General features: G+C 47.8%; 3 protein-coding genes across 3 annotated transcripts in view; 1 reads left to right on the top strand and 2 right to left on the bottom strand.

Annotated features, from left to right (window-relative positions):
• Positions 1–10,689, top strand: part of TOMM34 (translocase of outer mitochondrial membrane 34) — a 17,217-nt gene extending 6,528 nt beyond the window's left edge. The window contains exons 4-7 of the mRNA XM_039248517.1: positions 1,705–1,874; positions 4,738–4,885; positions 9,457–9,583; positions 9,804–10,689. Coding sequence (XP_039104448.1) covers positions 1,705–1,874; positions 4,738–4,885; positions 9,457–9,583; positions 9,804–9,908 — 550 coding nt within the window. The 3' untranslated portion in view covers positions 9,909–10,689. The remainder of the gene's footprint in view (positions 1–1,704; positions 1,875–4,737; positions 4,886–9,456; positions 9,584–9,803) is intronic.
• Positions 10,690–12,393: 1,704 nt separating this feature from the next.
• Positions 12,394–34,482, bottom strand: PABPC1L (poly(A) binding protein cytoplasmic 1 like). The gene is made up of 14 exons (XM_039248497.1): positions 34,290–34,482; positions 32,181–32,374; positions 30,518–30,633; positions 28,480–28,619; positions 28,222–28,316; positions 24,543–24,680; positions 24,164–24,259; positions 18,585–18,851; positions 17,453–17,537; positions 16,704–16,832; positions 16,041–16,144; positions 14,864–14,957; positions 13,324–13,454; positions 12,394–12,912 (listed from the first exon to the last, which is right to left on the bottom strand). Exons 1-14 carry the CDS (start codon positions 34,480–34,482, stop codon positions 12,844–12,846), a joined length of 1,851 nt encoding a protein of 616 aa, XP_039104428.1. The 3' UTR covers positions 12,394–12,843.
• Positions 34,483–35,989: 1,507 nt separating this feature from the next.
• YWHAB (tyrosine 3-monooxygenase/tryptophan 5-monooxygenase activation protein beta) lies at positions 35,990–57,648 on the bottom strand. Its single transcript, XM_039248469.1, has 6 exons — positions 57,479–57,648; positions 42,684–42,986; positions 40,378–40,501; positions 39,323–39,486; positions 38,266–38,361; positions 35,990–37,966 (listed from the first exon to the last, which is right to left on the bottom strand). The coding sequence occupies exons 2-6, from the start codon at positions 42,975–42,977 to the stop codon at positions 37,910–37,912; spliced, it is 735 nt and encodes a 244-aa protein (XP_039104400.1). The 5' UTR covers positions 42,978–42,986; positions 57,479–57,648; the 3' UTR covers positions 35,990–37,909.
• Between the last annotated feature and the right edge of the window lie 12,605 nt (positions 57,649–70,253).

Below are 70,253 nucleotides of genomic sequence, written 5' to 3'. Positions count from 1 at the left end.
CCCAGAGGCTGACGGGTCACATTAGAGGGGACTGTGGGACGTGAGACAGGCGACGTAAGGATAGTGGTTGGGTATTTCCATGGGTTTAGAGGCAAGGGAGACAAATACAGGGCAGATTTTTGGCTTCAGAGGACATCAGCCTAGAGGTGGATCGAGGTTGTGGGAGAGCAGAAGACCCCTGCAGCAAGTGAGCAGCGGGGAGAGGCCAGAGCTTTGAAAATTGCAGCATTTGAGGGACTTCCAGAACAGCAGCTGGAGGGAAGGAGGAAACTTGAAGCATTTCAGAGAAGGTGATTCCAGAAGGATGAAGCCCTCGTTCCTGTCAGGTGTTGCCATGAGCTTAAATGGACTTCTGGGTTTAAGAATGGAGTCCCTGGTGGTTCTGAAAGCAGCAGTTCAAGATGTCTGGCTGTGAAGAGGCAGAGGCGTCCAGCGGCGGGGGCGGAGTAGGGTCTCCAGGCTGGTCTCCAGGCACAGAGCAAGGTGGAAGCTGTAGAAGAGATGTTGACCATGCTTCCTGGAGAGGCAGCGAGAGGGGAGGCCCAGGGCTTCGGTGGAGAGATTGGCCTCATCATTCTGTCATTCGTGACAGGAGAGAAATAGGAAGGAGTGGGTGCCCATGCAGGCGGGTTGGCTTTTGCAGGGTGAGGAAGTTTGCCCCCAAAAGAGGAGGAGGGTTCGGGAGCTGGGCTGAGGAGGGTAGAGGTTTGAAACAGCTGTGCCAATCAGGAAAACAGCTTTGGGGGCCGAGTGCAAGGACACGAGTTTGCAGTGATGCCAGCCCGTGACGCTTTCATTCTGATCACACAAGGAAACAGTCGTTGGAGCAGAAAAAGCACACTGTTGGCTCTGTTCACTGGCCAAGCACATACAAAACGGACATGGTCCCTGAGCAGGATTTGAAGCAAATTAGCTGGGCCCAGAAGGGGGAGATGGGGAACGGGAGGTGGCAGAGACTGTTCCGGGTAGAGGGAAGAGTATGTGCAAGGGCCAGAGCGGACAGATCAAGAGGGAGCGTGGCACGCAGTGAAAGTGGAGAGGCGGGAAGGGGCCGGGTCTCACGCCCTGTCAGCCTAGGCAAATGGAAACTCTTGAAGGATCTTAAACTGAGAATGACCGAATATTTACACTTTTTAAAAATCTCACAGCATTGATCCAATGTCAGGTGCTTGCACGGCCTTGTAATAGATCCTTTAGGAAGGTATAAAACACGTCTTTTTGGGACGCCTGGGTGGCTCAGTCGGTTAAGCGTCTGACTTCGGTTCAGGTCATGATCTCACAGTTCGTGGGTTTGAGCCCTGCGTTGGGCTCTGTGCTGACAGCTCAGAGCCTGGAGCCTGCTTTGGATTCTGTGTCTCCCTCTCTCTCTGCCCCTCCCCCACTCATGCTCTATCTCTCTCTGTCTCAAAAATAAATAAACATTAAAAATGTATAAAAAATAAACATTTCTTGGGGGATGAGTGGTCTTTTAGGGATAAGGTTTTAAGTACCCTTCATAAGCAGCAGTCACCACTTTGAAATTAACATAGGTGAGGGCCAGGCAGGAAGGGACTGTCATGATGGCAGACTTCTGTCCCTTTCCCACTGTGTGTTAGAAGGCCATAAAGAGGTGGAAGCTCTCACATGCCCACTTTGGATTTATGAGAGAATGCTATCTTCCAGACCCAGCCGGAAACCTCCCTGTAATTCTGTCTGCCTTTCCAGGATGAGCAGAGCTCTTGTGGACTCCCTTGGGCCCGAGTGGCGCCTGAAGCTGCCCTCCACCCCCTTGGTGCCTATTTCAGCTCAGAAGAGGTGGGAGTCCTTGCCCGCAGAATGCCGCAGAGAGACAGCTAAAAGCAAAGTCAAAGAAACCACAACTGCAAAGAGCAGAGGTAAGTTGTGACTTCCTGCCAGGAGTGGTATAGTCTCCCCGTAGCCACTTTAATTCTATAAATTGGCCTTGGTTAAGCTGAGCTATAAAAATTAAAAGAAAAAATAAAAACAAAAAGTCCTAACTTCTTAGAGACTGAGGCGATGAGAAAGCCCACCCACCACCGCCCAGATGAAGTGATAGAAGGCACGTGGAGCTCCCGGCCTGGTGGGTCGGTGTACGGCATTAGTTCCTCTGGCAGCCGTGGCGATGGGTCATCTAGGATGGTTTTGGTAGCAAGAACAGGAAGCTCAACGTGGTAAAAATAACAAAGAGAATGTATTGGCTCACGTAACTGAAAAGTTCAGGTTCAGGCAAGGTTTGCTCCAGCAGCTCACGACGGTCTCAGACTCTGATTCAGTTTCTCCGTGCCCCTCTCAGCTCTCTCCTCTGGTGGGTTGGCTTTGCCTTCGGGCCATCTTCCCTCCTAGTAGCAAAGTAGCTGTAGCACTTCCTGGCCTCGTGTCCATACGGCATGCCTCGTGGCCCAGAGAAAGAGAAGAAGGTTGGTTTCTTCTAATAGCTCCCTAAGAAGGAGAGGGTTTCTCTCCTTTAAATCCCTAGGTCACAGGTTTCCTCAATGATTCTGGCTCATTTGGTCAGCTATTGTCTGAATTAGTCATGTGATCGGGGGCTGAGACTTTGTGATGGGCTCCACCCTAAGCCATCTGTCCCACCTTCTTAGCTTGAGGGTGATGCTTTCCCAGGAAGGAACCAACGAACACGCCCCCACACACCCACACCAGGAGGCCCTGGAGGATGAGTAAGAGAAGAGAGATGGAAGTCAGGTAACACAGAGATGAGATGATCCCATCTCAACCAAGTAAAATGGAGAGGCCGTTCTTGGGGCACAAGCTCCCCAGTGCTCCAGGGGCCTCAGCTGGGCCCAGCAGGCTAGGGAGTCAGGGTAGGAGGTGCAGCAGGTGTGCGGGCTGGAGCCTTGCCGTGGGTCTCAGGGGAGGGCAGGTGAACAACCCTTCCCGGGAGGGAACCTATCTGACCATGGGTAGCATTTACTCTGGTTTGTGGAAGCCTGCTAAGTGTCCCCCGTTCTCCATAATGAAAATGTGGGGTGCTGATGAACTAGCTGGCTTCAGCACCTACCATTAATTTCCTTCATTCAGAGCCCCAAGCCCTATATTTTGCAGGTGCTGTGCTAGGCAGTGTGACACAGAGATGGCAGGCGGGCTTGGCCCTCAGGAAGCTCTCACTCTAATGAAAGACAGACACATAAACAGCTTTTTAAAATACAGGAGGAAAGGGGCGCCTGGCTGGCTCTGTCAGTGGAGCACATGACTCTTGATCTCAGGGTTGTAGGTTCAAGCCCCATGCCGGCGGTAGAGCCTACTAGAAAAAAAAGAAAATACAGGAGGAAGAATGAGTTGCTTTAGAGTCTTTAGTATCTGGGGAGTTCAAAATAGGAACTAACGTGTTCACTTGAGGGGTTTGGCGGATCACTCCTGGAGGAAGTGCCGGTGAGAGAGAACGCAGCGTGTGGCTGTTGCAGGTGAACAGTGGGAATCCCTGCCTGAGCAGCGTGGGTATGCTGAAGCCGTATCTACACGGCAGCCCATTGGCTCTGCTTCTAGAGAACCTCGTCTGCTTCTAGAGAACCTCGTGCACGTGTGCAGAGGAGATGTGTGCAAGAGTGCTCACAGCAGCATGTTTGCAGCAGCAAAAACAAAAATGGAAATAACCCAGGTCTGTAAGAAGAATGGACAAGTCAGTTGTAGCCACATCAACACAGGAATCAATCTCAGGAATACGTTGCTGAGGGGAGAAAACAAAACCAGATCGAGGAAGCATAATTAGAATTGTTTATTCTTTTATATGCAGTTAAAACCAAAACAAACAGCAAAGGGTTTACAGAAACTATCGTATATAGTTAAGCTACCAAGAAAAAGGGGAGGAAGGAAGCGCAGGATTGGGGATGATGGTTTCTTCCAGGAGTGGATTAATTTGGGGAGGGGGCCCCACAGGACTTTTAAGGTCTTAGCGAATGTTCTGTTAAGGTGAGGGATAAATTCAAGGGTGTTAGTTCTCTTCCTAAAACCTTACCCATGCCATAAATACTCAGTATTTTATAAAGGTAGTTTTTAAAAATTACAAAAATGGCTGAAATGGGAGCTGGGTCTGCTGGGTCTGGAACAATGGTCTGGGGCTGCTCAGTGATGGGCCGGAAGGCCACGTGAGCAGCTTGCATTTCACCTTGTCGCCCTCTCGATGAGGGTGGGGGCGGAGCTGCACTCACTGGCTGAGGGAGGATACATTAGGGCCAAAGCCACAATGAGGATGGCGGGCTTTTCTGCCCTTTTTTGAAAGCCCGGGAGCTACACCCTTTCTCAGACACTTGCTTATTTACACACTCATTTACTTGTTCTCCTGCTTTAAGTTTATATATAGCATGCTCTGCACTTTGTGGGGTGCACTCAGTTTCGTCCTGACACTAGCCCCGTGTGGGGTAGGTAGTGTCCCGCTGCATGGAGAGACTGAGGTCCAGAGGACTTGGGCCCCATGAGATCCCCAGCTCCTGAGTGGCAATGCCGGGGCTAGAACCCGAGTTCTGTCTGTTCTTACGTGTATGTCTGAGTATGTTTTTATATAGGAGTCCCCAGCCTGCTGTGACTGAAAAACTCTTTAATCTCCCAGAAGCTGCATGGGGGACTCCTTCATCAGGGAGGCTGCTTTAGGGCAGCGTAGGGATCTCGGGGGGTGGGGGGCACGGGGGTGGCAGACGACTTGGAAGAGATGATTCCCGTGAGGCCTCGTGGATCTCGGTTGGGCACCCGCTCCATGGCTTTTTCCTCTTCTGAATTTGTATCTAGTGCCTTCTGCTGGGGATGTGGAGAGAGCCAGAGCTCTGAAGGAAGAAGGCAATGAGCTTGTAAAGAAGGGAAACCATAAGAAAGCTATTGAGAAGTACAGTGAAAGCCTCTCATTTAGTGACATGGAGTCCGCCACATACAGCAACAGGTATCTTCCACGTAGCTGTTGGCCCGGGGGCTTTTAGGATGTTGGCCGTTGTTCCAGAGTCCTCTCTCAGACTGGGGTGGGCTCTTCATTCCTGGCATTTAGTCAGCATGTTGTAGCTCCAAACCCGCATCCACACGTGTTCTGGTCGCCATAAGGCAGGTGTTGCCCACGGCGTTCGCTACCTTAGAGGAATAGAAACAGCGATGCCAGCGTGGAGCCTGGGCTTGGTCGGCCCTTCTCCCCCTCAGATTTTATCCAAATAAGCACACTCCACAAGTAAAAGCCTCAGCACGAGTCTCTTCACCTGCCCCCTTCCTCCACTCCCACGGCTTCTCTGAGCCCCTCCCATTAGAAGTGTTGGCACGTCTCAGCACTAGGGCAGGACCCAGGGTGTGGACTAACGACTGCCTGGCCCGGGAGCAAGAGATGGTCTTGCCTGAAGGGTCTGACCTGTGGGTGGCGCTGTTGAACACCGCGCACCATGAACTGCTGTCTGGGGCTAGTGCTTCTTTCCACCCATAGCGAGGGCACCGTCCCTTTTGTGGTGTGGGAGTCACTGCTTTGCAACACACTCCTGATGTACTGGTGGTAGGTGGCCTTCCCCTTTAAAAGTCAAGAAATCAGAGGCTCAGAGCAGGAAGGGCTTTACCTTAGCTCACCCAGCCATTAAACGGTAGAGACAGGATTGGAACCTGGCTCCAGTGAGATCTGTTTATTAGTTTTACTGTCAGCAGCTTGAAACATTCAGCAAGGGACCGTATCTGATCCAAACATTTGTCATAAAAGATATACGATAAAACCTTATGAGTCTGTTTCTCCTCTCTTGCTAACATACATATATTACTCTTTAGTTCAAAACTCTTGGATTCGGGGCACGTGGGGGGGCTCAGTGGGTTAAGCATCTGACTCTTGGCTTTGGCTCAGGTCACGATCTCCTGGTTCTTGAGTTCCAGCCCCAAATTGGGCTCTATGCTGATAGTGCAGAGCTTGTTGGCGGTTCTTTTCTCTCTCTCTGCCCCTCCCCTGCTCACCTCTCCCTCTCTCAAAAATAAACATTAAAAAAAAAAAAAGAAACACCAATCTTGGATCTACTGTAGGGTCTCCATTCCCTATGGAAATTTTTGGGATAAAACGTGTCCCAGCTTTGAGTAAGGGTAATGTGGTCCGTGTACCAAGTCACATGATCCTCACGCAGAGTCTGGGGCAGCTTGCTGAAACTCACTGTTAACATTTCTGCTGTGAAGCGTAGCAGAATTCCCCTTGGACTTGAGGCAGTGTTAAAGAATGGCCAAGTAGCCTCACATCTGTGCAGGTCAGGTTTTGGTGTCAAATAAGTTGAAAAGAACTTTTTAAGGGTAGGTTTTAGAATTTTGGACCCGTGGTTTTACTGGCTGATTGGACCAGGGGTGCCCAGTGCCTCAGTCTTCCGGGCTAACTGGGAAGAAAGGACCGCTGGCTGTGTGTTCTGTGCTTATGCAGTGGCCTCTTGACACCTGTCTCTGGGCCTGCTGGACTCGCTGACCTCATACTGCTAGAGACTTCTGTTAGCCTAGTTTCCTGGATTTCTACCACTTTTTACCACTTTCAGGACAATGTTTTGTTTAAATGCAGTTTTTCATGCAAGTGTGTCCATGCCACACTTTAATTACTGCTTTACCTTGTAGGGCTGGTCTTTTCCTTATTTTTCTTACTCAGAGCATCACTGGCTGTTTTCCCAGGTTCGTTCTAGCTAAACCTTAGGAACATCTTGACAGAGTCCAGAGAGTTTTGTTTGTTTGTTTGTTTTTTAATGTTTTATTTCTGAGAGAGAGAGAGAACAAGTAGGGGAGGGTCAGAGAGAGAGGGAGACACAGAATCCAAAACAGGCTCCAAGCTCTGAGCTAGCTGTCAGCACAGAGCCTGACATGGGCCTCAAACCCACAAACCGCGAGATCATGACCTGAGCCAAAGTCGGACGCTTAACCAACTGAGCTACCCAGGTGCCCCTCCAGAAAGGATCTTGGTGGGCTTTTGGTTATGGTTACACTGGATTTATAAATTTAATTTAGAGGTGCCTGGGCAGCTCAGCTGGTTCAGTGTCCGACTCTTGATTTTGGCTCAGGTTATGATCTCCTGGTTCGTGGGTTCAGGCCCTGCCTCTGGGCTAACAGTGCAGAGCCTGCTTGGGATTCTCTGCCTCTCTCTCAAAAATAAACAAACTTAAAAATTTTTAATTTAGAGGACTGTGGGGCACCTGAGTGGCTCAGTTGGTTAAGCACCCAACTCTTGATTTCGGCTCAGTCATGATCTGACAGTTATGGGATCGAGCCCTGTGCTGACATTGTGAAGGCGGGGTATTCTCTCTCTCCCTCTCTGCTCCTCCCCCACTCATGCTTTCTCTCTGAAATAAAAATTTAGAGGATAACTTTGTATTTTATAAATTTTCCATCCACTGAACCTGAAACAATACCTCATCCCCAGATGCCTTTTTTTTTGTTTGTTTGTTTTTGTTTTTTGAGAGAGAGGGCACACGTGAGCAAGGGGCAGAGAGAGAGAGAAGCAGGGCTTACCCAAGGCAGGGCTTGAACTCATGAACTATGAGACCATGACCTCAGCCCAAGTCAGATGCTTAACTGATTGAGCCACCCAGGTGTCCCCCAGATGCCATTTTAATGTTCCACCATGCCCTTTTCTCTCTACTGGTCAGCCCCTGAACCTGCCTGAATTAGAGGGAAGAGAACATAGGACCCCTTCAGTGGGAAGAATGCCAAAGAACTTGTGCCTTTTATTTAAAAAAATTTTTTTAATGTTTATTTTTGAAAGAGCACAAGCTGGGGAAGGGGCAGAGGGAGGGGGAGACACAGAATCAGAAGCAGGCTCCAAGCTATCAGCACAGAGCCTGACATGGGGTTTATACCCACAAACTGTGAGATCATGACCTGAACCAAAATCAGATGTTTAACTGAGCCACCCAGGTGCCCCTTTTATGCCTACTTTTAAATTGGCATGTGCCGGGGGGTGGGGTCGTCTGGCTGGCTCTGCCAGTGGGGTATGGGGCTCCTGCTCTCAATTTTGTGGGTGCAGGCTACATGCTGGGCAGAGACATTATTCTAAAAAAAAAAAATTGGTAAAAGGGGAGCTTTTTCTAATTTATAAATTCCATGCAGTCTCTGTAAAAACATTAGAGTTTTTTTTAATTCCTGATAATGACTCTAAAGTTTGTCAGGAAAAAATGAGAATATCATACGCTAAATTCTCTTAGGCTGCTAAAGGGAAAAGAGGGATTATCCAATGAGTATTAAAATAAATTCTAAGTGGACCACAGTTTCAAATGTAGAAAGAAAAACCATTAAGTTCTAGAAGAATGCGTGGGTTAATTACTTTGCAGTGGGAATGTATTCTAAAGCTGTGGAGTGGGGAGGTGGGGACCACAGAGGTCATTAAAGGTATATTTTATTTCATAAGGTTAAAAAGCCTTACGTAAAGGTACAGAGCTTTGCCCGTATGTAAAACAACTGCGTTATAACAGCGAGACAGTTTTCTTCCACTGTTGATAAGTTAAAGGTTGAGACTCAGGATCGGTTCACTTACAGGGAAATAAGCTCTATAATAACTGGTTCTGAGAGCATCTTTCGGAGAATATTTTGGCAAGAACAGTCAGGGCTCTAAATGCACGTACCTGTTGACCCACCGGTCCCTCCTGACCGGCACTAAGCGTTACGCATCGGGGTGCTCATGGCAGCATCATCTATTCACAGACTGGAAGTGATGAAAAAGGTCTACAGATGAGGAATTGGCAAAATAAGTATGGTTCATCCAACCAAGTGAATACTCTGTTCTCACTGAAAACAGCAAGTGAGCTCCAAGACCCCTGTTTTTTCACGACTGTCTTTGGAGGAAAGAATTGAAAATGATGGAGGAAGATGTACATCTTTCTTTCCCTGTAGATGCAGTGTCGTTGTATGATGTACGCTACTGTTTTTTTCCCATGATCATGAAATTGTTCACACTGTCAGTTGAAAGAACTGGATACTGGACACCCGCATATATACCTACCGTCTGAATTCCTCGTGAATGTTTTGTCATCTTTGCTTTATTGCTGTTTAGCCAAACAGCCAATTGCTGTTCTTAGTTTGGGTGCATTTCAGGGCGAGCTGCAGACATTTTTACTTCTCACTGCTAACACATCCGCCTGTGTATCCTGAGTCCAGTATTTGTTTAAGGTAGACGATTTTTTAATCCATCAAGGGAGAGGTTTCAAGAGCCTTTTCTGTGTGGAAGAGCATAGGACGGGAGTGTGAAGTAGACCACGCGATGACCGGATGTGTTAGGGTGTGGAGACCTGCAAACCAGGCTCCCATCTGGGCCTCACAGTGTCACTGGTGCGTGCACAGGCCCCTCGCCCCTCCGGGCGAGTGGGTGGGTCCCATCTGTGAAGAGGGGCCAGTGTTCTTCGAGGGTGAGGAAGCTATGAAGTACCCAGCACAGAGCAGGTGTTCGGCGAGTCCGAGGTCAACCCTCAAACCACCTCATGGCTGGTGGGCAGCCTCTAAGCAGTGACTGAAACCTCCAAAATGGTCTTTCCCCTTCAGAGCGCTCTGCCATTTGGTCCTGAAGCAGTACAAGGAGGCAGTGAAGGACTGCACAGAGGCCCTGAGACTGGATGGAAAGAATGTGAAGGCCTTCTACAGGCGAGCTCAAGCCTACAAGGCACTCAAGGTAAAAAGGCCCTGACTGAAAGGCACCGTCTGAGGAGTCGGGCTTGTGGCCGGCCTTCCCAGAGCATGGCAGGGCGAGGGGTGGTGCCCTGTCCCTTCTCCTCCAGGGGCCCCCACGTAGCTCAGGCCTGGCCTACAGGCTGCAGTGTGAGACCCTCTACCATCTCCACTCCATCTTGCCTCAGTCAGGTCCCCATCCTCACCCCCTTCTCTTCCCCCAGGACTATAAATCCAGCTGTGAAGACCTCACCCGTCTCCTGCAACTTGAGCCCAGGAACGGCCCTGCCCAGAAGTTGCAGCAGGAAGTTAACCAGAGCTTAAACTAAAAACCCCAAAGGGCAGTGGGAAACCTCTGCCTGAGCTCCCTCCTCCGTGCCTGCTCCTGGGACCCCGCCTGCCCCAGAGTGAGCTCTGAAGCAACTCGGAGGTGATGGCTTCCTACCCCTTAAGAGGCTTGACTTGTTCAAATTAAGCCCCATGTAGTAAAAAAAAAAAAAAATTGTTTTGCTGGGACGGTCCCCACTCCTCCTGCCCCAGGTCCACAGAAACAGGCCCTCCTCGGCAGAGCACTTGGCTCTGTCCCCGCCCCAAGCATGCCGCCACCCGCTGCCCCTGTAGCTTCTCCAGACCCGTCTCACTGTGATTCATCTGCACAAACCGAGCTCCGGGGTGGGGGCGGGTGAGGGATAAACCAGAAGACCCTGGCCCACCGGCACCCAAAGCAGCCTGTTGAGCTGGTTCTCCAGGGCTGCCCTCCCCACCTGTCCTTGGCAGAGGCCCGTCTTCTGAGCCCCAGTGCCTTTTGGCTGGGCCCCCCTCCAGCAGGGATGCAGGATTGGGACTCTGGCTGGCTCTGCGCTGCCGAACCCGCGTGGAGGTGCCTGACGTATTTGGAGGGTCCAGAGGTGTGGTCACTTCCAAAGGTGGGACAGAGAGAAAGGCCTTCTCGAAGTTTGTGTCCTGCTCGGGGCAGGGACTTCCTGTTGACCTCAACAGTGGCCACCTCCAAGCTTCTTGGTTCTTTGTAATATGAGGTTAATTTGAACTAAACACACTGATGTTGAACTGTCTGTCTAAGCTTTTGCATTAAACATCTTATACATAAAAGGTCTGCTGTGCTTATGTTTGTGCGTTTTCTGCTTTGTGCTTTGAACTCTGCAGTAACAAAAGCCACTGCCTAGTGGGCACTCATCCACTCGAACACACTCCCTGGAGTATCCGCACGAGCCAGGCTCTGTATGGTGCTGGTGAAGCCACAGTCAGCAGACGTGGTGCCTGTGCTCAGAGCGTTGAGGCTCCAGTGGGAAGGCAAGAAGGTAATCGGATAATCCTGGGAACTAAGGGCAGTCAGGTTAAGCATTTTAGAGGAGCTGCCCCATGATGCTTTCCCTGCCTAAATGAGGAGATTTGACCCTGTGGAGGGGAAGGGGTCCCTGAGGAAACAGAGCTTGACCGGAGTTCTAACGTGGGAGTTTTACTGGTAAAGAAGGCAGAACAGCAATCCAAGCAGACATAACAGACATCTGTAAAGGCCCGAGGTGGGAGGACAGGGGGAGGACCGGGACCAGAAAATACCCCTTGAGTTCACAAAACGTGGTGTGGGGGAGGCTGGAGAGCGCTTTAGGATTTGTCCGGAACTACGGGCGGCTACCCTTTTCTGGCCTGTGTCCCAGTTAAATTGTCTCCCCTTAATGAAGCAGCAAGCAGTTTGAGGACACTGAAGCCAGGGTTTTCATGGTCCCATTGCTCGCGGTCACATCCTGTGCTGAGCACCACTCAGCTGTTAGCACACTGATTCTGACCTTGCTGAAGGAGGAGTCTCTACCATGAGCAACCACAGACCTCTAAGCTACGCAGATTTCAGGGTCTGGACAGACTCCGTGGGCATGGCCAAGGGACCAAAGTGCAGAGCTGGATGGGGAGCCTGTTGGTTAAGTGTCCGACCTCGGCTGAAGCAGGCTCCAGACTCCGAGCTGTCAGCATAGAGCCCAACCTGGGACTCGATCCCACTAACTGAGATCGTGACCTGAACCGAAGCCGGACACTTGACCCACTGAGCCACCCAGGTGCCCCTACTGTCAGCTCTTAGGCAGGCACGACTCTTACCTGATTGGAGGCAGGTTTAGTGGTGCCATCCGTTCACAGCTGACAGACTTTTTCTTCTTGAAGTCTAGAAGGCAAGTATCTTGATTTATTAATGAAAACATGGAAGGTAAACCCAGGACCTAGGAAGGGATCCTAAAGCAATTCTACGTGGGTTCTTCTCTAACAGTATTACACGGCCCTTAGCCAGCCCGCCCAGAGCCTACAAGGAGCTGCTGCTTCCAGGATGTATGTACCTGCACTGCAGGGTACGCAAGCCAGGCATCCAGAAACTCCATGCACGTCACGTGTGGGCACCTGTAGCTTTCGTTCCTTCGCTCGGTGCCGTGTGAAGATTGCCATTGTCACGTGCTGCGCCGCCGCCCGGTAGGCGTCTGCTCCTCTGGGGCCGTTCCAGACGGTTCTGCTCGAGACCTGGTGGTCTTGGTCTGGTACACATACCTCCTCCCATAACTCTTTGGGCTTCTGTGTCTTCCAGCCACATTCCCAACCCAGTCAAGTCCACCCTTGGCTCTGGCCCACCTCCCTCAGACACAAAAAGGCCTCCTGGGAGACAAGACAGTTTGCAGCACTTTTAATGCACAAAAGGGAAGGTGACAGACTGGCGGGGGTGAGGGGCAAGGACCAGCCTACATTCCACATACAGAGTTCAAGTACAGATACACTCAAGTGGGAAATAAGTTATGGTTCTGGGGGACAGAGAGCCAAGGGCAGGAAGCGCCGTTCTCTGGTCAGTGGAGGGAGTGAGGATCCTGGTTTTCTGGGGATGAAAGGAGAGGAATGAATGCTTCTAATGTACAGCAGACACCTAGCCTCAACTGAGAAGGCAGAGCAGACCAAGCAGGGCCCCCGGGCAGGCAGAGCGAAGCCAGGCAGTGCCCAGGGATGGCCCAGCCTATGCGCGGAGAGGCCAGGCCGGGCAGAGGGCGAGAAACCGCCGCACTTGGCCCAGTGGTTGACACTCCTCGTCTCACGGTCTGTCCGCTCCTTTGAGCTTCGCAGCTTCCCCCAAAGTCCTCGGTGCCTGGGAGACAGCCGGCGACAACATGGCTCTCCGCAGGTTTCTGAAAGTCAGCCCTGCCCGGCCCTTTCCAGCTTCTCTTGGGCTCGCAGCTCCTTCCGTCTCCGTCTCTCCCACCCCCGGCCACCCACCTGCTTTCAGAGCACAGTCATCTTGGTCAGCTCCGTGGCCTGGTGTGCCTGTAGCACCGCCACAGCTTCTTCCACCTGGGGGTGGGGGAGGGGGGAGGTGAAGGCAGCTGCCCAGCAGGGTCCCCGGGAGAGCCCGGCCACCCACCGCCTCAGCCCACTAGATGCCACAAGTGTCCTCCCTCCACAGCACTGCTGTTTGCAAGCACCCACATGACAGGCGCGTCACTTGTCGCCTTCTTGAGACAGACGGGATGCTGCCGGGCAGCCCAGAGAACCTTAGCCCAATCCTCAGTCAGGACAAGGCTGCCCTGCCGAAGCCTGGGACGGGGAGCTGCAGAGAGTTAATCTGGGGGGGCTGGAGGGGGCGGCCCTGAGGCCTTCTGCCCGCATTCAACCGGTACAGCTGGCCTCAGCGGGAAGGTAGACTTCATCCAGGCAGCGGCCTGTGTCCTCCCAGGGCACCCCGCCACCGAGGCCCCGGCCCACCTTGGCATTGAGGGACTCCGGGGACTCCAGCATGAGTAGCAGCTCCGAGTTGTCGATCTCCAGCAGCATGCCCGTGATCTTGCCAGCCAGGTGGGTGTGGGTTTCATAGATAAGTGGGTACAGACGCTCACCTGTACGGAACACCTGGCTGATATCCCAGCAGCCCCGGGGCAGGGGTGGGGGTGGGAGAGGTACTGTGGAAAGGAGCGGTGGGGCATCTGGTGGGTGAGGGATCTGGTGGGGAACGGCGGGGGGGCGGGGGTGTCCCAGAACTGCTCCTTCTGGGTTGTGTCAGCCTCATGGGAGCCTCTTTCTCAACTGTAAAGTGTACAGAAAACCCGCTTTGGAGGCTAATTTGAAGAATCAAATTTGACCTTCCATGATATAATCTATACTGGGTCTGACACAAACTTATTTGGTGTTTAAAGACTATTCTTGTTCGGGGCATCTGGTTGACTTAGTTGGTTAAGCGTCCAACTTCGGCTCAGGTTATGATCCCACAGTTTGTGGGTTCGAGCCCCGCGTCGGGCTCTGTGCTGACAGCTCAGAACCTGAAGCCTGCTTCAGATTCCGTGTCTCCCTCTCTCCGCCCCTTCCCCACTCACACTCGCACTCTGTCCCTCAAAAATAAATATTAAAAAAAAAACTTTAAAGCCTGCCCTTGTTCATTTCCCAATAAACAGTTCCAGTACACAGAGTGAAATTCTAGACAAGGCAGGCTAAGGCTGCACTGGACTTTTTGCGGGTAGGAGAAGCCACACACACAAGATAAATTCACCTTCCACCATCAGGCGCTTCTGGTGGCAGGGCCTAGCGTCGGTGGTCGGCCCATCTTGGCCATGTGTGGAGGGTCTGGCCAGGATGGGGTGCTGGGGGGGTGCCGAGTGGGAGAGGTTTGTCCGTGAGGAAAGTGAAGACGTGGACGGGGAATTGCTAACAGAGTCTCTGCCTCCATTAAGCCCATTTAGAATTTCCCTTTGAAGAGTGGGTCATAACGTGGCAAAACCCCAAGTGAGCTGAGAAAACAAGTGGTGGGAATCGGGACTGACTGCAGAGGGGTTCTGGAAGGGCCTGCCGTAGACACTGGGCTGGAGAACCACACAGGGAACTCGCAGTCCAGTGGGAAATGCGTAAATATGCATTTCTGCGCATTTATTTGCCACCTCCCCGCAGTGGGCGCTGGGAGACAGAGGACATGCGGTGATGGCTTCTTCCCACCCAGAAGAGGGGAGAAACAGCCACACTAACAGAAACCCAAGACCAGACCCTTAGTCCTGACCCCAGAGCTGCCCACAGCTGGGATCCCTCCAGCCTGTCACGGCCCTTGAGCAGCAGAATGGAAGAAACCTTGGGACCATCTGGTCTGACCAATGTTTTAAGACGAGGGAGGCCCAGAGAGCAGAGGTGACCCGGACCAGGCCGCCCCGCAGGTTGGTCAGCTGCAAAGCTGGGCCTCATCCACACGTCTGACCTCCACACAGCATGTTCCCCGCCAGGCTGGCCAGCTCTCAGCCCCCTGCTTCCTGCTCCAACCACTCACCAATCATCTGCTTTTGTTCGTGCAGCGGCGCTGCGGCCAGCATGGATGCGGTCAGGGGCTCCTGTCCGGGGATGCGCACAGCGGGCTCCTGGACCTGCAGCGGTGCCGGGGACACAGCCCTTAACCACCACACAAGGGCAAGGCTTCAGAACACTTACCCTGGCAGGTGAGCACAGGCCTCCCGGAAGAGGGGAGCTGGGGCCAAGGTGTGGACAATCGGGTGGGACAGAGTCCCTAAGAAGGGCACAGTGGGACAAAGTCACACTCTAATTCAGACACCTTCCACAGTGCCAGGAACCTATAAAGACCCCACTGAATGTTGCCAAATGAAAGCCACGTGTTACTAACCACTTCATGCCAAATAAGGCACCTTTTATCAAGTAGCTTCATGGCCCCACCCCCAAGCATACTTCTGACCCTTCCATATTATGGTAACTTTATTTTTTTTTTAACGTTTATTTCTGAGAGAGAGACAGCATGAGCAGGGGAGGTTCAGAGAGAGAGGGAGACAGAATCTGAAGACAGCCTCCAGGCTCCGAGCTAGCTGTCAGCACAGAGCCAGACGTGGGGCTCAAACCCACGAACTGTGAGATCATGACCTGAGCTGAAGCCGGACGCTTAACCGACTGAGCCACCCAGGCACCCCATATTATGGTAACGTTAAAAGCACGTTGCTGTTTAAAGACTACTCCCTTGTTCCTCTTGCGAGAAAGTTTGAAGTATATGCATTAAAATTCGAGACAGGATATGATAATGCTGAGTTTGAGGCTTGGGCAGGGAGAGAAATATATAGCCTTTTAATTTAATCACAGTAGGTATTTTTAGTTCTGTTTTGTAGATCTATCCATTCCCTTCAGTATTCAGCATATTGCTAGAATATTTTTCCCTGCTGCTCAACACTTGAGTACTAAGGAAATCCAGATTACTTTTGTTAATAATCCAGGCAGAGCAAATCATAATTAATAAACCAAATGTGATCTTGGCTCTTTCCCTCCTTCTGTTAGTAAGGGTGACTGTTTCTCGATGGTACACATTAGTAAATGAAACTTGACACTTCAAGAAGAGAAACAAACCAACCAACCAGCAAACGAAGCCCAGTGAGGGCCAGTGCCTTAGCCAAGGCTCTGAGCCAAGGCCCCGGGAGCCCAGACGAAGAGGGCAGTCAGGCCAGCCTTACCCTGTGGTTGTATGCTGCTGAGGGATATTTGTGCGTCTGCAGAGGCCCGCTTGGTGCAGGATATTCCGCCCCGCCGGCTCCTGTGGTCTGGGTACCAATATTGGCTACAAGGAGGAAGCAGGGGAGTTAAAGCAGCAATCTAAAGCCAGGAAGCCTAAAGATGAGCATTTGTGTAGAATCCCAGCGCTGACTGAGGCCAGCACGCAGAGGTACAAACATCTGCCAAAAGAGGAACAGATGTGCTGGCCTTACAGCCCAAATCTACGCCCTTGATCACAGCTGCTGCAGTACTTGCTAAGGTTCTGATGTGACTGACGCTAAGCCCTGGCGTGGGTGATCTCATTCACCTGCACGACAAAACAGGGAGGGGGGGACAGGGTGCTATTTTCATCCCTGTTTTAAAAAAAGAGGAGGTAGGTGATCAGCTATCATAGTTAGCAAGGCCACAGGATGAGGTGGCCCCAGGAACCAGGTCTGTGGGACTCTGGAACCCACATGAAGTACAGGGCCTCACCGCCTCCCAAGTCAGCTCTACCCTCCAAGGGGCAAATGGCAAGGTCACCGCAGAGGCCAGTCCCTAGTCCCCACCTGTGCCGACAGAGCCCCAAGCCCCTGCCCCACCCTCTGCTCACACCCCTTCCTCTCGGCCCTGCCCACACTCACCCACTCTCTGGGTATGGGGCACCGTGGGTGGCACCTGGGTGGAGACCTGCCTGACACTGCTGACCTGCGGCGGGGGGCGCCGCAACATGGCTGGTTGTCGGACCATTGAGGCAGCTGGAGGGTAGGTTGCTTGTGGCACAAAGAACACAGAGAGAAAGGTCGGTGGGGCAGGGGCAGGACAATCAGAGCGCCCTGAAGGTTGTGGGGGGAGAAAAGCAGTGCGGAAGGCAACCAGAACATTCGCAGCAAAAAGATGGTTGAATTCATCGAGTCAGGCAGATCCAGAACTCCAGGGAAGGGGAGTGTGAGGAGATCGTCAATTACAAAGCCAACTCGTTTCTATGCAGAGCCCCAGGAGGCATAGACAGCATGGCCGCACCCACTGCGTCCCCAACACAGCTGCGAGTGAGAGTGAGCTCCGCTCCCAGAGAGGCGCCGCCCGGCAGCAGCACTGCCACTGGACTGTCTCTCACGGTCACAGATCAGACAAGTCTTGTGAGCTAATTGAAGAGCATGGCTACACTGCGAGTCTTTTACAAGGTCAACACTGCTTGGGGCTTTATGTACTCCTCATTCAGAAGAGGAAACTGAGGTTCAGAGAGGTGAAGTTACCCATGCCAATTAACACCCTGGGAAGCAGCAGAGCCGGGCTTGCCCCCAAAGCCTGTGTTCGTAGTCCCAGGTTCCATGCTGCCCTCAGGGGTCCGCCCCCACGGGCCAGGCTGAGGGTAAGGGGCTGAGTCACTCACAGGAGGGTCTCAGAGGTTGGGCCGTCCACCTGGAGGCAGGCTGCATGGGAGAGCCTGACGCGTAGTATGCAGCCTGGGCGGGAGGCTGTGCGGGAGAAGACTGGGGGTGAGGGGTTGCGGCAGAGGAGAAACCGCATCCCCTCACGGACACCCCTGCGGGAGCACCACTGCCCCCTCTGGGGACTGGCTGGGATGAAGACCCACAAGCTGGGATGAAGCCCCTGCTGCCCCAGTTCAGGCTGTTCATTAGCCCTGAACCTTCCAGGGCAAGGTCGCAGGTTCAATCCTTGCCCCTCATCATCAGAGCCACTAGCCCAAAGAGCGGCACAAAATGGTGACAGACCCGCTCAGACTTGGGCCAGCTTAAGCTACTGCTAAAATGAGTAGGGGAGGGGCGCCTGGGTGGCTCAGTTTGTCAAGCATCCAACTCCTGATTCCAGTTCATGATCTCACAGTTCAGGAGTTCGAGCCCCGTGTTGGATTCTGCACTGACAGCACTGAGCCTGCTTGGGATTCTCTCCCCTGTCTGCCCCTCCCCTGTTCACGCTCTCTCTCTCAAAATGAATAAAGCTTAAAAATATTAAAAAGAAGTAAAAAGAACAGGGGAGCAGTTATGTCCATCCCAGCAGCTGCGAATGGCCAACACCTTTCCACTCCCTTGAAGTCCTGGGAGCTCCCTTCCCCAGTGGGGCTCCTCCGGACACTGGCCTCCAGGAGACAGATTGCTGGGCAGCCCACAAAACCTGACCACCTAAGTTGGGGAAATGCTACGTGCGCTCTGCTGGCCTGGGAAAGTCCTGATGCACATGAGCACGTCAGGGCAGAGGAACGTGTGTGCGAAAGGACAGTATAGTAAGGAAAGCTACCTCCTTTTCGTTAACGCGTGGTTTCTCCATCTTATTTGACCAGGGAGAATCTTTTTTTTTTTTTTAGCACAACACGAACCTCTCCCTGGTTGGGGAGTATTGTTTGACAGCAGCACGTTTACCCCCTCTTACACATGGGGGTTACAATGGCCCGGCTGCCAAGCTTCCAGCAGAAACAAGTTGAGAAGCCACATCTACGCATGATGGTCTTCCTGTTCTACCCGGATGTCAGGGAAGGGGTGCACAGGGTTCGGGCAGGTCATCACCTGGGGCACAGTGGGCAGGAAGTAGCTGGGGGGCTGCTGGAAGGAGCCCAAGAGGGGGCCTCCCAGGGCCCGCATAGTAGACAGGCGCTGCATGTACTGGTTGGTCAAGATGGCCTTCCGCTCCTCTTTGCGCTGGGCCAGTGCCACGTACAGCGGCTTGGTGCCCACGATGCGCCCGTTCATCTCTGTCACGGCCTTCGTCGCCTCTTCTGGAGAGGAAAAACACACAAAGCCAAACCCCTTGCTGTGGCCACCCTCTGTCATCACCTAAAAGCAAGACAAGACAAGGGCTGCTGGGGGTGGGGAAGAAAGACTCCTGGCGCTGTGCCCGCCTCCTCCCGGCACCCCCCCCCTCCCCGGGGCCCAGCGGGGCAGTGAGCAGGCCCAGGAGAAACGGTCACCCTGACATTGACTGAGGCCCACCGCATGCCAGATGCTGGATACGCCTTTTCGCTCCACACGCTCTGCCACCTGATCGGGGGGCGGGGGGCACCGTGACTCCCACTTCACAGGTGACAGAGGCAGGGCTGAAGAGTGACTGGGCGGAGACCAGTGCACTTGCTAACTGAGGGCTGCTCGCTGTTTAACAGGACATTTTCCAGAGTCCGTGAGAACAGCTGCATTTCAGATTTTTTTTTTAGATCTTTAAATTTTCTTTCTGAAATGATTTTCCTAGGCTGCAATGGAAAGCTGGTTTCAATTGTATCTACCCTCATCAGAGGGGCTATAATGAAGATAGTTTAGATTGGTTAAAATCCAAGAACAGGGTAGGGGTCTTTAGCCAGAGCCATGATCTTAAACACTTCATTTGAGGTCACTGTGATGAAAATCTGCATTTCGACTGCCCTTTGGTTATTTTAGACTACATTTACAATTCTTTAGTTCATTTGTGGAATTATGGACACAGTAAAAGTTCTTAAGAGTTAGGTTTCCTACAATCAGCAAAACTAAAAGTCAACCGACAGAATGGGAGAAAATATTTGTAAACGACATTATCAGGTAAAGGGTTAGTATCCAAGATCTATAAAGAACTTCTGAAACTCAACACCCAAAAACAAATAATCCAATAAAGAAACGGGCAAAAGGCATGAAGAGAGATTTCTTCAAAGAAGACATCCAGAGGGCCAACTGACACATGAAAAGAATGCTCAACATCACTCATCATCAGGGAAATACAAATCAAAACCACAGCGAGATACCACCTCACGCCTGTCAGGATGGCTGACATGAACAACTCAGGGAACAACAGAGGTTGGCAAGGATGCGGAGAAAGGGGAACCTTCTTGCACTGCTGGTGGGAATGCAAACTGGTGCGGCCACTCTGGAAAACAGTATGGAGCTTCCTCAAAAAATTAAAAATAGAGCTACCCTACGATCCAGCAATTGCACTACTAGGTATTTATCAAAGGGGCACATGCACCCCAATGTTTATAGCAGCGCCACTGACAATAGCCACGGTATGGAAAGAGCTCAAATGTCCACTGAAGGATGAAGGGATAAAGAAGATGTGGTGCATATATAAAACAGACTATTACTCGGCAATCAAAAAGAATGAAATTTTGCCGTTTACAACAATGTGGATGGAACCAGAGGATATTATGCTAAGCGAAATTAGCCAGAGAAAGACAAATATCATATGACTTCACTCATATGAGGACTTTAAGATACAAAACAGATGAACATAAGGGAAAGGAAGCAAAAATATTTAAAAAGGAAGGGGACAGAACATAAGAGACTCAAATACAGAGAACAGAGGGTTGCTGGAGGGGTTGTGGGAGGGGGATGGGCTAAATGGGTAAGGGGCATTAAGGAATCTACTCCTGAAATCATTGTTGCACTATATGCTAACTTGGATGTAAATTAAAAAATAATTATTGAAAAAAGAGTAGGTTTTCTAGAGATTCCAATAAAAAGTTAGATCTGTATGGGGGTGCCTGGGAGGCTCAGCTGGTTAAGCTAATCTGACTTGATTTCAGCTCAGGTCACAATCTCAGCATCCTGAGATGGAACCCTCCGTACTGGGCGTGGAGCCTATTTAAGATTCATTGATTCATATTCTCTCTCTCTCTCTCTCTCTCTCTCTCTCCCACACACACACACACACACACACTCACCCTCACTTGCTCTCTAAAATAAATAAAAATTTAATAAAAAATTTGAAGTTAAGAAAAGTTGTGTTGAATATAAAAATTAAAGATTTAAGTTTATATTTTTGGTGCCTATTCTGTTAATTTTCTTTGTGGTAGAAATAAAGTCCTTATTACAATTTAAAAAAAGAAGTGGGGGGGGGAGGGAGGGTCTTGTCCAGGGTCACCCGGCCTGTGGACACACATCAGCCATAATTTGAACCCAATGCAGGGTTCTGGTAAACTTCCATTGCCTCTGCAAGGCACTGAGCCAAGTTCTTTAGGAGTCTGGGTAAGGCATTCTTAGCTTTGTTATTAAAAGAACCTTTTTGGGGCACCTGGGTGGCTCAGTCAGTTAGGCATCTGACTTCAGCTCAGGTCATGATCACTCAGTTCGTGGGTTCGGGCCCCGCGTTGGGCTCTGTGCTGACAGCTAGCTCAGAGCCTGGAGCTTCTTTTGGATTCTGTATCTCCCTCTCTCTCTGACCCTCCCCTGCTCACACTGTCTCTCTCTCGCTCTAATAAATAGAACATTAAAAAAAATAAAGTTTAAAAGAATCTTTTTTATTTTGGAGTAACCTCAGGTGTACAGAAAAGTTGCAAAAAAAAAAAAAAAATAGTACAGAGCAGCTAACTTACACCCAGGCCTTGCCTATAAATCCACATCGCATTTATGGGGCTTAGTTTTGGGGGTGAGGCAGTCTAGACACTGGCCTGGCTCATGCATTTAGATTTGAATAGACATACTTTTTAAAATCTGCTCTATTAGAACCTATGCTCTACACATCATGGATTTTCAAACTGCGCTTTGCAAGCCATTCATACGGGGGCCTGAACCCAAGGGTCCACAGAACCCCGCAGGAAGGCCAGTGGAGAGAATTCAGAGGGTCTGTGAACTCAGACCTGGCAGGGGTTGGGGGTGGGAAGGCATCTTAAATTTCACATTAGTGTTTCCTTCTATTTTGAACACAGGCAACGAAAATAGGGGTCTTGGCTGTGCCCGTGCTTTTGTCAGGAAGAGACAGAAGATATTTTCATATCATGTCAGCCACTGCAGATCTCAAAAAATCATTTGTGCTAATTGCTACCTCTCTAGATCTTCTAAGTCCAATGTAATTATGAACCACATACTGCTGTTACCTTAGTATTTTGATAATTATATTTCAATAGAATTGTTTTCCTGTAATCCTATGAATTTTCTTTTATGCATTTAAGAATATTCTCAGAAGGGATCTGTATAGGCTCTCATCAGGCAGCCAGATTTTCTCAATACAAAAGTATGGTCTTAACAAGGTAATGGGAACTTCTGTAAAATAGTAAATAATGATAAAATACACTTAAGTAGCTTCTATGAATGTATAGTGTTACTAGCACTTTATATATCTTCACTCATTTTCAGATCACTAGATTTTATCTACACTAGAAATCATATAAGTATGTAAACCTACATAAAATTCCCATTTTATAACCTAATTGGTCAGCTAACAAGATAGCGTCACAACTCTAAGCAACCCAAACTTTCTAGAATCCCCTTCACTCGAGGAGTCCTCAAGGAGGTGGGGGAGTCCCCAGAAATTATACATAGTGTGTGAATAATCAGATCACTATTTTACCACTTTTTGGGGGCAAGCGCTCCATGTGGACTCTCTACTGCTCAGGACGCTGGGAGAGGTGGGGAATGTTGCTCCCACTTTACAGATGCGTAAACAGGCTCCAAATGGCAAAGTCACTTCCCTCAGATTCTACAGCTAGTTAATGGTAGGACTGGCATTTAGACCTAGTTCTAATTAACTTTAACAACCCAGTTTTCAACCACAATACTACACAAAGTATAAATTTGTTGGGAAAGAGGACCCACAGCTTTTTTATAATGTTAAAGCAAATTTACTGATGCTTAATTTACATGTCCCACAGCTCGGTCACATTTGAGTCCCTAACTCAAAAACTGTTAGAACCTCTTCCCCAAAGACCAGGCATTTAAAATTGGATTCAACAGGGGTGCCTGGGTGCCTCAGTTGGTCAAGTGTCTAACTCTTTTTAAATTTTTTTAAAGTTTATTTTTGAGAGTGAGACAGAGTGTAAGCAGAGGAGGGGGAGAGAGAGAGGGAGACACAGAATCCAAAGCAGGCTCCAGGCTCTGAGCTAGCTGTCAGCACAGAGGCCGACATAGGGCTCAAACTCATGAACCACGAGATCATGACCTAAGCCAAAGTTGGACACTTAACTGACTGAGCCACCCAGGCACCCCAAGCATCCGACTCTTGATTTTGGTTCAGATCATGATCTCACAGTTCATGGGATCAAGTTCCACAGCAGGCTCTGCACTGACAGTGTGGAGCCTACTTGGTAGTCTCTCTGTGCCCCTCCCCTGCTCTTGCTCTCAAAGTAAATAAAAAAAATTAAAATGGCATTGAACAGTCAGAAGAACTTCTAGACCATTTCCTAAGAACCCAACCATTGCATCACCTTGCTGGTCTCCAGCCCCACACTGATCTCTTTGGAAAGTTCCTCATTCCCACCTGCAACTCCCTACCTCCTCACAGCCAACCCAAATGTTTCTGCCATTGCCACTTCTTACAGGAAGCCCTCCTTCCTGTTCCCCTGGGCTACCATAGCTCGGCCTCCAATACTCCCACCCTCACTGCAAGAACACCTCATAATAGACTTGAGTTAACGATGCATCGGACTTCCCCACTTGACTATCAGCTCCTCAAGGGCAGGAACCACATTTAACTTGTTACTGTATACTTCCCGGAGGGCCTGGGAAGACAGGAGGTGCTTAAGGATGGAATGAATGAATGCTGGGGCATCTTAAATTCCTCTGGGGAGCTTTAAAAATAAAACACCCAGGCCCTGCTCAGAGATCTTATTGCGAGTCGCCTGACTCAGGTGTCTGTCTTTAAGAGCTTCCCAGGGGATTTTAATAAGCCACAGCTGAGAACCATCCGATGAGCCCAACACTCTCATTGTAGGGATAAAGGTCAGAAGACATCTGCTAAAGGTCACAGAGCTACTGAGTACAACAGCCAATCATCACATAGCAGGTGCTAAGGGGGCGGAGCACATGGAAGGAAGGAAGGAGCCCAACCTTCTCATTTTCCAGATTGGGGAACTGAGGTCCAGAAGATAACAAAACAACAGAAGTCCGTGGAAATTCTGGGACACGAATTTCTAGAATCTGGCATACAGTAGGCACTCAATAAATGCTTATTGAATGAACCAAGGTTACAGTAGCCCCAGTAAGTCCAGCTGTGTGACCGGGACTGGACTTCCACCCTCTTCCCCTCAGAGCAGACAAGGCTGCAGGTGGACATCAAATTCCAATAGGGGGTCAGACATAGTGCCCCAAACTCTAAAAGGAACTCAGCACCAACGGGGGAAGAAGGGGTGTGCAGGCAGCAGGAAGACAGAGGGGCAGGCTCTCTATCCCCTGTGGGTGCCCCCAGCCCTCACCTTGGCACTGGTAATCACTCCATAGGGAGAGAACTCTTTTCTCAGCTTCTCATCATCGATGGAGTCATCCAGGTTCTTAACATACAGGTTTACACCCTAGAAAGACAGGTTACTGTGGAGGTGTCCCTTCCCTTCCAGGCCCCAGGATGCCTTGTGTCGGGGACCAATGGGGGCCCTGGCCACCAAGCCTCCTCCTCCCAGTCTGGCATGGTACCCATGCCCCCAGTCAGTGTGACCATCACTGGAAGCTGCAGCCCCCCATGGCCCCTGAAGTCAGCTTCCTGGGGGTGGGACTGCTGGAGAAAGGCTCCATATTCAGGACCCTCCACACACAGACACGCTCGCACAGCAGCAGGGACACCAGGGGTCTGACCCTCACCTGGTAACGGGTCAGCCGGTCCTGCTTCATCTGCTGAAACCTACGCTTCAGCTCATTCTGCCGTTCCACCCGCTTCTGGGCCCGGCCCGCGTACAGCAGCCGCCCGCTCACCTCCTTCCCATTCATGTCCTTCACCGCCTGGGCAGAGAGGGAGCGAGCGTCCTTGGGAACCACCCCCATGAGGCCCCGGCCTCCAGTGCCTGCAAACCAGGCCAGCCTGGTCAGCGGAGAATCATTAGATCAGGATAAAAGCCATTTATTAAAGAAGCCACTTTTTTAAAAACATGGGACAACACTTCAGAGGAAACCGTAGATTTAAAAGAACCTGATTCACCCTCCACTTTAAAAAGCGAAGTTGAAATTTGCAGAGTTTCCCATAGTTAACATTTAGGTTCTTAACTGTACCTATACCCTGATGACCTGAACAAAGCCGGGAGCAGAATTCCTTCAAAAATGCACAAGCGCATCATCAACATCCTTCACTTCACGCTGGATTTCACAGCTCAAAGAATCCTTTTTGCTATGAAGGCTTTCATTTTTGTTCAGAAACAGGTCTTAACCCTTTTTTTTCTTTTCTTCAGATAAGAAGAAATGGTCATCCTAAATAGTCAGTGTCTTTGATTGCGTGGAATCCTACATCTACAAGATGTAAGGATTCTCTTAATGCACTTATACTAAACTAAATTTACATGGACTTATCTGCAAAAAAAAAAAAAAAAAAAAAAAAATCAGGGGCGCCTGGGTGGCTCAGTCAGTTGGGCGTCTGACTTTGGCTCAGGTCATGATCTTGTACTCTTGTGGGTTCGAGCCCCGCATCGGGCTCTGTGCAGACAGCTCAGAGCCTGGAGCCTGTTTTGGATTCTGTGTCTCCCTCTCTCTCTGCCCCTTCCCTGCTAGCACTCTCTCAAAAACAAAATAAAAGCAAAAAAAATAAGAAAATCAGGAAAAGGTAGACTTGTGTGTATACCAGCTCGATGGTTAGGATTAGACACTAGTATTAGTAAGGAGAAATGTTTGAAAGGGGCCTTTTTAAATGTTTTTAACGTTTTATTTATTTCTGAGAGAGAGAGAGAGAGACAGCCAGCATGAGAAGGGGAGGGTCAGAGAGAAAGGGAGACAGAATCTGAAACAGGCTCCAGGCTCTCAGCTGGCTGTCAGCACAGAGCCTGACACAGGGCTCAAACCTACGAACCAGGAGATCAGGACCTAAGCCGAAGTCGGTCATGAGCCACTGACTGAGCCACCCAGGTGCCCCTGAAAAGGGCCTTTTCAAAGTAAGCTCTACACCCAAAGCGGGGCTTGAACAAAACAAAATTTTTTGAGTGGTCAGCTAGTTAGTAAATATTTTTACACAATGACATTTCCTTACCTAAATATGCAAATCTATGTAAACATAGTCTAGGGCCACAGGAATGGCTACATCAGTCCTCAAGGTCATTACCTGGGTTGTCTATTCCGTTCCATTGATCTATGGGTCTATCTTTTGTGCCAGTATCATGCTGTTTTGATTACTATAGTTTTGTAACATAACAATGGAAGATTACTCAGCCATTAGAATGAAATATTGCCATTTCAATGCCATGGATGAGCTAGAGAGTATAATGCTACGCAAAATAGTCAGAAAAAGACATACCATATGATTTCAGTCATATGTGGAATTCAAGGAAAAAAATGAGCAAAAGGAAAAGAAGAGAGAGAGGGAGGCAAACCAAGAAATAGACCCTTAACTATTGAGAGCAAACTGATGGTCACCAGAGGGGAGGGGGCAGACAGGTTAAATAGGTTAATTAACATATTAGTTTTAGGTGTACAATATAGTGATTCAGCACTTCCATACTTTACCCTGTGCTCCTCACAAGTGCTCTCCTTACTTCCCATCACCAATTTAACAAGATTTCAGTCTTTTTTATGGGTAATATTCCATTGTGTGTGTGTGTACACGATATATACACATATATGTATACACACATCTTTAATATGGGTGATATTCCATTGTACACACACACACACACACACACACACACACACCTTCTTTATCTACTTGTCAATTTGTGGCCACTAGGGCTGGTTTTATAATTTGGCTATTGTAGATAATGCTGCTATAAACATCAGGGGGGTGTATGGAATTGTTGAATCGCTATATTGTACATCTGAAGCTAATGTAATATCATACAAAAGAAAGTTGTGCTTACAGAAAAAAATTAAAAGTCTACTTTTAATTTAATTAGTCTACCACCAAAATCTTCTAAGACCTTGGAGTCTACAGACCCCTGAGGCTTCACCCACCTATTCCAACTGGTCATTTTACAGGGAGAAAACCAAAGCCTAGAAAGAGAGAGGCATTTGCCCAAGGACATACAAAAAGTCACCTTTCAGAAGGAGCTGTTCACTTAAGAACAAGACTTCTGAGTCAGAAAGAGCTGGTTCCAATCTCAGTGAGGTCTCTTGCTAGCTACAGCCCCGTGGAACCTGATAACAGGTGAGGCCACCCTGGTGAAGCAGAGAGGACAGTGGACACAGCTCTTAGCACAGTGCCCGGCCCATGGTCAGTGCTCGGCAAGAAGTGACTGCTATGAAGACGGCACCAGGTAGGGACTCCAGCCAGAGTCCACAAGGAGCTCAGATTCCCCTTGTCTCACAGTCTCTGGGGGCTGGGGGGCGGGGCAGCATCCAGTGAGAGAACATTGGAGTGGGGAAGCCAAATAGGACGATGTTACTCCAGCTCTGTCACTGTGTGACCTTGTACCACCCACTTGTTCAGCCAATAGATATCTGGTACCTACTGGCAGGTGCAATGCTAGAGATTTAAGGGTGAAGGGAGATCCGGCCCCTACCCTCAGCCCTCAGTCCTATACATGGAGATCTGTGTTAGTGATGGAGAGAGGCAGAAAGGGCACCTCACCAGAAGCAGGTGATGATAGAAGAGGCTTCTCGGAGGAGGGAAAGCAGAAGCGGAGACCCACAGGATTAGCACTAAGTAGTCGAAAGCCACACGGTCTGATACGGTAGTCACTAGCCGCTACAGCCACCTGAGCATTTGAAATACAGTACATTTCCACTCAGACTAGCCATAAGTTCCAAGTTTCAAAGAATTAATACCAAAAGAAGGGGAATGTAAATATCGCAGTTTTTATATTGAATACACACTGGAGTGACAATTTCAGTTCAATTGAATGGTAGACATTATTAAAATCAATTTCTCGTGTTTTTTTACCCTTTTTAATGTGGCTATTGAAAAATTTTAAATCTCACATGTGGCTCCCATTATCTCTCTACTGGGCAGCACTAATCTAAAGAGCAAGAGAAGGGAAATGTTTTGAGAAACGGCATTTATCTGCAAAGGCCTGGGAGCAAGAAATAACGAAGCACTTCCCTTCCCCGGCCTCAATCACACCATCAATTTAAGAAGAGGGTAGTGGCGGTCTCAGAGGCCCCCCTACTTCCCATGGGTGACAAGAACCTATGAAAAGTAGTGAGCCTTAGGGTTTAGAAGCAACCAAAGGAGGCTGAAATCTTCTGCCTTCGCCACAGGCAGGTAGGGCCCTGACAGGTATGGGCCAGGCTGGGGAGGGACTTTCTTCTCCTCTACGGGTAGCTGTAACCCCTGCTCCTGATCTCCTTTCTTCCTAGGAAACTAGTACTGTTTCCTCTAGGAAACAGAGCCACAGGAGGCTCCTACCTTCTGGGCATCCTCATGCTTTTCAAAGTTGACAAAGCCGAAGCCCCGGGAGTGGCCGTTGTCATCCCTCATCACCTTCACGCTCAGCATCTTCCCTGGGAAGGGCCAACCTGGCTCAAAGGGGGAGTTCAGGAAGCCCCAAGATGTTCCCCTCCCTTCTCCCAGTCCCTCAAGAAGCCCCCGAAAGGCCCCTCCTCCCAGCCCAACCTGGGGACAGGGGACAAAGTGATCCCCAATTCCCCTGGAGGACACGCCCACCAAACTGGGAGAAGAGGTCCTGAAGGCCCTGCTCGTCCACGTCCGCGTGGAGGTTCTTCACGTAGATGTTGGTGAACTCCACGGCCCTAGCTCCCAGCTCAGCTTCCCGCTCCCGTCGAGACTTGAAGTGGCCAACGAAGCTGTGGACACACAGGCAGGGTAGGTAGCTGCCAGCCATCAGCCACCCCCATCCCACCCAGCAACCCTGGGTCGCTTGGGTCAATTGCCACCAGCCTCCAGGCACATGCATCCCTCACCAAAAGGCTGGGCAGGTCAATACTCTTTAGTAGAGAGATTATATCCAAGGCTGGACCACTTCCAACAGCCAAGATTCTACGTTCCAGCACCAGGTCAAGAAGACTTCATTCTTGGGCCGCGTGGGTGGCTCAGTTGGTTAAGCATCTGACTCTTGTTTTCAGCTTAGATCTGCATGGTCAGTGCAGAGCCTGTTTGGGATTAGCTCTTTCTCCCTCTCTCTCTGCTCCTCTCTCTCAAAATAAATAAACTTTATTTTAAAAAGAAGATTTCATCCTTGTGGCAAAGGCACAGAGAACTCCTACCATACATCAGGCAGCTGAGTGTACAGGAGAGAAGAGCATGAACTTGAGAGTCCTACAGATGAGGGCTTGAATCCCCATTCTGCAGTTGCCTACCAGTGTGACCCTGGGCAAGTTACTTAACCTCTGAGCCTCAGCATTTGTTCCTATAAAACTGCGGATGAGGGATGCTTGGCTGGCTCAGTTGATAGAGCATGCGGTTCTTGGTCTCCGGGGTTATAAGTTCAAGCCTCATGTTAAATTAAATTTTAATTTAAAATTTAAATTAAAAAAAACATTTTTAATGTTTTTATTTTTGAGACGGAGACTGAGTGCAAGTGGAGGAAGGGCAGAGAGACAGGGAGACAGAATCTCAAACAGGCTCCAGACTCTGAGCTGTCAGCACAGAGCCAGACGCAGGGCTCGAACTCGTGAACCATGAGATCATGACCTGAGCCGAAGTCGGAAGCTTAACCGACAGAGCCACCCAGGTGTCCCTAGAGATTACTTTAAAAAAGAAATAAAAAAAAATCAAATAAAAACTGGGGATGAAACTCCAATCACAGGCATTTGCTTATTCATTTCACAAGCACTGGGTACACTAGAGAGGCAGGTAGTGACAGAACCAGACGTGGTCCACACCAGCATTGCTATGGAGGGACTGAAAATACTAATTTTAAAAATTTTAATTCCCAAGTTCATGCAAACACATCTAGGAAAATATCCTAGATTAAGAGGAAAAAAACTTAAGAAACTTTGATGATGTCTATAAGTGCACTTAGCACAAACAAGCTGTAGCTGGCACTGTAGACAGAGCAGCAAAGGCGAGCTTGGGCAAACCATGACTAATGAAGATCTCGTCCTTTGCAGAACCGGGGAAAGCCCGCCAGGCTCAGTTTCATTAACCCGAACCGCCCCTGAGAAGCTTTGGCCAATGTAACCCTCAGTGCATCTTCTGGCTCAAAGCCTCCCTGCCTCCACAGCGCTGAGCGTGGGGCTGGCCGTCACCGGGGCAAAACTGGGGACAGGGACCTTCAGGGCCTCTCCAGCATCTGCAACTCGACTGCCCTGTCCATGAAGAGGCGGCAGGGTGTGGGGAATGCCACACTTAAAGGATGAAGATGGGCTCAGCACAGGCCTCCTTCCCTTCCTGTCCAAAAATCCCACGAAACACCACAAAAGGTTTAAGACAAAGATTCACAGCCATGCCAAGAAGGCTGGAAAATGGAGGAAATCACTGAATCCAGGGATGATGTGGCCGCTTGCTGGGATTTCAAAGTCCCTTCACTAACTACTCAGAACACCTCTCTCACGGATATTAGCAGCCCTGTTCTGACTTGGGGAAAGGGAGCCCCGAAGACCCTGCACTCTGCCAAGGTCACACTGCCAACAGAGTACCGGCTGCGGCTCAGAGTCTGGTGGCCATTATTAGACAGGGATGGTAACATCAGACCCCCATCCCCCGGTTGGCCATGGCCCCACCCCCACTCCCTACCACTCACACTTTGCGGTCGTTCAGCAGCATCCCGTTCATGGTGATGATGGCCTGCTGCGCGGCCTCGTGGGTTTCAAAGTGGACAAAGCCGAAGCCTCGGGAACCGTGATCATCACACACCACCTGGGCCACAGGGGAAAAGGACAGAGGCAGCACGCGACTAAGGGTTCATGTAGAAAAGGCCGGCACGGGTGACGACTACTATTTGAGTGCCTGCTGTGCCCGATGCACGGTCCCTCTGCCTTTAACTCCAGCCCTGGCTCTCCCATTCAGATTTAATCATGGGGACTGGGGGCCACACTCTGGGGCACACGCCACTAAGGGGATCACCTGCTCAGCTTGTTAGATTAGCTACAAGACCCCCTGCAGGCAATCCAGAACCTCTGAGCCCCAGTGCCTGATTGGGGAAAATAGGAATAAATGACTCGTCCGAGGTCACTAGCCAGCAAAGCTTTGGATTGTTATAGCTACCGCCTAGCAGGTGAGCAGAGGACCAGGGATCCTTGTGTTGTGAAGATCACCAGGCGGAAAACATATACACAACCAGCCTACGGGGTGCTTTCTACCACTGCCCCCTTTCAGAGGGAGCTGAGGTATGGAGAGGTTAGAAACTGGCCCAAGGTCACATTGCTAGCTAGCGAGGCAGGATTTGAACCCTAGATGTTCGGCACCGAAGCCCCAGGTCTGACCGACTATGTGGTGCGGACGCGCTACTCGGCAGCCGGCCCGACTGCAGGTCTAGAGCACTTCCCGCTGTGCTACAGAAACCTTTCCCGGGCATCCATGTGGCGCGCTCTTTCCTGGGCCTTTGACTATATGGTCACTACCCTTTTCCCTCAGAGCCCCATTTCCAGCTGTTTCTAAAAATGTCACCGTCTCCAACCAGCTTGAGAGCCCTCATGGTAGGGCCCACCTTTGTGTGCCTTGTAGCTACCCTGGCCCACAGGGTCCTCATTCGGCCTCAGACCCTCGCCGAGTCACACTGAGCTTTCTGTCCCATCCACAGGGGCCCAGAGGAAGCCTTAAGGCTTGATTGCCCTGATGGCCTTAATCAGCAGCCCTCCTTTTCCCTTGCCCTTTATAATTTCTGTTCTCTCTCTCCCTCTCCCTCCCCTCCTCCCTCTCCCTCCGAATCCAGGCTGGTCTTAGGACTTGCTTTGGCCAACAGAATGCAGTGATGGTAATGGTGTGCCAGTTCTGAGCTCACATCTCAAGGGGCCCGGGGAGCTTCCACTCTGTCTCCTGGGCCGTGGCCACGGTCAGAATAGCCTGAGCTAGCCCGCTGGAGGAGGAAAGACCGTGGGGAGCAAAGCCGAGGCGCTCCAGCGGGACAGCCAACCGCCCTGCAGAAGCAGAGCCAGCTGGCTCTCGGCGGGCATATGAGGGAGCCCAGACCCCAGACTGCCCACTGCAGAATCATGAGCTGAATGAATGGCTGCTTACAGCCCCTAAGCTTTGGACGCTGGTTATGGTTATGCAGCAAGAGCTGACTGATACACAGGTGCCCTTGGTGGATCAGCAAAGAGAATTGAAGGAGTCACTACCGTGAACGTGCTCGCTGCGTCCGGAGCTGTACTGAAAAGCCGTGGGCCGCCAGGCAAGGCGTTGCTCGACATCCCGCTACCACACAGGCATGGGACAGACCCTCCCCCGCCAGGAGGCACACCCACCTTGCAAGAGAGGATGTTCCCAAAGGTGGAGAAGGTGTCGTACAAGGCCTTGTTGTCTATGGAGTCCTCCAGGTTCTTGATGAAGATGTTGCCCACACCCGACTTGCGGAGTCCTGGGTCCCGCTGGGACCACATGATGCGCACGGGCTGGCCTTTGATCACTTCAAAGTTCATGGTGTCCAGCGCCCGCTCCGCTGGACAGGAGGAAGAAGAGGAGAAAAAGGAGCAAGTAAGGGTATTTCTTTCCCTGAGCCCTGAGGTGCTTAACTGGAAGCAGAAAAAAGTGCCACCGTCTGGGTGTCACTTGAGAGAAGAGCCCGGAGCCTCAGAGGAGAGCAGAAATAATTAACGTGTATGGTGCTCCTCCCACCTCCGTGTTGGGGTCCCATCCAGCTCCTCGTGAGCATGGATTCAAAGCCCCACTTCACCGAGGGAAGCTGAGGCTCAGAAAGGGGGCAGGATCAGTGGCAGAGCAGGTCTACGGCAGTTTCGAGAGCACACGGAGTAGATAAAAAGGTAAAAGAGGGTCCATGAGACAAAGAGTGGCAGCAGTTAGGGGAAATCAGAGCTCGGAGGCAGTCCCAAGCAGCAGGACTCTGGGGGACAGTGAACGCCTCTCTGAGCCTGTTGCTTCACCTGTAAAGTGGGGATGATGAGACTATTACCCACCTTCCCACATCTAATGAAGGGAGAAAATACCATCTACCCCCAGGTTGAAAATTAAATCAGGTATGCGGGGCACCTGGGTGGCTCAGTCAGTTAAGCGTTGGACTGTGGCTCAGGTCTCACGAACCAGGAGATCGAGCCCCGCATTGGGCTCCTTGCTGGCAGTGCAAAGCCTGCTTGGGAATGTCTCTCCCTATCTCTCTCTCCCTCCCACCCTCCGCCCCTCCTCCACTCTTAAAAAGAAGTCAGGTATGTAAGGTGCCTTGCATTTTGTGCCTGGTACAAAACAGGAGTTGGGTAAACGGTAGGGTATCTGAAAACGGCACCCTACGCCCATTCTCCTGCCCCTGCTATGGCGGGTTCCCTGCGAGGTAAGAGGTAAAATCCTTTCTCTTCCCTGGAGCTCAACTTATACCATCTGTGAAGTCTGGCAAAAAGGTCAGGGTGTGCAGGGCTTAGGGGAAGAGGTTAGAGGCAATGGAGGGTAAAGCAGAGCAAAGGGGAAGGCTCTCTGGAATCCAGCTCAGTCACCTGCTGGGAAACGGGCAAAACCACCCCAGCAAACCCCCAGTTTAGGAAACCTCCCCATCCACCCAAGAGACTCAGTAAGAGTGGCGGCTTTTGGACTCGGCTGGGGCGGCCCTTCTGTGGTGGTTTCCGGAGTCTTATGCCTGAATGTTATAGCTACCATTCTTCTCTAAGATTAGCACTTACTGAGCCCTCACGCTGCACCAGATGATACTGGAGATCCGTCTGAGACGCAGTTCACTCCTTCCACGCTACGGGGGAATAAGCCTTAGCGCCATTTCACAGGAGAGGCGCTGAGCAAAACCGGCGCTTTCAATCTTTATCCTCTCCACTGACAAAATGTGGCCATAGCCACCTGACAAGCTCTAATCAATCCTATCAGCTCGGAAAAACTGGGTTGGGGGCCTGGAGTGGAGGAGTCTTCGGGGTTCCCCAAAGAGGAGCCTCCTGGGGTAAGCTCAGGTCTGGCAGCCGGGGAAGGCGGGAGCCCAAGGCCGGGCTCTCCCCGCTTCCCCACTCATCACCTGCAACCTCCCCAGGTGCTTTGACTTTCCCACCCTCCCAACCACTCTAGGGAAGGTAGGTGCGATCCCCATTTGACTGAAACTCAGAACGGCTGATTAATTGCTCAGAGTCACACAGCTGCCGGCCTTCTGATCCGAGGTCGGCCTGACCCCTTAGCTGATTTCACTCAGCCTTTGTAATTCTCTTCCGTAAAACGGAGCACCAATAAAACACACAGTAGACTCGCGCTAATTGCTCCTTCCTGTCTCAGGGGCCTCTTAGGGACAGGGCCTCTTCCAACGCCTCGAATCTCTGGGCCTCAGTTTCCCTGGTTACAAAACGAGAGACGTAGGAGCAGCCAGAGACGCTGTCTGTCGGTCCGTGCGTCCGTCCCCTTCCCCGGGGGCTCACCGTCGGCGGGCTGCTGGAAGTTGATGTAGGCGTAGCCCAGCGAGCGGCGGGTGGCCACGTCGCGGCACACGCGGATGGACAGGATGGGGCCGGCGGGCGAGAACTTCTCGTACAGCATGGCCTCGGTCACGTCGGGGTGCAAGTCGCCCACGTACAGCGAGGCGAGCGGGTAGCCCGGGCCGCTGGCGTTCATGGCGGGAACCAAGACGCCGCGGCGGCGGGGGCTCTGCCTCTCCTGCTGCAGCCTCTCCCTTTACTGCCGCCCTGCCTCGCCCCGCCCCCTCAGCTGGGACACCCCCCCCTCCCCCGGCGCTCCAGGGGCCACAGGTGGGGCCCCTAGGACCCCGCCTCCGGAGGCGGGGCGCGCCCTCAACCAGGCCATCCGGGACGCGGTTAAGAGCGGGGCGGGGGGCCAGTTCCGATCCCAAGGTCATCGCCTTTCTGGGCCCTTCTCAGTAACGGGGACGGCTCTCTTCTGAAGCATTAGAGGGGAACCGTGTATTTTGGGTTTCACATTCGAACAGAATCCCGAGCCGGAAACCCAGTCTCAAGCTTGTGCACCTTGCCTCCTGAAAGGGCTCTTTTTATCAAGACAGCCCGAATCCAGCAACCCCTCCTGGAACTGGCCTTGTGAATTGGGGCTGAGGGCTCCAGGTGAGAATCTGAGACCACAAGGTCTTCCCGGACACTGGCTCTTCAGTTGCTGCGCTCTTTTCCAGGATGTTCCCTGTCCGCCTCGCTTTTGAGGAAGCCATTCCACCTGCATTCCATTAGGAAGGCTCATCATTACTCTATGGGGACAGAAGCCTAACAGTGCCAAGGTTGAGGCAGTGACCCCAAGCTGAGCTTGCAGCCTCAACCTGCCTGTGGTGTGGGAACATTAAAAAAAAAAAAAAAAAATCAAACCACCGTGGACCTCTAAGATTTCCCAGTATTTGCCCTTGGCTCTCACGGGGACTCTCCCTTGTCCCTCTACTATAACGCAGCAGGCAGGTTCCCATGCCCTATGCTCGAGTGTGGCTGCCACAGGCGAACAGCTCTGGAACTAGTCTGTGCGGCCTACAGTAGCAGCTAAGCTCCAAATCCCCTCCAACCCAGGTGAAATACACTTTACCCGGATTGTCCCCCACCCTCCTTACGGGAGTGTGCAAATTTTTGCAAAGTGTGCAAATGCCATAAAGAAACGGGGCTGCAGGCTACCACAAACCAGTGTTAGGGCGGTGACAAGAGATTGGTAGAACCCTGGAAATGACCAAGCCTTGTGCAACTCTCTCACAGGGCGGGGGAAAAAAAAGAAAAAGGGTGTGTCTTGAAATGGATACGAAATAAATGTCCATACCAAATCTCAAGCTACAAAAGATGGTTTGTTGTGGAAGGTGGGGTGGAGAGGCGGCACAGAATAGGTGGAAATTGGCTATTAATGATAATTACTTCCCTCTCCCACCATTTTGACTTCTGGTTCTAAGTGGGACGAAATAAGGATGTTTCCTATTTTAAAATTTTCTTTGAATGTTTCATTTCTGAGAGAGACAGCGTGAGCAGGGGAGGGTGAGAGAGAGAGGAAGATACAGAATCCGAAGCAGGCTCCAGGCCACCCAGGCGCCCATTTCCTACTTTTAAAGAAAGAGATGAGCCAAAAATAAATGTGATCAGAACAGGCAGCTAGTTCTGGTAGTGAGAGAGATGGCGTCATACATCAATTCACAGGCAACTGATAAAATTTTTTATTTCACTTTTGAATTTTTACACTTTTCCTGATTATTCCGTCTAAGGTGGAAACTAGAACTGTTGAAAAGACATACACAAATCTAGTACATCGATAACCGGGGATTTTTCTTTTTTTGCTATACTATTTTCACGACCACAGGTGTGCTTGCTCGGCAATAGAACCGTCACAGAAGCAAACGTGAGGCAGAATACTGGTGAGGAAAAACGAAGCAAGAAAGAGCTACCAGATATACAGACAGGCTCGTTCCACATTCACTACTGCATTTTCAAGCGCCAAGTATTAACTGCACATTTTTGTTCAGCTAGAAAGGGGGGGGGCGGGGATTTTTTTGTTTTGTTTTTCCTTTTTTTCCTTTTTTTTGGGTTTGTTTTAAATCAGTGCATGAATCGTTTCTTTTCTCATTTCAGCAGACGGACAAACAGGTGGACACTACAGCTACGTGGAATGGTCAAGGGAGAGGGGGTACTGTGAGACTGGTAGGCCTGGCTATTCTGGACTCTCCCCACTGCGGTGTTCATGCAACTTCCCTGCATTGTAAGGTCTCGTTCAAACAGGTCTGTGAACTTGGCTGGAGGAGGCACGCTCGGGAGGTCTGGTGACAGGTACTAACAAGCGGTATCAGGGCTGGCTGCGATACAGGGAGAAACCATGGATATTTTAAAATACTTCTTTAATTCCGGTCTGGGTACGACTGAAGAGCAACAGGCGTGCTGCGGACTGGAGGCGGCCGGGGCGGTGCGCGCGGAGCGCTCCTCGACTCTTTAGCGCCACCTGCTGGCCAAAGTGCTCGCCAACTTCGCTCACCCCCTCCAGGCCCCCATCCCTGCCCAGAAGGTATTAATGAACAGAAGACAACAGGAGAATTCAAAAAGAAAACGGTGTAAGGAAGCAGGACAGAAACTTAAGAGGGGGAAAAGAAAACCGAAGCCAACAGTCAAATAGGACAGTGGGAAGAATGTTTTGATTTCCAAATTTAGAAGCCGGGAGCTAGGCAGCGCCCGAAGACAGAGTACTTCTCAAGGGAAAGGCAATCTGCAGAACGTTGCTTTTAAAGGGGTCACCCAGGAAACAGAGAAGGCCGTGTTGAGAGGCCACACACGTGGCTTTCTGCTTCTCTAGCTCCTGGTTACAAGGAAAACAGATTCCACCACGGAAGCACAGGACAGATCGGGACGATGGCTGTAGGAAAGGGGTGCTAGCCACACGCCGCACACGTTCCAGGAGCACTAGACCTTTTCACGGGGCCAAAACCCAATTATCTGCCATGAAGAGGTTCCATTTCAGGCTTCGCGTTTACTCAGAGGAAGACACTGTGGACATAGGCAGTCACAAACTTCTGACTGGCAACCGCCCGAACTGGCCAAGTGCCTGTAATCCCCAAAACACAGGCAGGACTGCTGTGAGCTACTGTCACACTTGAGTGTCACAGGACAGGTGTCTCCACTCCGCGCCCAGCGTCACAATATAATCTCTATAACTTTCTGTACAACTTTACAATGGAACTGTTATTTCAGGGACTAGTTGGATATCAGATTAAACTTTCCAAAAAGTTACACATAATTCAGGTCTATTTTTTCTACCAGTAAGAGGTCTGCTAAGTTACAAAACCCCATAATCACAGTGTTCCGTTAAAAAAAAAAAAATAATTTCAACACACAGTAATCCTGTCAATGTTAATCAAAATAAAAACTTCAGAATGCCGTGGCATTTATGTGACCGATCAGAGTTTTAGATACAAACACCAGCTGTTTATCCCATGGACCATTTTGCTAGGCTGAGGCTGTGAAAAATTGGAAGTCGACGTACGACTCTTTTTTCTTTTTATCGCACAAAAGGGATATATGTGGAGGGGACAGAGTGACACTGAACAGATCACGAAGCACAACACACATTAGTTCTCTCCCTCCCCAGCGTCTCCTTCGTCTCCCTGGTTTTCCGACGTCCACAGCTGAAAAGAGAAAAAAAGAGCTCGAATCAAAACAGGGCTCCTCAAATTTACCCAGGGAGGCGGGCCCAGTCTCTGTCGGCTTATCTCCCGCTTTCATGGCTTCGAATTCTCCCTGCGTCACTGCAGACAGCGAGACTGGCAAAGGTCGTAACTTCAGCAGTCATTTAGAATCCATTTAATAATTTTAATACTTTTAACTGTACTTACAGGGTACAGATCCCCTCGAGTCTTGGGCCACAGTGAGTAGGAACAAGACTATACACCCTCCAGAAACAGGCGCATAAACCAGCAATACTTACAGTGAGATTGTCCCTAAGCAACTGCATGATCAGGGTGCTGTCCTTGTAAGACTCTTCATTCAGTGTATCCAATTCAGCAATTGCTTCATCAAATGCCTAAAACAAAGAGCCTTTAGCAAAGCTGTCACAGGTTCTCTGGAGCCAGTTCAGCCCCAGTTTTTTCTGTTAACAACAAGTGAATACAATTTCTGTTGTGGTACAGTTACTTTGGGGGAACTGAGGCTATTAGGACCTTGTTTGCTAACTGTTTCAGCAAACAGATCATGTGCATTCATAGAGCACCAACAATGACAAAAAAGTCCTAGCTAAGAACCTCAGTGTATGTGAGAAGACAGCAGGTGTTACTGTCAACCCAGCACAAATTCATGTAATTTTAATTGCCAAAGATATTTCTAGTAACCCTTTTTCTTCTTTCTTTACTAAAACTCAAAAGGTCTGGATACAAGGAATAAAGGGAGAACAGACATTCACGCCACTAAATCTGATTCAATTAAGTGAAGGACCCTAGAGAATTCATTTCATACCTTTCCAGATTAAAAAATTTTTTAAAGAACAGTGTGCACGTTCAAAGACTGAAAAACATGTAGAAAAGGCAGCTGAGTTACCAAGAGAAGACAGGAGGGAACCCGGCACACAAAGAAAACCTGGGCTGATTTCTTTGGTTCACACAGCCCTGACTTCGAATCTTGGTATAAGGACTACACTACATAAAGGCAGCCTACAAAGCCCAGTGCTTGACAAGGAACAACACGCTACCTTCCTCCTGAATTTTCTAGAATCATCCCCCAAACCAGTAATTAAACAATGAAAATGAAAATCAGCAGGAGGTGTGGAGAAGAAATCAAAAAGTAACAGGTCTATTATTTATCTCAAAAAAGATCTAATCCTACCTCCAGAACATCTTCAGAGAAGTCTAAGACATCGAGTTGTTAAATGCAGGTAATAAAAAGAAGTTCTTAAAAAACAAGCACAAAACCAAAACCAACCAGCCAACCAACCGAACGCACACACAGACAGCACTGTTCTCCCGTGAGCGGAAAGCACAGGTCTTTCTCACCGTTTTGGCCAGGCTGCAGGCCTTTTCGGGAGAGTTTAGAATCTCATAGTAGAAGACTGAGAAATTCAGTGCCAGGCCAAGTCGAATTGGGTGTGTAGGCTGCATTTCTTTCTTACTAATTTCAAATGCTTCCTGGTAAGCTTGCTGGGAGTTCGACACAGTGGCTATAAGAAAGATAAGAAATATTAACGGGGAGGTTCTTTCCCAGGTGCATCGCACGCCGGACCACCATCTAGTTATTGTACCAAACTGGGCGCGACTGAGGAACCATCAGAGGAGGGGTCAGTGTCTCCGCCATTTGGTTACCAACCGCTTGTTAAATGCATATTCTAAGCCAAGTGCTACATGACATGCTTTGGGAGAGAATGAAAACAATTAGGACAAAGTCTCCTAAAGCAGTTTAGAAATACAGAAATAGCCTTTAACAGGACAGAACATGGGAATCAATATGCTCTGGTGGAAAAATCATGGACTTGAGAGTCAACAGAACCAAACTTGAATTCCGACTCCTATTCACTAGATGTGGGGTCTGGAGCAAGTGAAAACCTCCAGGAGCCCTGCTTTCCTCATCAGAAAAATGAACAGATCCTCACCACAACTCTTAAGAGTTTTGTAAGGAATAAATGAGACTCTAAAATAGTTGGCACATAGTAGGCGCTTAAATAAAAGCACCCCCATCGTTATCACCACCACAAAACGCCTATGTGATGAAAGAAATCCATCACTATTTACTACAGCGGTTTTAGGCTATCAGATACTTTCAAGTTTCAGTTAACAAGCTTTTTTTCCCCCCTTAAGGAAAGATCTCTTTAAATGCACTACTGAGCCACACTGTTAACGTCCTCTATGTTTTCCCCTTAGATAATACATTCTGACTTGTCAACCCCCAGGACCCTGTTAATCACAGGTCAGCACAATGCTGTGGTCTTTAAACTTTTCAGTACTGTGATATCTGTGTCTATGGGGAACAAAGCAAAAACTGCTTAAAATTATTATGAAGGGAGACTGGCTCTACTATTGATCAAATTTCTTCCAAGAAAAAAAAAGTTACTTACTTTGTTTACTATCTCCAGATGCCACCTCAGAAAGATATCTAAAATAATCTCCTTTCATTTTCAAGTAGAACACCTTACTTTCTGGTTGTGTAGCATTGGGAATAAGGTATTTGTCCAACAGCTCCTAAAAAATGATTCACATTCTGTTAAGAATCTGGAAATATTAGTTGGAAGAAGTTATAACTATCTTTGAGATTCAAGACACATACTACCACTTCTAAATAGTATTTTTTGAAGATTTAAAAAAACATAATTTCCATCCACAGCTTTTAAGTGCTTTTTAGCCCAGGTCATAGCAGCAGGTGCCTGTGTTCTTCTGTTAAAAATCACTCTGACCATCCACAAGGGGTTGATTACAGTATAGCCATACAATGAATGCTACATAAGGCCTTAAAAATGACGATGCACAACTACACTGATAACATGGTAAGGTTCTCAAAACAAGTCTGAGTGGAAAAAAAAAAAAAGATCATAAACACCACATGAATCCTATTTTAATATTAAAATATGTATGTGTACACGCAAATATGGAAGGGAAAACTCTTGAGGGATATTTATCAAGATGTCAAGATGTTAATAATGGTTCTCTATGTGACAGGATTAGAAATGATTTTTACTCTCTTATTTATACTCTTCTGCCTGGTTCCCACCCCCTCCCTTTTTAAAAACAATGAACCTGTATTATTTCTGTAATTATAAAACAAAAAAACTTTACCTTTTGGGAGGAAAAAGGCGTAATAGAGCAAAACTGCCAAAAACTAACTTGAAAATCAACTGGACCTGGGTAGAAATCCCTTCTCTGCCATTTACTATCTGTGACCCTGTATTTAAGCACCCTGCGCCTTAGTTTTCCCGGCTACACAACGGGGAAGCCTAAGAGCCATCTTCTAGGGCAATTGTGAGGATAGAAGAGCCAGTGTACATAAAGCGCTTAACACGTTGCCTGGCACGTAGTAAGCACTCAAAAAGTAGCTAATACTATTATTAATAATAAATTCCTTTAAACATTTATGCTTACAACAAAAGCAGTTCTGAAGGAGTCCAAGCTTCGTATACAGAGCAATATTTTCGAAGAGTTGTTTTAGAATGTGGCATCCTGAAAAACTGGTTAAGAGGCAGTAAGTACCACGCTTTTCTTCACATTCTTTCAGATGCTCTTAAAAGCTGGTCTACGTTTCAGGAATTATGGAACTTTCTTGCCCTTGGAATGCATGCCATACTTCATCTGAATACCAGATGTACCTAACATTCAGGAATTAGTGCACCATTAACAAACCCCCAAATTATGAACAGGCAGCAGACTTAGCCACGACACTCTTACACCATGAGCCTCACAAGAAGAGCAGCTCAACGCAAAAGCTTAGTTGTAAGGGAATTTTAGTTAGAGTGAGAAGGTGCAAGGGGCAGTCATCATTTTAATGCTCTTTGCAGACGGACAGGGTGTGACTCCTTATGGGTTAGGGAGGAGGAGTACTGCCTGATGGCTGACAAGCTTTGTACTGGTTTTCAAAAGAAAGGTGTCATGGGCAGTAATTCGGAGAGGCAGCCAGCAGGGGGGGAGGTAGATCCACAAGTGTGAATTCCTTTTCCCTTCAAAGCAGCCCTCACCGTTCATTTTTACCTGATTTCACCTGGAAGAAAAAGAAAGTTCCCAGTGGGCTCAGGATGTGAGGGAAAGACAATATGATCATGATTTGCTCTAGGATACGCACCCCTCCCGTCCAACCCCAGACTGCGGCCAGGATGAAATCGTTAAGAAGCGATCACCTGACCAAGGCTTACATAAAACCCAGAAGAGACGATCCCCGAACCACACTTGATTTGGCTTCGGAATGCAGGCCGAACCGAAGGACGTGGCTACCTTTCAGGACGTTACACGGTGCGGACGTGACCGGGAGAGGGTGAGAGGGAGCTCAGCCGCTTGCTCCTGTCTCCCCGGCTGGACAAGGACATCACCCCTCAGACCGACATACAGAACAGCCTGTCTGTGGCTGCACGTACCTGAGATCCTGCCTAGATGGACTCAGTTGCTAAAGGAAAGGTGGAGGGACGCTGACTCAGTGTTCCTGTTTATCACAGGTCTTTTGGAGGGAGAGGAAAATACCCCATTTGTGATGAGCAACCTCTGATCAAACAACAGGTGAGAGAAGTCACATCATACGCTTAAAAATTAGTTCCAACTGGTCTGCAGCTTTCCAGTACATTCCGACACCTTCCTCTCATAAGCCGTTTTGAGAGTCTGCATCTGCACATCCCAGTGAACTGTTTGGAAATGGCTCCGCGCAAGGGAAGCCCCGGCCCCTTACCAGAACGTCGTTGCAGATGTCCTGCAGTTCGGCCTCTATCTTCTCCCGGTACTCTTTGCCCATCTGCTGCTTCTTCTCGTTCCTCTCTGTCTTCTGCTCGATGCTGGAGATGACGCGCCAGGAAGAGCGGCGGGCGCCCACCACGTTCTTGTAGGCAACGGAGAGCAGGTTTCTCTCCTCGTTGGAGAGTTCGTGCCCCTGCTCCGTGACCGCCTTCATGGCCGCGGCCATATCGTCGTAGCGCTCGGCCTGCTCGGCGAGTTTGGCTTTCTGGACCAGCTCACTCTTATCCATGGTCGTTCCCTAGAACAGGAGCGAGAGAGAAAAGAGAGGGAAAGCAAGTGTCAGGCTGCAGGGCCTGGGAAACGCACATGTGAACCTTCTCCCAGCCCGTCTGGTAAGAATCGTACCTACATATGAAACGTGCGCTTCCAGATGCCCTCAGCAACACGGAACACGAGCACTTCCGGGGTTAAGAACTTGGCTAAGTTCTACGGGGTTTTGTATTTTGCCAATTAGTTTTCCCAACAGTCCTAGAGAGTAGGTATGTTCACAACAATTCCTTCCCTCTTTTTTGAGGCAAAGAACTGGAGGTTCAGAGAAGGCAAGTGATGCACCCCGGGCAACACCGCTAAGAGACCCACAGAGACTCAAGTCCCTCTGTCCCAGGCACAGGGAGGCTGCTGTACAACTATTTCTCTAGAGGCTTAAGCTACACACACGTCCTAACTTCTTTCCCGAATGGTCTAGTTTTGACCACTATGACTTTTTCCCATAGTATGGAGAAAAACACCTTACCTGTGATGATTGCTTCGATTAATTTTATTCTTTTAATTTTTATTAAAAAATTTTTTTAGTGTTTATTTTTGAGAGGGAGAGAGAGCACAAGCAAAGGAGGGGCAGAGAGAGGGAGACACAGAATCTGAAGCAGGCTCTAGGCTGAGCTGTCAGCACAGAGCCCGACATGGGGCTCGAAATCACAAACCGTGAGATCATGACCTGAGCTGAAGCCGAGCCACCCAGACGCCCCTAATTTTTTTTTTTTTTTTTGCTTCGTTTAATTTTAAAGCAAAGCTAGCAGCTTAAAAGTTACATTTGGTAGTGCCCATCCAGAGCAAGTACCTAAAAATAGGAGCCATTGTTACCATTATCTTCTGCAATTTGCTAACTTTGTTACAAGGACACATTATAGACAAGAGCATAAAGCAAAGGCAGGCAGATTTAGCTCTTTCTAGCACCAGCTCTGCTACTTACAAGCAGAATATGACCTTGGTCACATCACTTAACCTCTGAGAACTTCAAATTTCCTTACTGGAAAGTAAGAACAGTGCCTCCTCTCCGCAGGGCGCAGGGCGGCTGGGAGGAACAAATGACCTAATCTACATGGAGGTGCTCTGGGAAGCTTAGAGCATTACAAATAAATTATCAGGCACTAACTTTGTATACGGAATAGGCTGTAAGAGATAGAAGCGTATTCAAGATCCACAACAACAGAACTTCATACGATAACTGAGTTCCTTTAAAAAATTTTTGTGAGGTGCCTAGGCGGCTCAGTTGGTTAAGCACCCGACTTTGGCCTAGACTTTGGCCTAGGTCATGATCTCGCCGTTCCCAAGTTGGAGCCCCGCGCAGACAGCTCAGAGCCTGAAGCTGGCATCAGATTCTGTGTCTCCCTCTCTCTCAGCCCCTCCCCTATTCAGGCACTCTCTCTCTCAAAAATAAACATTAACCTAAACTAAAGTTAGTTTTATGTACTGTTGATTTACATTTTGCTAGGTCCTGTGTGGACACTAATTTGACAATAAACTATCTGTAAAAAAAAAAAAAAAAATTTTTGGTAGGTCCATCTATATGCCACGGTGCAAAAATATACTCTCTTAAGGTACAAAAGGGTAAAATACTACTTTCAATAGTAGTAGGAATACCAGTATCTTTTTAAAGTTTATTTTGAGACAGCATGGGGGAGGGGTAGAGAGAGGGAGAAGAGAATCCCAAACAGGCTTCTCGAACAGGGTGAGATCATGACCTGAGCCAACAACAAGAATCAGACCCCCAAGCAGCTGAGCCACCTCGGCACCCCAGAGTATCAGTATTTTTAAAACAATGTCTTTCAGGGGTGCCTGGCTGGCTCAGTCAGACTCTTGATCTCGGGGTTGTGAGTACGACCTCCATGTGGGGTGTAGAGACTACTTAAAAATAAAATCTTTAAAAGATAAAACAAAAACCCCAATCACTACATATGCAGTATCAAATACTTTCATTACCATATACACAACTTAAGACTCTGAAAATGATGAATAACTTTAAAACAGGAAAGGAAGTACAACCTCTCCTCACAAAATGGTTTTGCCTCAAGTATTTCTGTATTTTCAAGGGAGAAATTCTACAGACAGGGTCCCACCACATGAAGATGTTTTTTTAGATGGAGCACAAGATGAGATACGCCCCAAACCTAGACAATTCAGAAAGATTTGGTTCTCTACGTTCAGAACTACTGGTTTTCTTCCCACTGCTTATGATCTACGTCATAGTCAGAGCTTCATCCTACAGAAGGCTTGCTGAGTGTGAACTCAGTGAAGCAAGTCTCACCTGATCTGCCCGACATCTTCACCCACGTCACTAGGAGGAGACCGTAACAGAGATAATAATCCTCGTGAAACATTCCACTTGCTCTCCTACATTTCCCGGCTGTCCCCAGGCGCACAGCGTTCGTTCTAATGAAACAGCAGCAATGATGCTATTTCCAGGTGACAACTGAAAGCTTGTAGGTCATCTGCCAGGCTCTCTTCTTACACACCTAGAAGGCCGTGTGCCCCAGGTGCTGTGCGCCGGAAGCCTGAGTCCCGGAGTGGCTGTGTTGTGTGGGGACTATAGGCTGGCACTGGACTTGAAGTGTGAAAAAGAAATGGCCACTGGGTGAAGTCATGGAGATGCTGGTGCTGTTGACTGCCACAACACAGCCTAGTCTACTCTGATCAAAGTCCATCAGAAGGACACTGTCCTTCATGTTCAAATTACACACTTAGTCAGTAAGTCTAATTTTCTTGACCAAAGTCATTCAGATCAGGATACAACCTCTATCCGCAAATAATCTCATCTTCTCTGTTCCTCAAAGTGAGAAGCATTCTGAGACAGGCCAACTTTCAATGAACCTCAGAAATGTTCCAGTTTGCAGATGAATTCAAAGTTAGCAATCACTTAGTGGCCCACTCCAAAGTTCATCAAACAGCACCCATGCAATTCCACCGGAAAAGACTCCAATTAATAAAGTACTGGCCAAAAGTCAATTCAGAGCCAAGCCATCGCATGCTGGATTAGGAGAGTAGTAGAGAAACACAATGGACCAGCACTACCAAAGATGCCATGAAACTCTTTGGCCTTGCCAGGCCCCCAAGTAAGCTCCCCTCCCAAACCGTAAAAGTTAAAGCCTACCTCTCTGAAGAATCCTGACTGCTCCTTGGGACCTCCCAAAGGAACATGCCCTATTTCTCAAAATCAAATATGGGCTGTTTAGGGGCCAACTATTTCAAGTTTCTTCAGGATGCCTGGAAGAGCTCCTGGACACTGAGAGCCATCATGATATGCGAAGACTGAACACGTGCCTTAAAAAATGTACCCATCTGTTTAAAGAAATTTTAATTTCATACACACACACAGGCACACAACAACTACAACAAACAAAATCCACAGCTAACTATCCTGATGCTTACTGCTTACATAACTTTTGACTTATATAACACGATTTTGAAGCAGCCAGACCAATTTCAACAGGAAATGGGTTACACAACACCCAGCAGTTTGGAGGAAGGCAGGAGACAGAGATCTGGAACTGTTCCTGGTTGTACATCTGCAGTAAGCCTCCCATCCAGTATCCCCGGACCCACGGCCTTTAGTCTCCGGTTACCTTCAGCCCTCTTCACGTCTGAAAGATCAGACCCGTTTTCAAAACTCTGACTGAATCACTTCCTGCTCAAAATTCTTTAAAGTTCCCTCCTGCCAATAGTAGCCCGATTCACTCCCGTCATTGAAGATTTTCCAACCTATCTTTCCAGGTTTTTGCCTAAACATGCCTTCCACACAATTTGGGCTTCTGCCAAAATGGTTTCCTTGGGAGTCTGCTTTTCTGTCTCCATGTCTTTGCTCACGAAGCCACTCCCTCTGCCTGGAATGTCCTTTCCTATTTACTGAGCACACAGAATCCTTCAGAGCATGGCCCAAGTGCCACCTCCCCATGAAGTCTTTTTGAAACCACCCAGCTGGAGATGACTAACAGGACAGCCACTGGCTACATGTAGCTACATCACACGTGGAAATCATAGTATTCTGGGTATATGGAGTTAAGTTTTTAAAAAAATATTAAAACACGGGCGCCTGGGTGGTTCATTCAGTTAAGTGTTGGACTCCTGAATTCCGCTCAGGTCATGAGATCAAGCCACGAGTTGGGCTCTGCGATAGGCATGGAGGCTGCTTAAGATTCTTTCTCTCTCCCTCTCTCTTTGCCCCCCTCCCCTGCTCTCACACACTCACTCTCTCAAATAAAAAAAGAAAAAAGATAAAAAAGAAAAAATGATTAAAGTAAATCTCATGTTTCTTTTTATGTTTTTAATGTAGTCCCCCCAACATTTTAAACACATGAGGATTATATTCTATTTCTACTGGATAGTGCTGCTCCAGGCTGAAAATATTCTCAACAAAGCATTTCATCACTCTCGCCCTTCGTGTCTTACCCCATTTCTTCAGTACTAACATGATATGTATATCTAAGTCCCTCACCACACCATGAACTCTTTGGGGCAAAGCTCCCACAGCACCCTGCATACAATCAGTATCAACTGGCATCTACTGTATGAACAGATCCCCAGATGAAGGAATAAAGCTGCAAATCTGGCAGTTTTCCCTCTGCTCAGATACCTCCAAGCATCTATTCTTCACAGGCACATTACATCCTCATAATGTTTGTACTTCATTCCTTGTACTCCTGCATCCTACTTCAAAATCACTTGGTCAAAGGCACAGCACAGGGACTATCGTTAGTGGTCCCGTAACAGTGCTGGACGGTGATGGGTGGCAGCTGCACTTGGGTGAGCACAGCACTAACGTGCAGACTTGTCGAATCATCTGGTACAGCTGAAACCAGGGTGCCACTGTGTGGCAACTGTACTTCAATAAAAATATAAAAAGAAAGAAACACAAAGGAACTCAGTCCTGCCCCCACCCTCACTCAGTCCCCCTGAATGACTCCTTTGGCAGCTCCACCAAATCTAAACTCGGCCCAGCCTTTAAAGTCCTTCGCAATGCGGCTCCTCTGTATGGTCCGGCTTTCCCACTGACCGCTCTCCAACATGGACCTTTCTCTCCGGCCGGAGAATACCCTCGAACACCCTATACAGATCATGCTCAAACACCCCCTGAAAGTGCTAGAATGCTCTCCTCGGTACTTCCCGCCTATGCAAACTCTATCCATCCAGCTGGCTAGAAAGTCTTCCACGGCTACCCCAGCCCCACTGATGTACCAGCCTATGAACCACATGTACTTGCGGCCTATTACACAGTCCAGTGCCTACACGCCGTATGTTTTCTGGTTCAGATGATAAACAGGGTCCATTCACAAACAGTCCCACGTGTGTGTGACCTCTCGGGGAAGCTTCCTATTTAATGCCTAACGCTGTGCCAAGCACAGAACTAATGCTCAAAAAGTATCTGTCTATTTTCTCAACAAATCCGTACTGGGAGAGCAGAGTGAACGCGGGTAGCTGTACGTGGTATGGCTGAAAGGCAACAGGACCAGGTGTGAGCGCGGGGTGCAGCAGGGGTGCGCTACGCCAGAGCCCCGTGAGCCTGTTCCCTCTCAGCCTTCCAGTATGTACACTGGAGACACGACGTCCGGCTCACGAGGTGCTGTGACGAGGTGGTGCAGGGAATTAAAGGAAACCTTGAATGCACAGTGTGAAACCAATGGAAGCACTGTTATCCTGTCACCGCACCTACACACCCCCGGGTCGGCCCACAGATGTGAGCCTGGCTTCTTACTTATTTACTTAACATTCAGCCCAGGAGAAGGAAAGCAAGTCTAGATTCCTCTTGTACAGGAAAAATGTTATAACGTTAACATTCCTAGGTAAGACCCCACCCTTTTCAACAGCCTCAAAATGGACACACATGTTAACTGTCACACTTTCATTCATTAGTTCCTCACTGAGTTTTCTTGAATTGGATGTCAAGAAGTGATGGTTTATAATCAGGACCTGCTTTTCTTGAGACTTTCAACCAATGTCCTACCAAGAAAAACATCAGCAAGACAGCCTTTATTTGCCTCCCCCCAAACCTTTAAAGACTGCAGTCTCACCATCAGGCCTGGCCCTGACGGCACAAAGACACCAGAGCAAACCCGTTAGAGGCCGAAACACATCAAACCAGGCAGCGCACCAACAGGCCTCCCTGTGCGGGGCCCCATCCGGAACGCCGACACAGAGATGCCCCAGCACGGTTCATAAGCACAGCCACAGGACGATGATGATGGGCGCCTATCTCTTCTAAGCCACTGGATAAAGTCCTCTAAGCACTTGAAAGGACTGGGAAGCATTTACTGATTTAACCGGCAATGCTTAGGGAAAAACTGGAAGCAAGCTCAACCTCTGATAGTAGAACAGTGAAGAAGATGGCTGGTATGAGACTACATGGCTGTCAAAAGGAAGGAATTCATGTCATTGATCTATTAAAGAGATACATATATATAATAGGAAAAGGAGGCACAAAAAGTATTTCATTTTTGTAAAGTACTGCTAAATAATATCATGAAGAAGAATTCTGAGGGTGCCACTAAATAACAGGATTTCCTTCAAACATACAAAACCTCACAGTTGACAGTAAATGCTGAAATAAGAGTTATCTATGAACCAACCAAGGGCCCCTCTCTCAAAATTCTTTGCCTAAGGGATTTCTTTTAGCCAGGTTCAGAATACTCAGAGGCCACTTCTCAGTAGCCAGAAGCAGATATCCAAGCATAAGGAAAAAATAATAAAAACTACCCAGGGTTAATCCATATTTAAAAAAGAAAAGCAGCCTTGCAAAGGAAGAAAAGAAGTGAAAATGACCTTGTGAAATGTGGCCTTTAGATGTATCTAACTTTCTGCTAGGTTTTGTTTTCAAGGAAAAGAACATGGTCAATTCTAAAATATGGAGCTTTAATGGAGTTTAATAATTTGTTAGAAATTTAAAATGAGGATGCCATGCTCTATCTATGTGTCGGGATTATTAAAGCTCCATTATGAAACTCAGGAATGGAATCTGTTTCTAGGAAAACCTCACACACAACAAATCTGGGCTTCTGAAGAGAAATTTGGCGACATTTAAAGTAACTTCCCTGAGCCTCAGTTTCCTCAAATGTTAATAGGAGACATTAGTTGCTATCAAATAAGATGATGTACAAAAAGTGGCTGGTCGGTGCTGGTCAGAGTAAAGGCTCAATAGACACTTTCTTACCCTTAAGCTACTTCACAAAAATGTAGTGCATATAGTTCAGTGTGTCTTGAAATCGCTGCAAATGAAAAAACTACCAGTATGAACTCTTTTCTTGGAACTCAAAAGAAATACAATGAGAGTAATGAGGTCCTCACCTCTGAGCCCTTACATCCCCCCCCCCCCCACCCCATGGTAGGAAAAGAAGACAACGTATTTAAGGGTTCTAAAGCTCTCCTTGAAGAAACCCAGCTAGAATCCGAGGGAAGAGGTTTAGTTTAAAAGTGGCTAGGTCCTAACCGGTCTTCTGGGCTGGACTGGGTCTGCCAGGAGGGGAAAAGGAACCCCAGGTACGGGCAAGAAACACCGATGTATGAATAAAGAGCACATTATTTTTCTCTAGATGAAACTGAAGAAACCAAAGCGAAAGAGATGAGCAGAGCTATGAATCCAGAGAGAAAACTGACAGGAGCACCTTAAAAATCTAGACCCGCAAGTGTCCATGGGGTAAGGAAGGGACAGTAAATTCTGACCAGCATTCAGCCGTACCTTTCCGGACAGAGCACCCGCAGCACCATAAGGCCGAATTTACAGTTCTGGAGTCACTCTGCTGAAGGAAAGACAGATGCCACGCTACCGCAGGAAGGACTGAGAAGGTCAGTGGGACCAGGTGGTCAGAGGGGGTGCTACCTAGAAAACGTGAAGTACTCCTAGCTCTTAAAGAAAACTATTTGCTGAAAAAGACCCCCTCTAAAAATGTGTGTGCCACTCACCACACAAAATTCAGAGTCCTGTCATCAACTTAATTCCATCCAAACAGTTGCAGGCTCTCTGTCAGAAAATGAAACACCGCATGTCCTAAATACAAAATCATTAGCACTGATGTCCAGCAAACATAGAATTGTCGAGGAAAGCGTCCACTTCAAAATCTCTTCCCTCTTCCGCATCAGTTGTTGAATATTATTGTTAATTATGTCCAAGTAGCCAGAATTAAAACAAAGGAGGTATTAAGTGATACCCAAGGGCATACAATGTGAACCCAGAAGACAGGACAACAAACTGATCTCTTGGCTTTGAGGGCAATCCTCAAAGACAAGATGCTAATTCCGATCCATAAAGACAGCTCAATTGGTCAGTCTTGTGAATAGAGCTCAAAAGCTTTGAGCCCACCAACAGAATGGAGTGACTCAGCCCAGTTACCAGTACCACACACCAACTCCAGTTAGCTGGCCTCTGTGAGTCTGTCTTCTTATGCATAAAACAGGTAAATCTACATAATACAGTTCTTGTAAGGAGTAAACCAGTTCATGATGCAGAATACTTAACAGTCTTGACACAGTGTGACCACTCAAATAGCAGTCACATAACAGTCTAATAACCAACATGGTCAGCCAGGGAAGAGACACTTAGCTACACACCTCATTTTTTTAAAAGTTTATTTGAGAGACAGAGACAGAGAGACAGAGAGAGAGAGAGAGAGGTCAGCACAGAGCCTGACTCGGGGCTCAAACTCAGGAGCTGTGAGATCATGACCTCAGACAAAGTCTAAGTCAAAGACTTAACCGGCTGAGCCACCCAGGCAGCCCCATACCTCATTTCTTTTAAATTCAAATGGATTTCTTTAAAGACTTTTAAAAGAAAGGCACGTTAATTTACCTATGCTTACTTCTGAAGTGGCACTCAGCATAGTTTGCTGTAAATGTCTTTGCTGACTCCCACACCGGATTGTGGGCTTAAGGGAGGAATCCAGACTTTATCTTTGGGCACCCAGCACGGGGCATAATGCCCGCCATGCTGAGTAGGGCTATGTCATTGCCTGATGCACTTTTTTTTTTTTTTTAATGTTTATTTCTGAGGGACAGAGAGAGAGAGACAGAGCATGAGCAGGGAAGAGCAGAGAGAGAGGGAGACACAGAATCTGAGGCAGGCTCCAGGCTCTGAGCTGTCAGTGCAGAGCCTGATGCCGGGCTTTAACTCACAAACCGTGAGATCATGACCTGAGCTGAAGTCAGATTCTTTTTTTTTTTTTTTTATGATTTTTTTTTATTTCTAGGAGAGAGAGAGAGACAGCGTGACCAGGGGAGGGTCAGAGAGAGAGGGAGTCACAGACTGAAACAGGCTCCAGGCTCTGAGCTGGCAGTCAGCACAGAGCCCGATGCGGGGCTCGAACCCACGAACCGCGAGATCATGACCTAAGCGAAAGTTGGACGCTTAACCGACTAAGCCACCCAGGCGCCCCTGAAGTCAGATTCTTAACTGAATGAACCACCCAGACTCCCCATGATGCACTTTTTTTTAAGTTTATTTATTTACTGAGAGAGAGAGAGAATCCCAAGCAGGCTCTATGCTGTCAGCATGTAGCCTGATGCCAGGCTTGATCCCATGACTTCAAGATCATGACCTGAGCGAAATCAAGAGTCCGCCACTTAACCGGCTGAGCCACCCAAGCACCCCTCGATGCACTTTAAGTGTATGAGGCTTTTATTTCCTATGTGGACAGAGATAAGTAGACCATATCTGACCTATAAAATACAGACTATATTTATACTCTGCCTTAGTCTACTTTTTGAATAGAGCCACTTCAGCTCCAATCAGGAGATAACACTATACTTTTTGACTAAGGTTCCTCAGCTACTAATTCTTAAATTATTTTGTAATGTTTATTTTTGAGACAGACAAAGCATAAGTGGGGGAGGGGCAGAGAGATAAGACACAGAATCTGAAGCAGGCTCCAGGCTCTGAGCTGTAAGCAGAACGAGACATGATGCAGGGCTTGAGCCCACAAACTGCAACACCACGGCCAGAGCCAAAGTCAGATGCTTAACCGACTGAGCCACCCAGAAGCCCCCCAATATTTATATTTATGTATTCAAACTGAGTTTCAACGAGCCTTTAGAATATTTTCTGTCCATCTCCTCTTTTCAAAAGTTCATGCCAGCTGATTTAATAAGCAATAAAAAACATACCCATCATTTATGGTTCACCTAAATGTGGAAAGCTAGGTCTTTCTTATCAACTCATTTAATCCTGAGTATTCTATGAGATAGGGGCCACTGTCCCGTTTTCTAGATGCCAGGAGTAACCTGCCCAGGGTCACACGGGTATTAACTGACACATGGTCTTTCCTCTACGTGGCATTACCTTATAAAGCTCAACTATGATTCCCTAATGCTTACTTAAGGAAAAGATAAAATAGACCATTTTTCCAAAAAATACCATACAAAGTTATTACAGTGAGATTTCAGAATTGGCCTTAAGTTATCTAGCTTTAAAAATCAAAATAAAATTAAGACATTAAAAATAGCATACGCCAAAAACTCAACAGACTGTCAAATAAGCTTTGTGAGCTCTCTTCTGTGGGCAAATAGTAACAATGGCCAGGGTTCATATCTACTTTATTGTTACCTCTGTCCCGGTCAAGGCCATTCAGAAATAACTTTTACTGTTAGGTCTCTCAGGTTAAACAATGAAATAAAACTAACAGGAAAAAACTTACATAAGAGAGAACTGGCCAGATTATTAAAAAAAAAAAAAAGTTATCTCGCTAACTTACTGCTGGGAATGACTTGTTCTCCTGAGACCATCAATCAATCTCATCTCATTATAAGTACATATCAGAAACACATAACTATGCCTTTATTAGAAGATCTTTTAGCCCAGAAACCAGTAAGCTTTCTTACTTGGCTTTTAGCACATATCCCAAAATAGAAAGTACTTTAGTCTATTTTTCCTCCCTAAGTATTCCCCTTAGAAAAATGCCCTTAGAATCCAGCTCCAACTGTTCTCCCTCATGACATACAGACGACCAGAACCATATTTGCGTAGGGACCAAGATGGTTGTAATGCTCAGAAGTTGCTCTTAAAAAACGAATTTCTCGCCCCTTGCTAGTGTGAATTGTCACCTCTCCTACAAAAATGCAGGACGCAAGGAATATAAAGTCCCCTCACAAGTAAATTTAGTTCACTCTGGGGCATCCTTTAAAGAGTAGCTGCCTAATGTGATACCACTGAAAGAAGAGGTAGCAGGAAATTTTAATTTAGAATTTTCTCTCTGCTTATGTAGATCTATTTCCTCCTCTCTTCCTCCCCAACAAAATGTGTAAAGTATAAAAATCTACCAAAAAAAGTAGAATGATAAACCAAAATCAGTGATGGTAGTCTTGACCACACTCCTTTAGGGAAAATGCCTAGGATTAGATACATCAGTGTGCCACGAAGCAATGGATGAACTCTTTCCTAATACGAAGCAAATGCTAGAAACACTGGGGTTTTCACAAGCTTGCTTCCTGAGGCACACCAGCACGATCATCCCTGCAGGCCAGAATGAATATGGTCCCTCCAATATATTACATGATATTTATCTTCAAAATCAGCTAAAATTTCTGCCCAAACACGTTTACTGTAACAGAAAATGTGTTAAAAAAAAAAACAAAAAAAAAAACATTACGAACTAAGTGGCGTTCACACAAAACATGTTCTACCAACCGATTAGTAGAGCCACGGTGCCTGGGTTTGATTCCTGGCTGTAGCGCTTACTTACCTAGTGCTGTGTGGGTGTTATGGGTCTATGTGTATAGAGCCCTGGGAAAATTATTTAACTTCTCTCTGCCTCCATTTCCTCATCTGTAAAATGGGGCTAATTGTACTTACCTACCATTGGTTGTTATGACTTGGTTAATATGTGTAAGGTGCTTAGAACAAAGCTTGGCTCACAGTAAGCAATGTGATAACTATTATTATTATAGACTAATTACCTGATGCTACCTCACCAGTTGGTGAATAAATTACAAATGAATAGATTTTTTTCATTTTATTTATTTGAGAAAGAGAGAGCTCACAGGTGAGCAAGTGGCAGAGGGGCAGACAGAGAGGGAAAGAGACTCTTAAGCAGGCTCCAGGCTGTGAGAGTGGAGCCTGAATCAGGCTCAAACTCACAGAACCAGGAGATCATGACCTGAGCCGAAATCAAGAGTCAGATGCTTAAACAACTGACCCATCCAGGTGCCCCACAAATGGATCGATTCTTGCGTCTACGCTATGTAGCATATATGCTACGTCTAGTGTCTCTCTCTCTCTATATATATATTCACGGATACAGTCAACTAACATTTATTAAACACCTACTACCTCCCAAATGCTTATTTTAATTATTGAGTTTGTCACAACACACCAAAGCCTCTATTACCATTTGCACTGTACAGATGAGAAAATGGGCTCAGAAAGACTGGAGACGCTGTACACAAAGTTCTACAAGAATATATCAATTTTTGAAAGCAACATGTGTATAAGGCAGGGATGGGTCTCATCCGAACGCAGCTGGAGGGAAAAAAAAAAAAGAAAGCTATTAATAGTGAACTCTATGATTAAAAAAACAAAACAATACCAAAAGTTTATATTTAACAGTTTCCAGTTTGTCCAAAGGCCTCCGGACAACTCTAGAGAGAAGCTAAGAACCAGAGATTAAGTAACATGCTCAAGACTCCATAGCTAGAAAATGCTACAGGCAAGACCTAAATCAAATTTGGCTGACTCCAAGTCCAGTGCTCTTTGTCTCTGTATCCACAGCCAACAGGGCAAAAGGCACTTTTTGCAGTGGCTCAAATCTCCAGAGACTCTGCCTCCAGAACTAGCATCATGGGAATTCGCTCAGCCTGGTTGTAAGGAGGCTGCCTTCCTGATCTATAGAGCTCCAATTCTAAAATGGCTTCACTATAACAAGAGCACTGCATGATGGGAAATGTACAGAAGACTATAAGGTAGGAGCCACACTCCAGGGGCTGAGTGTCCAGAAATATCTGCTCCTGATGAAGAGAATTCAGTAGTTGCTACTTACTTATTTGCCTTCCATTTGGAATACCACACCTAAAATTCTAAGTTGGGTTCAGTAAAACCGAGGGGTTTTACCCTCACCATCTTGTATGTAGCTAAGGGCAAAAAAAGATCATCCAAGAAAAATGAGGGCTCAAGACAACAGAGATCTTCGTAACTGAGAAATGGGGAATGCTGGAAGCAGTCTAGAACATCACTAATAATCAAGCACTATTTATACATATAAATTTCCAAAGAGAAAATGCAAAAGGCTGAGTAGCCGCCTGTCCTGTTCTAGAAACCAACTGCCTGTGTTGCTGTCTGTGTGGTTTCATGTGAACAATTGAGACAGTGAGAAATTCAGACGGTTTTCGTGTTCTTGAAAGTGCTTCATCTCTCTGCTTTGGATCCCGGGGCCGCCTGATTTTGTATGTTCGTAACACCATCTTGCCAAATTCCATCTCCCACACAGGACAAGTAAAATCAGAGTCTGATGCTACCTAACCTTACCAAAGAGAACAGGAGTGAAGACAGGACAAGAGACATGCATTTTTACAGAAATGTTGGCAAACTGTCTTACCAGTAATGTCACCTCTGCAAACCCCATTACGTGCAGTTCTCCATTTGCAATAGTCAAAGATGTACTCAATGCTCTGAAGGGGCCCAAATCAATCCTACCCTTCCCCATCACCAGGAAGGCCACTATGGAAATCTTAGTCCCAAAAACGTCCTAACACACAGTGTGGGGAAACATTGGGTGAGGACACAAAAGACTTTCGCATTAAATGACGGTAAATACCGTGGGAAAACACGCCCGATTTTCAGTCTATGACATTTTTTTCCTGGGCATCAGGCCTGACTCAGTAACCGGTTCCAACAAATGTATTTTCTTGGTTCAAACCTCAACCCTGTGCTTCCCAGGGAATCTCGGGTCCTGCTAGGCTCCCAAGCCAGCGAACGATGATGAAATGGCTTTACTGCAAAGTGGGAGGGGGTTTTCCCTTTGCTCTCTCCCAAGGTTAAACCCCTTACCCAGCTAGGGGGAGTCGACAGAGGCCCTGGGGCTCGAAAACTCGTCCGTATTCGGTTCAATTTTAATTTTTGGAAACCAGAAAGCAAGGAACAGGGTTAACAAGGCTTAAAGGGCCGGTTTTCGCCAAAACAGCAGGGAGGGGTCGCGCAAAAATCGAAGCTAGTGGGGGATGGAGGATCCGGGGTCCGCGGCTGGAAGTCCCTTCGGGCCCGGTTCGGAGCCGCACCCCGCCCGCGGGGCAGGGCCGCAGGCGGCGAGGGCAGCCCAGGCCTTTCCGAGAGCGATGGGGCTCGGCCCCGGAAACAGGGAGGGGCCGCGCGGCCAGGCCGGGCCTGCACCGCAGGCGGCCTCGCGAGGCCGATGAAGCCGCGCGCGCTAACACCTCCCGGGGTCCACCCGCGGGTTCGCCCGCGTCGCCACGGCGGCCACCACCGCCCGGGGAAAGCTTCGCGCTTGGGCCCCCAGGGGCCCCGGGCGGACCCCGCGCCGCACTCACCGGGGGAGGGCAACAGGGAGCAAAAGTGATCGCAGGCGAAGCTCCGAGCGCGGGTCACCGCTTCCTTCCCAAGCCCACTCCTCAGGCGGCAGCGGCGGCGGCTGCAGAGGCGGCGGCGGCGGCAGCTACCCCGGCTCCGGAATCGGCGGCGGCGGTGGCGGCAGCTCCACTTCCGCTCCGGTCACCACTTCCGCTCCGGCCCGAGCCCCGCCCCACCCCTGCGCCGGCTCCTCATTGGGCAGGCGGGGCACGGGGTTGCCCCGGCCGCCCGAGAGGGGCGCTGATGGAGGGAGGAGGAAGGAGAGAGGAGACCCGGACGCCGCGGACGCAGAGCGGGGAGGGGGCGGGCGGAGGGGGACGGAAATGGGGGCGGGCGGAGACGAGGAGGCGGAGCCAGGGGAGGGAACGCGTGGGAACTTGGGGACTGGGCGAGGTGAGGGCTTGGGCGAGTCTCAGCCCCAGGTGCTGCGCTCTCTGCTTGGGCTCGGAACCCGGCAGGACCAGGACCACAGTCACCGGGGTCATCCGTTCCCTCCCCACCCAAAAAGGAATCGCCACCGGGTCAGAGGCTGAGGTCAGTCCCCTTTCGCCATGTGCTTTGGGAATACTGGACCTAGGAAGGGACAGAAATTGCTCATCCCTTAATTTTCGCTTAGTCTTCCCTTTAACCCTTTAAGATACTTAGCAGTTTCCTCTTTTGTGAATCGGAGAGGCCGCGTGAAGTGCCGGGAATGAACCGGCTAAGTCTTTTGTTTTTTGATGCCCGGTCTCTATGAACTCGTCGTTGAGACACGCCCTTCCCAAGGCTCCTAGGAAAAGCTTAACGAAAGGAAACACGCCTCTACAGCCCCCACTCCCATTAAACTCAGTTCTCCAGAACGTCTTTCACCTCCTCTCCTTCCCTTTCATTCATTCTTTCAACAAATATTTACCGAGCAGGCTTTGCGCTCAGTGCTGGAGACAGACGGGCCTTGCTGTCTTGGAGTTTACATTCTGGTAGGAGAAAGAACAAAGTAAATAGACCTTTGTCATCTCTCCTTTGCCCTTACTTAGCTGAACTTCTAACTCACCACCCTACCTTCAGCCCTGCCCCCATCAACTGCCAAAGTGATCTGTAAGAAATGCCACTCTTATCTTCCCTTTCTTGCTTAAATCTTTTGGTGGTTACTCAGATCCGGAAGACTATTGATAAGTGCCTTGAGTGTGACAAGTGACAGTCAAGGTTCTCCTTTTCCCTGCTATTTCCCCTTCATCATAAAACCCCGTTTAAACTGGATGATGCCTTACCCTCCCAAAATGCCAGCTCCAGTATTTCTAAACCATTTGTGTTAGTTGCCAACATTTTTTAAAGACAGAAATTTCTGTCTGAACAGAAATCTGCATCAGTACCCCATCTGGCAGTACTGCGTCCACATTTCTGTGTGGCAACAATGGGCTGAGGCCAAGGAGTGGCTGCCCACTCGAGGCCAGTCAGAGACTTTTCAAAGTGCCAGGGCTCCCTCCTGACCTGAGTCCGCTTTTCTCACTTGTGTATCTGCACATAGGCATTTGTGCCAATGACCCCTATGCTTCTACCTTGCGCAGGAGTGAAAGAGAGTATTGTGTAATGTAACCAGCATGGATTTGAACCCCGGAAGGGTTTCCCAGTGCAAAAACTTCTCCATGGGGGACCCATCTTTGGCAAACCAAAAAGATCAGTAATCTAGAGATTGCTCAGGTTGAAATAAGACAGTGCAATCTGACTGTGGCTTCTGCCCCCATCCAGAAAATGCCTTAGTGGGTCAGAGGGCTCATGGTAATTATACCCAAATGATGTCATCAGTGCATAGAGGAAAGAGAAGTGCCTCTTGCCAGGCACCCCTGAGTGTCGGCTAACAGGTTGCGTGGATTACCTGCTTTCATCTCTGCATTCTAGGCTGGAAGTCAACAAACCAGGACTTGCTGACAGACACCAACAGACACTAAAATACAATGTGGCAGATGAAGCCAAGGGAATATGTATGCCCAGGATATTTGGGGAGCTTGGGAGAAAGGCGCAACCCGTCTTGGGTTGGTGGGAAGGCAGGAAAGACTTTCTGAAAGGGAAGATACTTGAGCCTTAGATTCCATAAAGGATTTTTTTTTAATTAATAGGTTATTGGTATAGAGCCGTTTCAGGTTCACAGGAAGATTAAAAAGGTAGTACAAGAGTTCTCATACACCCAAACTCTGCCCCCACCCATTTCCCCTAACATTAACAGACTAGTGTTGTACATTAGTTACAATCGATGTATCAGTATCGGTATGTTGTTATTAGCTCAGTAGTTTACAGTAGGGCTCATTCTTTTTGTACAGTTCAATTAATTTTGGCAAATGCATATTTGTGTCTACCATTACTGTATCCTATGGAACAGTCTCACTGCCTTAAAAGCCCCCTGTGCCGGGGCACCTGGGTGGCTCAGTCGGTCAGGTGTCTGTGTGACTTGATTTTGGCTCAGGTCATGATGTCACAGTATCTTTGAGCCCAGCGTCTGGCTTTGCACTGATGTCGTATAGTCTGCATGGGATTCTGTGTCTCCCTCTCTCTCTGCTTCTCCTCTGCACTCTCTCTCTCTCTCTGTCTCAAAAACAAACAAACAAACATTAAAAAACAAACCACAAAGAACTCCCCTGTGCCATGTGCCCAGTGGGGCAGCCAGAGAAGATGCTGGGCAGGAGGCCTAATTGCACTTTGCCCCATTCTGTCCCTAGAGGGCCTCTACTCTCTCTGCTCTTTCCAATAAGTAACATTTAGACTAAAACCAAAAAAGTTATTTTTTAAAACATTTTTTGTTAATGTTTTATTTATTTCTGAGAGAGAGAGAGACAGTGTGAGCAGGGGAGGGTCAGAGAGAGAGGGAGACACAGAATCCAAAGCAGGCTCCAGGCTCTGAGCTGTCAGCACAGAGCCCGGATGCAGGGCTCGAACCCACGAACCGTGAGCTCATGACCTGAGCCTAAGTTGGACGCTTAACCACCTGAGCCACCCAGGTGCCCCTAAAACCAAAAAAAATTTAAAAGACAAAAGAAACCCTACAGAAACCCAACTATTCACTTATTCAACCCTCACCCCCCTGCTCTCACCCCAAATCCTTGGCAATCACTTACTTATCTTTTACACTTTCTTTAATTTTGTCTTTTCTAGATGTCATATCATTAGAATCCTTGAGAGCGTCGTCTTTACTGACTGGACTCTTTCACTAAGCAATATGATTTAAGGTCCCTCCATCTCTTTTTATGGCTTGATAGCTACTTTCTTTTTATCACGGAGTAATATGCCATTGTATGAACGGACCGTGGTTTTTCCATTCACCTGCTGTTATACATTGACTCAGTCTCCCTTTTTTTTTTTAACTTTTTTTTTTAATGTTTATTTTTTGAGAGAGCAGGAGCTGGGGAAGGAGAGAGAGAAAAGGGGACAGAGGATCTGAAGCAGGCTCTACACTGACAACAGAGAGCCCGATGCAGGGCTCAAACCCACAAACTATGAGATCAGGACCTGAGCCAAAGGCAGATGCTTAACCGACTGAGCCACCCAGGTGCCCCCTCAACTCATGTCTCCCCCAAAACAATGTAGAAGTTCTAGTCTCTGGTACCTGTGAACTGTTGCCTTATGTGGACAAGCCTTTGCAGATTAATCTAGTTAAGATGAAGTCATTAGGGTGGACTTTAATCCAATATGACTGACTCCTTATAAAAAGAGAACAAGCCATGTGTTGACACAGGCAGTGATTGGGGTGAGGCAGCCACAACCCAAGGAACACTAAGGACTTGTAATCACCAACTGAAACTAGGAAGAGGCAGGAAGGGATTCTTTTTATTTTATATATATATATATTTTTTTAATGTTTATTTTTGAGACAAAGACAGTGTGAGGGAGGGAGGGGCAGAGAGAGCAGGAGACACAGAATCTGAAGCGGGCTCCAGGCTCCGAGCTGCCAGCACAGAGCCCAGTGCGGGGCTTGAACCCATGAACTGTGAGATCATGACCTGAGCCTAAGTTGGATGCTTAACTGACTAAGCCACCCAGGTGCCCCATGGCAGGAAGAGATTCTACCCAGAGTCTCAGGGAGCATGGCCCCGTTGACACCATGATTTCAGACTTCTAACCTGTAGAATCGGGAGAGAATACATTTGGTGGTTTGAAGCCATCCACTCTGGGGGGCTTTGTTACAGCAGCCCTAGCAAACTGGTACACCTGCTGAGGGACAGAGATCTTGATTCAGTTTCCGACAGTTATGAATAAAGCTGCTATAAACCAGGGCCCCCGATAGTTAGTCAGTCAAGCATCTGACCCTTGGTTTGGCTCAGGATGTGATCTCATGGCTCAGAGATCGAGCCCCACGCTGGGCTCCACGCTGACAGCCTGGAGCCTGTTTGGGATTCTCTCCCTCCCTCTCTCTCTGCCCTTCTCCTTCTCTCAAGATAAATAAGCTTAAAAAAAAAAAAAGAAAAAAATCCTGCTATAAACCACCATGTGCAGGTGTTTGTGTGGACGGAAGTTTTCTGCTCATTTGGGTGAATACCTGGGAGTATGATTGCTAAACCATTTGTTAAACCTGTGTTTAGCTTTGTAAAATATTATCAACTGTCTTCCAAAGTGGCTGTAGCGTTTTGAATTTCCACCACTAGTGAAAGAGAGTGCCTGCTGCTTCATATTCAGGTCAGCATTTGGTATTGTCAGGTTTTGTTGTTTTTGTTTTGTTTTTTATTTCAGCCATTCTTTCATAGATGTATAAAGGAAGAACCTAGTTTGTTTCTCCAAAGTTTCTTTGTTTCTATTACTCTGAAATTTCATGGTTAGCAGCCTTGAGACACCCAGTGGCTTGTCTTCCTTCCTTCCTTCCTTCCTTCCTTCCTTCCTTCCTTCCTTCCTTCCTTCCTTCCTTCCTTCCTTCCTTCCTTCCTTCCTTCCTTCCTTCTCTTCCCTTCCCCACCCTTCCTTTTCTTTCCTTTTTCCCTCCATCCCTCCTCTCTTCCTTTCTTTCGCTTGTTATTATGACAATTTTTAAGCAAACACAAAAGTAGAGAGAATAGTACAATAAACTCCATATACCCATCACTGAGATTTATTTTATAACTCAATCTATCCTTCTTACCACTTTAGTGGCAGAATTTTACAGCAAATTCCAGATATTACGTCATTGCCTTTGTAGATACCTTAGTATGTGGCTCTAACAGATGAGAATTTAAAAACGAATAATGAAATAACAATTCCATGATCACACTTCAGAAAGTTAACATGCACACAGCTCATGTTTGATTTTCTCTCATTGTCTCAAAAATGACTTCTTTTATGTTGGCTTATTTATTATTTAATTAAGTCCAGATTCAAGGTCTACCTGTTACATTAAGTTGCTAATTATCATTGAATCTGTAACAATTACTTTTGTGTGTGTGTGTGTGTGTGTGTGTGTGTGTGTGTATGTGCAATTGATTTGTTGAAGAAACTGGGTAAATTATCTTACAGAATGCATCACGGTCTGAATTTGTCTGACTGGACCTTTGTGATGTTTTTAAAATGTGACACAATGCCTTGAATATCCTGTATTAGATTCCAGTTGAATTTTTGGCAAGAATATTTGACAGGTGGGATTGTGTATTTCCTATTGCATCATACGAAGAGGTACATAATATCTAATTATTTCTCAATGATCTCTTTCCATTTGAAACCTCATTTCCTTCAGCTCTGGGATTTTTTTTTTAATGTTTATTTCTTTTGAGAGAGAGAGAATGCAATCAGGAGGGGGGCAGAGAGAGAATCCTGAGCACGCTCTGCACTGTCAGCACAGAGTCTGATGCATGGCTTGATCCCACAACCAGTGAGATCATGACCTGAGCCAAAATCAAGGGTTGGTCTCTCAACTGACTGAGCCACCCAGATGCCCCCAGCCCTAGGATATTTTTGTGAATTCTTTCTTTGATGATGTCTTTCCTCTGTCTCCCTATTTTCTATGTCTTCACTTTCTGGAATTCCCAGTTAATCAGATAGCTGAACTCTTGGAATGATCTTCTCATACTGGTTATTTTTTTTCCCTTCTCTTATTTTTCTTTAGTGTTTGTGTATTTGGGTCTACTTTCTTTTTTTTTTTTAATGTTTTATTTATTTATAGGAGAGAGAGAGAGAGAGACAGCGCAAGCAGGGGAGGGTCAGAGAGAGAGGGAGTGACAGACTCTGAAACAGGCTCCAGGCTCTGAGCTGGCAGTCAGCACAGAGCCCGACGTGGGGCTCGAACCCACGAACCACGAGATCATGACCTAAGCGAAAGTCCGACGCTCAACCGACTAAGCCACCCAGGTGCTCCCCTTTTTTTTTTTTTTAAAGGGTCTACTTTCTGAATATCATCTTCCAAACTGTATTTAGTTAGGGTTTTGTGTAGGAGACAGAAGCAGAAACTACTCTAGATATTTAAAGCAGGAAGGAATTTAATATAGGAAATTAGGTGCTTGTAGACTTAATCAGAGAGCTGGCATCGCCGACTTGGTGAGGGCGGGGATGACAGGACAGGGAGGGAAGGGACACTCTTGTTTCAAAGTGATCACAGCTGTGATTGAGAGATCAGGGTTGTTCCGGCCCCTCCGGCTGCCGCCACCGTAACTTCCTGACCATGTGAAGCGGGGGACTGGGAGCTGGATGGGAGAGACTGGCCATTGACATGGGGCTGAAATAGAGTTCAAGGATCAGAGAGCTGTTGTCTGGCTTGCATAAGAAATTGAAATTGCAGGGGCGCCTGGGTGGCTTAGTCGGTTAAGCGTCCGACTTTTGCTTAGGTCATGATCTCGGTTCGTGGGTTCAAGCCCCGCGTCAGGCTCTGTGCTGACTGCCAGCTCAGAGCCTGGAGCCTGCTTCAGATTCTGTGTCTCCCTCTCTCTCTGACCCTCCCCTGCTCGCGCTGTCTCTCTCTCTCCTAGAAATAAATAAAACATTAAAAAAAAATTAAAAAAAAAAAGAAATTGAAATTGCAGGGTAGTCTATGACATGTCAACTCACATGGGGTCTTTGATAACCATCCAGCCCGTTTTGGCTTTTTGTTTTAATGGAACCAAGGCTGAAATTCGGACTCCGAGAGATCTATAGGTGTAATCAGAAACAGGGCTCCCGTGGCTCTCGCTAAGAGCCACGGAAGAGCAGACTGTGCCAGGAGACCAGAATTCTGAATTCAATTTTGCTCATATAATCACCGTTGCTCTCATATAAATAAGGTCACTGGGAAGGCAGGCATCATTAACCTAAAAAAAAAAAAAAAAGATTATGAATCTGTATTTCAATTTCATGATAACTGAACCAGAAATAAGTTTCACAGCGTGTGTGGGTTTTGCAGATTTCTACCTGCAGAGAGAGTGGCAAGGCACTGTCATGCTCTAGTACTTCCTCTAGCCTTAGAAAGTTCACAGAGCTCTCCGCCTTCAGTCTGTTTCTTCAGAGTGCCAGCTGGGCAACAAGAACCATTAATTTGTTGGATGTTTGTGTGTATATTTTAAGAATGATATTTTTTTTTAGCACCGAATTTTAAGAAAACACCTGCTGTATCCATTTTGAGTCATGTATTTTTATTATGTGGTGATGCCTGGATATGCTTTCATTTTAAGAAAAATTAAAGTATTAAAGATTAAAAGTGAAAAGTCCCCTGGGGTCACCACCCCCCTCAATGCCGTTTCTCCTCCCCAGAAAGTAACCCAGTAGCAATTACATAGCAGCCTGCATTAGTCACGGTAGGTCAGGTTATGCTGCAGCAATAAACATCCTCAAAATCTCAGTGCCTTCCAACAACAAAGGTTTATTTCTTGATCCTTGCGTGTTTGTTGTGGTTTGGCTGCAGCTGTTTCTCTGAACATAGGTGAAGAAGCAGCTGGGATGTGCTGATATCATGGCAGAGGGAGGAGAAAGAATGCTAGAAGCTTTTAAAGCTTCTGCTTGAAAGTATCCTATCTTTTTCACTCACATTTCCGTGGTGAAAGCAAATCATATGGCCAAGCCTGACTTCAGTAGGGTGGGGATGTATAATCCTGCTACAGGGAGGGGCAGTGATAATTTTCCCATAGTTGTATAGGGTTCATAAAACTTTAGAAATAAGTATCATTTGGGGCGCCTGGGTGGCTTAGTCGGTTAAGCGTCCGACTTTCGCTTAGGTCATGATCTCTCGGTTCTTGGGTTCGAGCCCCTTGTCTGGCTCTTTGCTGACTGTCAGCTCAGAGCCTGGAGCCTGTTTCAGTCTGTGACTCCCTCTCTCTCTGACCCTCCCCTGCTTGCGCTGTCTCTCTCTCTCTCCTAGAAATAAATAAAAAACATTAAAAAAATTAAATTTTTTTTTAATAAACAGATGTATGAAATGCCATAATATGGATGTACTCTAGTTTACTTAGCTACTTCTTATTTGAAAATGTTTAAATTTTTTCTAATGTTTTATATATGCGCAAGTATTTGTCTAGGGTGGGTACAGAGAAGTGGATGTCCTACGCCAGTTTTCTTTCTATATCCTAATATGGCACATTCCTAGGAGAATTCCAAAGAGAGTTTAATAAAGAAGGACTCTTTACAGAGAATAGCACTGTACCCGCAGGGCTGGCGGCAGTGGGGCTGGCACCACTCCTTGGCCAGCAGGAGTAAAGAGAGAGAGCCAGGAAGGGAACAGGGAGGAGAGGCATGTGGAAAGGGATGGGTGAAGCCGGCCCTACATGGCCCCACAAAGAAGGAGACAAGGGAATAAATACCTCAAGTCACTCTTTTCCCTCTGATCTTCTACTGGGCTGCCCTGAACCGGATGACAGAGGGCCAGGTAACCTGTTGCTGTAGCCGTCGCACACCTGCCCCTTAGGACACAGAGGAGGAAGAGAGGACAGAGAGCCAATCTGGAGGACCCAACAGAAAATACGCACCCCATTCTCCTAGCCACAGTGCAGGAAATGACTTGTTTGCCAGTATCATGAACAGAAAATAGTACTTAAAAGTACATTTTTGGGGCACCTGTCTAGCTCAGTTGGTAGAGCATATGACTCTTGATTTCAGGGTTGTGAGTTTAAGCCTCATATTGGATGCAGATTAATTTTTGAAAAAGTGCATTTTAAAATATATTAAAAAGTGTATTTTTTAATGTTTATTTTTGAGAGAGAGGGACAGAGAGCAAGTGGGGAAGGGCAGAGAGAGAGAGAGAGAGAGAGAGAGAGACAGAATCAGAAGCAGGCTCCAGGCTCTGAGCTGTCAGCACAGAGCTCGACACAGGGCTCAAACTCACGAACTGTGAGATCATGACCTGAGCTGAAGTTGGACCCCTAACTGACTGAGCCACCCAGGTGCCCCAACTTCGAAAAGTGCATTTTTAATTTGCATTGCCCTAATTATTAGCAAGGACTTTTGCTGATAATTCAGGGACACAGATGATCTCTTCCCTGGACTCTGTGACGGGGAGATGTAAAGCCAGAGACTGCTTCAGCCATTGTGTAATCATTTCTGGGCCAGTGGAGAGGAAAAGCTGAGAAATGGATGTGGTGGTATCTTTCGAGTCCTGAATCAAGCCTTACCTGAGGCTACACATGACTGTTTGTTAACAAGTCTTTTGCTTCAGATAGTTTTTTTTTTTAATTTTAAATGTTTTTTATTTATTTCTGAGAGAGAGAGACAGTGTGAGCAGGGGAGGGTCAGAGAGAGAGAAGTAGACACAGAATCTGAAGCAGGCTCCAGGCTCTGAGCTAGCTGTCAGCACAGAGACTGACACGGGGCTCAAACCCACAAACTGTGAGATTATGACCTGAGCCAAAGTCGGACGCTTAACCAACTGAGCTACCCAGGCACCCCTGCTTCAGATAGTTTCGTTGTTGGTGTGGGGTGGGGTGGGGTGGGGTGGGGTGTGTGTGTGTGTGTGTGTGTGTGTGTGTATGTGTGTTGGTCATTCATAACTGAAAGACCTCCAGCTGATCCATTCTTTGTATATTGTACCAGGCCTTGTATGTGTTTTGTGCATATAAATTTAAGGCTGAATGAGACCTTAAATATCATTCCATTCAAATTCTTTCATTTCTATTTATTTATTTTATGTTTTTTTTTAAAGATTTTTAAAAATGTTTATTTTTGAGACAGAGTGAGACAGAGTGCAAGCAAGGGAAGAGCAGAGAGAGAGAGACACACACACACAGAATCCAAAACAGGCTCCAGGCTCGGAGCTGTCAGCACAGAACCCGATGTGGGGCTTGAACCCACGAACTGAGAGATCATGACCTGAGCTGAAGTCGGACACTTAACCAACTGAGCCACCCAGGTGCCCCATACTGTTTAGTTTTGAAAGGGAGGGAGAGGCAAAGAGAGAGGGAGATGGAGAATCCAAAGCAGGCTCCCTGTTATCAGCACAAAGCCCAAACTGGGGCTCGACCTCAGGAACCCTGAGATCATGACCTGAGCTGAAGTTGGACACAACCGACTGAGCCATCCAGGCGCCCTTCTTCTAATTTTAAATAGTAAAGAAAGGGAACATTGTTTTGTGGTTCTTAAAGATTTTTTTAATGTTTATTTATTTTGAGAGAGGGAGAGAGTGGGGGAGGGGCTGAGAGAGAGGTAGACACAGAATCCGAAGCAGGCTCCAGGCTCTGAGCTGTCAGCACGGAGCCCGACACAGGGCTCGAACTCACAAAACTGTGACACCATGACCTGAGCTGAAATCAAAAGTCAGATGCTGAATAGACTGAGCCACCCAAGCACCCAAGATATGGAACATTGTAAATAAAGTTGAAATCCCTTTTGTATCCTTCCCCATTTTATTTCTCAGAGGGACCCACTATTAGGAATTGGTCAGATGTCTTCTCCTACCGTATCTTAATAGTTTACCACAATGTATATACACATGAACAATACATAGAATTGCTCTGTGGGTTTAAAGTTTTTGTATGAATGCCATCTTGTTCTATGTATGACTGTGTACTTTGCTTTTACCACTCAGCATTAGGGGTTCAAGACCTGAACAAAGATATGGTTCGTTTTCACTGTTGTGATAGTACTCCATTGCCTGAACGTATCATGTACTTATCTTTTATCTCTGTAACACACATTGAGATTTTGGGCTGCTTCCTCAATGCTGCAACGAACATACTAGAGCATCACACGGGACACGTTTGTGGGAGTGTCTCTAGGGTGTATATTTAGGAGTCAAACTGCTGCATCACAAGATATACACATTTTTCAGCTTTACCGCAAATGATTAATTTTCATTGATTGTACCAAGTTACAGTTCCCCCCGCATTGTATGGAAATCCATGTTTTCCCCATATCTACAGTAGCACCTGTGATTATTAGGCTTTTTGGTTTTGGCAATCTGGCTAGTGTGAGATTGTATCTCTACTTGTCTCAATTTGCATTTCTCTTATTGCTAGGGAAGGTCAGCGTCTTTTCCTATATTAATTGATGATTTCGCTTCCAAACTCCTCGGTTTACCAGTGGAAAGAAAATGGCAAAGATCACACAGTTCATGAGCAACAGTGCTGGCTTTAGAACTCGGGCGTTCCAACTCCAGTCTGCTCTTTTTTCCAGCACGTTGAACCACTTCCAGGTATACGCGCTTAGAGTGCTATTGTTTCTACCAACGGTCACAACAGAGAAAAGATCTTTTTCCTTCTAATTAAATGTTGGGACTATGAATTGTCAATAGTTGGATGCTGTATCAGTTAGGGTTAGTTTTGTCTGAATAAATGAAATGCCAGATATCAGTGACTTTAACAAGTTAGAAATTGTTTTATTTACCCTCTCCTGTAAAAGTTGGAGACAGGAAGGGGCACCTGGGTGGCACAGTCAGTTGCGCGTCTGACTTTGGCTCAAGTCATGATCTCGCAATTCATGAGTTCGAACCCTGAGTCAGGCTCTGTGCTGACAGCTGAGCCTGGAGCCTGCTTAGGATTCTGTCTCCCTCTCTCTCGGCCTCTTTGCCATTCAAGCTTTCTCTCTCTCTCTCGCTCTCGCTCTCGCTCTCGCTCTCCCTCTCTCAAAAATAAACATAAAAAAAAGGTTGGAGATAAGAAGTTTGGCATTGACTTGTGCCAGGAAGTCTTCTGGGACTTAGGCATCTCTAATCTTGTCGCTTCATTCCACATAGCTGCTATTTCCAAGCTCACCTCCTGTTCTAAAATAGCTGCTCCAATTCCTGCCATTACATCTGCATCCAAGCCTGAGGGAAAAGAGGCAGAGACCTGGAGGGGGAGTGGAGGGATTAGGTGCAACACAGCTGTCTCTTGATGAAGGTTCTAGAATCTGCCGTGTGATTTTCTGATTTATATCCTGTCTGGCAAAACTCAGCTACATGGCCCTACTTGGCTATAAGGGAAGTTGGGAAGATTAGCATTCATTTGGGGGACCATGTACGTAGGCACAAAGGAGATGATCTCTAAATACTATACAGATTCCAGAATTGTAAAGTCAACCTTGTGTGGCAGGTGAGTTGGTCCTGCTATCTAGGAATGCTTCTGTCCTGTGACCTCCATGACCCCTGGCTCTTCCCTCAGGGAACCTCTGCCTTGTCCAATATCCTCATGGCCATATCTAATAGACAGGAGTGTCACCTTTTGGGGGACCTGCACAGATTTTGGATGGAACCTCTCATGGCTTTGTAGAAGAAAGGGAGACATATATTAGGGAGCATTAGTGGTCTTTGCCACAGATGCTAAGAAAAATGTGTGGCCCAGTTTGTTCCATGTTTAAGTGCCTGAGTCTCATCCTACATGGAGATTAAGGTCTAAAGACAGTTCTTAAAGAGAGATCATGTACAGTTGAAATTATTCT

The sequence above is a fragment of the Hyaena hyaena genome, unplaced genomic scaffold (genome assembly GCF_003009895.1).
Source record: "Hyaena hyaena isolate Hyena2069 unplaced genomic scaffold, ASM300989v1 scaffold_312, whole genome shotgun sequence".
Classification (NCBI taxonomy): Eukaryota; Metazoa; Chordata; class Mammalia; order Carnivora; family Hyaenidae; genus Hyaena; species Hyaena hyaena.
The sequence above is the reverse complement of the archived record's forward strand: the minus strand, read 5'-3'. Positions and strand labels throughout refer to the sequence as shown.

Excerpts from the sequence above, each read along its gene's own strand:
- YWHAB (XM_039248469.1), bottom strand. The coding sequence starts at position 42,977 with ATGGATAAGAGTGAGCTGGTCCAGAAAGCCAAACTCGCCGAGCAGGCC. Across the intron at positions 39,487-40,377 it reads ATCTGGAGATAGTAAACAAA|CCACTGTGTCGAACTCCCAG; the intron begins GTAAGTAACTTT and ends TCTTTCTTATAG. Across the intron at positions 37,967-38,265 it reads TGCTTAGGGACAATCTCACT|CTGTGGACGTCGGAAAACCA; the intron begins GTAAGTATTGCT and ends TTCTCTTTTCAG.
- PABPC1L (XM_039248497.1), bottom strand. The coding sequence starts at position 34,482 with ATGAACGCCAGCGGCCCGGGCTACCCGCTCGCCTCGCTGTACGTGGGC. Across the intron at positions 30,634-32,180 it reads GGAACATCCTCTCTTGCAAG|GTGGTGTGTGATGATCACGG; the intron begins GTGGGTGTGCCT and ends CCTGTGGCCCAG. Across the intron at positions 13,455-14,863 it reads CGAACAAAAGCAGATGATTG|GTGAGCGTCTGTACCCACTT; the intron begins GTGAGTGGTTGG and ends TGTTCCGTACAG.